Consider the following 72,089-nt stretch of genomic DNA (forward strand, 5'->3'; position numbering starts at 1 on the left):
GTGGCAAGACTTGTGTGTGTATTCAAATATGTACATATTGTTCTATGTGGATGTTTCCTTTAGTTTTTAAATTAAAATTTACATTAAGTTTTATTTATTTATTTATTTATTTATTTATTTATTTATTTATTTATTTTGTGTGTGTGTGCGTGCGTGCGTGCATGTGTGTGTGTGTGTTCACATACCTGTACACATCTACGATGCACATATAGGCACTGGAGACAATTTTTCAGGCGATGATTCTTCCAAACCAAAAGACCCTGAGGATCTAAATCAGACTCTCAGGTCTGAGTCACATTTCTACTACTGCGATAAGACACCATGCCCAAGGCAACTTGCAGGAGAGAGAGTTTATTCGTGATGTATAGTTCTAGAGTGTTAGAGTCCATGTCCCTAATGTCAGGGAGCATGGTGTCAGGCAGACATGGCACTGGGGTAGTAGCAGAGCTCACATCTTGAGATATGAACAAGAGAGTGGGGGGTGGGGAGGGAGGGAGGGAGGGAGGGAGAGAGAGAGAGAGAGAGAGAGACAGAGAGAGAAAGAGAGAGAGAGAGAGACTCAGAACAATGAGAGTCATTTGAAACCTCCAGGCCTGCCCCATGACATACTTTGTTCAACAAGGCCACACATCCTAATCCTTCCGAAACAGTTCCACCAATGGGGACCAAGCATTCAAACATATGAGCCTATGGGGCCATTCTCATTTAAACTACCACATTGAGCTTGGTAGTAGTGTTTTTGCTTACTGAGCCATCTTGCCTGCTCATTAGTCATTAGTTTTAAGTAGCATATACATGCAGGCATTTGAACATACATTCATGTATGTGTGACATAATTTATAAAATGACAGGTTATGTGGGAAATTATATATTATGTATAATTATTATATATTATTATAATATATTACATATTATAATATATACAAACAGACATTTATATTTATAAATATATAAATATATAATGTAAAATTATATTATGTATTATATCATATATTGTAATATATGATATATAAATATTATACATATATATATATATGTATGAACAAAGCAACATAGACCCAAGTACAATTTGTGAGGTGACTGCAGTTGTTTTATTGACAAGGGTGGGCCAAACAGAGATAGTTTGATTCCAACAGGGGAAAACTGGCTGGCTTTTTCACCTCATTGTGACTGCTTGCCCCGAAGATTGTTATAGGGAACTTTGACAGAAACTACAAGAATTGTGTCCACACATGAGTAGTGCTGTGAGGAAGATGAAAATTATTTTCCTTATGCACTTCAACCACTGACTAACGGGCAATCGATCAATTAGCATCAGCCCCTAGATCCTAGGGAGGCATAGGTAGAGCCCCATTATCTATGCTGATGGAGCTAAGAGCCCTCACTTTCTTGTTCCAGGTCTTTAACATGTGGAGACAAGGAGACAGTAGGGTGTCTAAAACTAAGGTTAAGAAGAAAGGGCCCCTGAGAGCACATGAAGCAGCAAGGACTGAGAGATTCTGTAGCAAATCAGAGCTCCTGAATGGACCAGATCCTAAGGATACAAACTGGGACTCTTCCCTATTAACTGATACTGTCTATGAATTTAGGGACACTTAGGAAGATGGATTCACAATGGTTAGATACTGACAAACACATGAGCAATGTCAGAGAAAGCAGAATTTTAGTTTTCTGTTGTGACAATAGCTGAGTAGAAGGAGGAAACATTTATTTCTGCTCATGACTCCAGAGGCATGAGTGCAGTTGGTTATCTTGGTGGGAATGTACAGATGAGAGTTTGTTCACCCACTGTGCACAGTTGAGGAGTCTTCTCATCCCATGATGACTACAACACAGAGACAAGCCTTCTGCCATTCTAGTGTCTCCTTTAAGGACTCAACCTCCCAGTGAGTAGGTCTCACCACCCATAGATTAGCAAACACACCTTTAGGGGACATTTAATATTCATGTCACTACAACCAGAATGAGAAAAGGTGCGAAGTGAGGCTTTTGCTCAACATGCTCTTTAAACTTTACACAATGCCATGAGCCTTTAGCTCCTTTACCGGAATAAGCATGGACTAAGGACTGAGTGGCTCCTTCTCAAGATAAAAATATAGCTACTATATGAACACTGGCTTCCCATAAACATTTAAGCAGTGTGTCTATGTGCAATATGTGTTTCTGTGTATGTATGTATGTATGTATGTATGTATGTAAGTATGTGTATATGGATGTATTTATGTGTATGCATGCATGTGTGTATGCATGCGTTTGCATGTGTGTTCGAGTGTATACATGTGTGTGCATGTGTGTGTGAATGTGCATGCATCTATGCATAATGAAACCTCACAGTGATATGACAACACTACTTGTTTTGTACTGTTCAGACCCTTTCTGGGCATCCATATATATACATGTAAGGCCTACATAGATGTAGTTTTAAAATGGAGTCTTGCTATGTATTACTCTGTGACTTAGATTTTTAGCTTACTAGTGTCTTACAAATCTTTCTGTTTGGGTCATGTGTTCTTTCTTCCTCAGTGGTGTTGGTGGTGACATCACAAAATTCACTGCTCTTGGAGCTGCATGTGACAGACAAGGATCAGGGAAAGCCCAGTGCATATGGCTTGGGCCACGTGTGTGGCCCTCGAGTTTGTACCTTTGAATAAACACTTCAAAGTGGTTGCCAAAGAAACCTTTATGGAACCATTACCTTCAGTATAACAAATGTTTGCTAAATATCAGGTATGTCATTGAATTTTATTGTTTACAAATTATTGTTATGTGTTTTTTTTTCTTTCTGTAACTAATTTTCATCTACTCATGTTAAAACCACATTATGCTTGGAAGGGTTATCAGTGTCTCCTCACAGGTGAGGAGTGAATGCTTAATGAAGGTAAGGGTCTTGCCTATACTCCTAGTCATCAAACACTCTCCAAGCTCTCTCTCTACCCCTTTACTACAAAACCTGTTTTATAACTTAGTTTGGAGAAGAAGTAATTTTCTTGCTAATAAGTATGCATCTATATCAGAAGAGATGATTACCCCCAATTTTATATATTTATAATAAATGTGTGCCTGCACCTTATATTACATATAAAATGAGTATAGATCATATCAAATTATATATACCTTTATACCATATTTAAATTACATACATATTCACTCTTTATATCACATATATTACATAATATATTTTAGGTACATATCACATCACATGGAAATATTTATATATCTTTTCATAACAAAACAATAAATAATATTGTATTGATGTTTAGTCATCACATTTTATTGAGAACTTAAAATGAGTTAAGCCTTGTTTTGGGCACTTCAGCTAAATAAGATGGTCTCTGACATTGTAGTCAATGCAGTGTGGGGATTTGTAATTAAAATAATTACGAATTACAAAAAGAGTTACAGGGTCCTGAGTGTGTACACTCAGCATGGCAGCTGGTCTTGCCTGAGAGTTATGTGGAGGCAGTTCTGAGACTGTGATGTTTGTCCAGAAGCTTTACAGTTGTCAGCTGGACAGTTGGTAGGCTCTGTGCCTTTCTGGCTCAGTCTGTGAAATAGCAGTAAGTAGAATTGGATCTAAGAACCCCCATAGAGCTATATAGACCTAACATCACTCTTAGGAGATATCCCTAGGATTGGGCTCTCCTTACTATGCACAAATCATCAGAACGAATTAAACATGCAATCGAAAGGCTTATTGTGCACTACTTGAATGCTTTGGTGAAGCAGAAATAAAGGGAAAATGAAATCATTTCCTCTTTCAAATAAATATTGTACGCTCCAGGCTTCACTAGGTTCATTAGCACTGTAGGATGGCCCAGGGGTGATTTACGTTACTTATAACATGTGCAGATACTGTAAGGCTCCTTTAACTTCAGGCACATAAGCACCACAGCATTTTCCATCCTTAGCTCTCCACTTAGTAAGTCCTGTTTCTCCCTTTCTAAAACCTACAGATGATAATTTTTTGAGACCTCAGAGCAGGCAGTCATCTTAGAAAGTCGTTTATTTGCTCAGTGTTGTGAGTCAGTCAAAACAAACATCACCATGGGAATGATCTGAGAACTGTTGTTGGGCTTTGATTTTCTTGCAGGTTAGACTAGTCAGGGCTTGTGTGCTCTATAAATGTGAAGATTCTTATCAGAATGATAAGAAAGAAATGATCATTGTCTTTCACTGGACATTTACAATATATCATGAATTTCATCATTTCTGATTTGATAATTGAGAATCAATTATTTTTTTTTCGTTTTTTATTGGATATTTTCTTTTTTTTACATTTCAAATGTCAAATTATCAGGTCTCCCCTTTGGAAACCCCCTTTTCCTTCCCCCATCCCCCTGCCTCTATGAGTGTGTTCCCCCCACCCCTCACTCCTGCCTTCTTGCCCTGGCATTCCACCTATACTGGGGCATTGAACACACTCAGGCCAAGAGCCACTCCTCCCACTGATGTCTAACAAAGACATCCTCTGTCACATATGTGGACAGAGCCATAGGTCCCTTCATGTGTGCTCTTTGGTTGGTGTTCCATTCCCCAAGAGCTCTCGGGGGTCTGGACTGTTTACACTGTTGCTCCCTCCATGGGGCTGCACCCCCACCTCACTTCCTTTAGTCCCTTCTCCAACTCCTCCACCTGGGACTCTCAAGCTCAGACCAATGGTTGGCTGCTAGCATCTGTCTCTGTATTGGTCAGGCTCTGGCAGAGCCTCTCAGAAGACAGCAGTATCAGGCTCCTGTCAGCAAGCACTTCCCAACATCCACAATAGCGTCCAGGTTTGGGGACTGTATATGGGATGGATCCCCAGGTGGGGTAGTCTCTGGATGCCCTTTCCTTCAGTCTCTGCTCTACACTTTGTCTCCATATTTCCTACTGTGAGTATTTTCCCCCCTTCTAAGAATCACTGAAGCATCCACACTTTGGTCTTCCTCCTTCTTGAGCTTCATATGGTCTGTTAATTGAATCTTGGTATTCGGGTATGGAGAGCTGTGGCAGAGGGTCAGTTCTTGAAGCAGACAGAAACCCAGAGGATTCTGTCTCAGGCTGTTCATTGGTTCCTGTGTCCTGAGGGTTCCAGGCCGGTCCCTCAGAGCAGAAGTGGTGGTCTTACTTGTGCTTGCAGGTGTGTCAGCAACCCTGGGAGACCACTTCTCTCCCGACAGTATTTGGGTATGGAGCACTGTGGCACAGGATTAGCTCCGAGCACAGACGGAAACTAGAAGACGGGATTCAGTGATATTAAATAGTGTTTTCAATGCCAATTTTGATAAAGAAGAACCATATTGGATGTAGATCTTTCTGATATTGGATTATCAGCATTTCCACACAGGACCACAAAATTTTACTTTATAATATTTTGAACGGGTTTCAAATTCTTTGAATATTTTCAGGTTGAAAAGTGTGGTACATCCCCACATTTCAGCCCCTTAAGACCAGGAGGGCTTGAAACCCTGTGACTTTTGAAGCAAAAGTACACGTTTTCCTTTGTTTACCAGAATATTTGTTCCTGGTCTCCTGAACCACTGTGATGGGAACCTGAGTGTACAGATGTCACCATGCTATGCAGAAACCTAAGACATGACATAGCAGTATGTGCAGGTGCTGAAGGCAACAGCTCTAGCTAAACATGAACTTTGAGACATCCCTGTTCATTTGCCAGATACTATTCATAACTGAAGAAGCTGCTGCTAGTTCCAGTCTTCAACACTTCAGCTCCCCGAGACACGTTTCTTCCGACCTGAAGAACCAGACCATACCTTTGAGGACACAGGAAGTCCATTCCTGTGTTCATTTCTGACTCCAGAATACTAAGCATAATATCATTCTTATTGCTTTGTGCTACTAAATTAGGAGTGACTTCTTATGCAGCAGTGTTTTGTAAAGTTGGGAACTGTCTTATTGTTGCCTGATCTACCTTCTGTCTCACTGTCAGAACTTCATCACTTTCATCTGTGTCTCTCCCCTGTCTTCCCACCCATGCCAGGGATTGAATACAGGAAGTGTTCAATTGTAGGCAAGTATTCTGCCACTGAACTACTAATATTCTCTTAGCCAAAATCTCTAGTAGGGAGGCTCCACACACAAAATCAGGAATTTGGAAAGATTTTGTTGTGAGTTCTATGGATTTAAATTTTATGCAAATCTTCAGCTCCTTTGTTCACTAAACATCCTTCTAGTAAGATAAGTCCTGCTTCTGAGCAGAGATTGCTTCCCCTCGGGTCTCTGTTGTCCAGCGTGAGTATCCTCAGTCCATTTGCTTTTCCTGTTGATGCTCTGTATCATTTGCTTACCCTAGGCATATTGTAGGTTGTAGATGATCCTACAACCTGTTCTGAGCATTGAATTCTGAGCTTAGGAATTCTTCTTTATTTTATTTTATTTATTTATTCTAATTATTTTTTCTTTAATCCTTTTCTACAGTCCAGACTTCATTCCCCTCCAGGTCTGCCTTCCAACCACTCCCTGCCCCATACCTCCTCCCTCCCCCCAACCTCTGTCTCCAAGAGAATGTCTCCACCCAACCAGGCCTCCCCACTCCCTGGGGCCTCAAGTCTCTAGAGGGATAGGTGCATCTTCTCTCACTGAGGCCAGACCAGGCAGTCCTCTGCCATAGATGTGTTGGGAGCATCATATGCTGCCTGGTTGGTGGCTCATTATCTAGGAGATCTAGGGGGTCCATGTCAGTTGAGACTGATGGTCTTCCCATTGGGCTGTCCATCTCCTCAGTATCTTCCAGCTTTTCCCCAATTCAACCACAGGGGTCCCTGGCTTCTGTCCATTGGTTGGGTGCTAATATCTGTATCTATCTGTATCTGTTTTTTTTGTTTGTTTGTTTTGTTTTGTTTTTGTTTGTTTGTTTGTTTTTGTTTTGACTTGGAGACTAGTACTGACTGCTTCTATTTCTTTACAGGTTATGGGACTGTTTAGATGGTTTATTGGATCCTGATTTAACTTTGGTACCTGGTATCTGTCTAGAAAATTTTCATTTCATCCAGATTTTCCAGTTTTGTTGAATATAGGCTTTTGTAGTAGGATCTGATGATTTTTAAAATTTTCTCAGTTTCTGTTGTTATATCTCCCTTTTCATATCTGATTTTGTTAATTTGAATACTGTCTCTGTGCCTTCTGGTTAGTTTGGCTAAGGGTTTGTCTATGTTGTTGATTTTCTCAAAGAATCAGCTCCTGGTTTTGTTGATTCTTTGTATAGTTCTTTTTGTTTCTACTTGGTTGATTTCAGGCCTGAGTTGGATTATTTCCTGCTGTCTACTCCTCTTGGGTGTATTTGCTTCTTTTTGTTCTAGAGTTTTCAGGTGTGCTGTTAATCTGGTAGTCTAGGCTTTCTCCAGTTTATTTTTGGAAGCACTCAGAGCTGAGTTTTCCTCTTAACACTGCTTTCATTGTATCCCGTAAGTTTAGGTATGTTATGCCTTAATAGTCATTAAATTCTAAAAAGTCTTTCTTTCTCTCTTTCTTCCTTTCTTTCTTTCTTTCTTTCTTTCTTTCTTTCTTTCTTTCTTTCTTTCTTTCTTTCTTTCTTTCTTTCTTCCTTCCTTCCTTCCTTCCTTCCTTCCTTCCTTTCTTTCTTTCTTTCTTTCTTTCTTTCTTTCTTTCTTTCTTTCTTTCTTCCTTTCTTCCTTGACCAAGTTATCATTGAGTAGGGCGTTGTTAACTTGCATGTGTTTGTGGGCTTTCTGTTGTTTTTGTTGCTATTAAAGACCAGCCTTAGTACATGGTGATCTGATAGGATACATGGGATTATTTCCATCTTCTTGTATTTGTTGAGGCCTATTTTTTGAATAATTATACGGTCAGTTTAGGAGAAGGCATGATGACGTGCTGAGAAGAAGGTATATTCTTTTGTTTTAGGATGAAATGTTCTATAGATATCTATTAAATCTATTTGATACATAACTTCTTTTTTTGTTTTGTTTTGTTTTGTTTTACTTTGTTTTGTTTTTCAAGACAAGGTTTCTCTGTATAGCCCTGGCTGTCCTGGAACTCACTTTGTAGACCAGGCTGGCCTGGAACTCAGAAATCTGCCTGCCTCTGCCTCCTGAGTGCTGGGACTAAAGGTGTGCACCAGCATACCTGGCTCATAACTTCTGTTAATTTCACTGTGTCTCTGTTTAGTTTGTCTTTCCATGATCTGTCCATTGATGAGAGTGGGGCGTTGAAATCTTTGACTATGATTATGTGACATGCAATGTGTGCTTTGAGTTTTAGTAAAGTTTCTTTTATAAATGTGGATGCCCTTGTATTTGGAGCATAGGTGTTCAGAATTGAGAGTTCTTCTTGGTAGATTTTTTTTCCTTTGATGTGTATGAAGTGTCCTTCCTTATCCTTTTTGATAACTTTTGGTTGAAAGTTGCTTTGTTTGATATTAGAATGGCTACTCTAGCTTTTTTTTTGTGATCATTTGCTTGAAAAATTGTTTTCCAGCTCTTTACTCTGAGGTAGTGTCTGTCTTTGACACTGAGGTGTGTTTTCTGTATGCAGCAAAATGCTGGGTCCTGTTTAGGTATCCAGTCTGTTAATCTTTGTTTTCTTGTTGGGGAACTGAGTCAGTGATGTTAAGAAATATTAAAGAATAGTGATTATTGCTCCCTGGGTTTTTTTTTTTTTTGGTGTTATTTTTACGTTTGTGTGGCTATCTTCTTTTGAGTTTGTTGAAAGAAGATTACTTTCTTCCTTTTTTTTGGGGGGGGGGTGTGGTTTCCCTCCTTGTGTTGAAGTTTTCCATCTATTATCCTTTGTAGGGCTGGATTTGTGGAAAGATACTGTGTAAATTTGTATTTGTCATGGAATATCTTGGTTTCTTCATTTGTGATCATTGAGAGTTTTGCTGAGTATAGTAGCTTGGGCTGGTATTTGTGTTCTCCTAGGGTCTGTACGACATCTGTCTAGGATCTTCTAGGTTTCATAGTTTCTGTTGAGGTGTGAAGTCTGGTGCAATTCTGATAGGTCTGCCTTTATATGTTACTTGACCTTTTTCCCTTACCGCTTTTAGTATTCTTTGTTTTGTGCATTTGATATTTTCACTATTATGTGATGGGAGGAATGTCTTTTCTGGTCCAATAAACTTGGAGTTTTGTAAGCCTCTTGTATGTTCATGGGCATCTCTTTCTTTAGGTTAGGGAAATTTTCTTATATAATTTTGTTGAAGATATTTACTGTCCCTTTAAATTGGTAATCTTCATTCTCTTCTATACCTGTCATCCTTAGGTTTGGTCTTTTCATTGTGTCCTGGATTTCCTGGATGTTTTGGGTTAGGAGCTTTTTGCATTTTGTATTTTCTTTGACTGTTGTGTCAATGTTTTCTATGGTATCTTCTGCACCTGAAGTACTTTCTTCTATCTCTTGTATTTTGTTGGTGATGTTTGCATCTATGACTCCTGATCTCTTTCCTAGGTTTTGTAATTCTAGGGTTGTCTCCCTTTGTGATTTCTTTATTGATTCTATTCCCTTTTTAGATCCTGGGTGGTTTTGTTAAATTCCTTCACCTGTTTGGCTTTGTTTTCCTGTGATAACTTTAAGATACTTTTGTGTTTCCTCTTTATGGGCTTCTAGCTGTTTACCTGTGTTCTCCTGTATTTCTTTAAGGGAGTTATTTCTGTCCTCTTTAAAGTCCTCTATCATCATCAGGAGATGTGCCTTTGAGTCAGAGTCTTGCTTTTTTGGTGTATTGGGGTACCCAGGTCTCGATGTGATGAGAGAACTGGGTAGTAAGTAAAAACTACTGCCTCTGTGTTGGGTGAGATGAAATGATAGCACCTTCCAATACCCAAAGAAGCATGATGATCCCTGCCATAGCCTCACCTAATTCACAGATTGCTGCTTGATTAAAAATAAATGACTCCTGGAGATGATAGTAAACTGCTACCACACTGACCAAGTGGCAACCTCAGTGTTACTGTTGTGGTTTTGTGAAGAACAATCCAATATTGGACACATGATATAAATTTCCTCACCCTTAAAATGCACTGCTTTTCATCTTTTTAAGAGATGGGGTTAAAAATAATTTAGTATTCAGTAGTAACAGATAACCGTATGCCTTTTCCAACTTGTCCCAGATTCTTATTCTCTCACTTTGTGTCATAGTGTTGTCAAAAGAGATCTGGTATGTTTGATGAGGAGCACATGGATTAATTTAGGAGAGTTACTTCTCCTTGACTTAGTCAGTGGTCATACAGTTTCTCTAACAGAACCATCTGAGGAAGGAAGAACAGCCTTGAGAAGAGCTATAGTTTCATTTGCTAGAACTGGCCCAGCATCATCTAGGCATTAGCTTGTGCTAATCATGGCAAGGATGATCCACATTTCTTTGAAATTTTCACCTTAAGATTCTCTGATATTGAAGTCAAAGAATGAAAATGAATGAATTCAGGGGATGAAAATGGGATATTGACTTTGGGAGAGCTCTTTCAGGTAGATATTTTGAGTCAGGAGCCAAGAAATAACTAAGTTCTAATTGTCTACAGCCATGGCCTTGACTAGGATTTAAAAAAATAGCATATATATGTGCTGTCTACATTTAATTGCTTTGTTGTCAGTGCTTGTTAAGAAACAGGATCATGTATACTTGGCTGGCTATGTGGATCATATAGCTTGAACATACAGATTTACCTACCATTATCTCTGCCTCTAGAATGCTGGAATTAAAGGTGTGTGCCATGTCCAGCCTTGAAACACATTTCATCCTCTTTAGGTTATATCTCAATGATAACTGGATACAACTTAGTATCATTTTGACTTTATCCCTTATTCTAGACACCACCAGAAACAACCACTTAGGCATAGGTTTTACGAGCTTCATAGGTTCATAGGAGATATACCTTCCTCATTGCTGCAGTATGGGTGTCCTAGTTAGCTTTCTATTCCTGTGATAAAAACTATACTGAAGGCAACTTTGGGGCCGGGGGGGGGGAGTTTATATGTCTTATTAAACATCCCAGATAATAGTTCAATGTGAAGGGAAGTCAGGGTGAGAATTCAAGGCAGGAACTAAAGCAGAAGCCATGGAGTAGTGCTGCTTACTGGCTTGCTTTCTCAGCTTGCTTTTTTAGACAACCCAGGACCACCTTCCCAGGAGCGGCACTATGCACAGTAGGTTGGGCTCTCCAACATCAGTTGTCAATAAAGAAAATTCTTGACAAACTTGTCTACAGGCCAATCTTGTGGAAACCAATTCTTGGTTGAAGTTTCCTCTTTCCAGATGCTTCGAGCTTCTGTAAAATTGGCAAAAAATTCTAGCTAGAATAATGGAATCCTCTTATAATTTTTTTCTTTATGCACACACAACTCAAAATTTCACAGCAGGTTTCTTTACATGAAACAGTGCTTGATTAATAAGCAATGGGAGCTGACAGATTTATATGCTCTTTCTTCTTTTCTGGTGGACAGTATTAGTGTCTTAAATGGCCCAAAGGGATATAGTGTCCAGTCTAATAGAGAGAAGGCAAACTTGGAACCTAGGATATGGCTCCGTAGGTAAAGTGCCTGTTACACAAGTATGAAGACTTTTTGGATATCTATCATCTACATAAAAGTGTTGTGGGCCAGGCAGAGGTGGGGGAAACCCTGGGGACTCCCTGTCAAGCCAGTGATTCTATATCAAAAAGTATGGTGGGAAAGAATAACAAAAGACACCTAGCATTGACATCTAGCTTCCATACTTGTGCATACCCAAATGAGTGTGTTTACATGGATGCATGAATGCACATGCAAGCACACACACACACACACACACACACACACACACACACACACACACGAGGTCAATTCAATATTGTATTTATCCTTATGTTAGCCCGCTTTCCTCTTTATCCTTCCTTCCTTCCTTTCTTTCTTTCTTTCTTTCTTTCTTTCTTTCTTTCTTTCTTTCTTTCTTTCTTTCTTTCTTTCTTCCTTCCTTCCTTCCTTCCTTCCTTCTTTTCTCTGTCTCTCTCTGTCTCTCTCTGTCTCTTTCTTTCTTTCTTTCTTTCTTTCTTTCTTTCTTTCTTTCTTTCTTTCTTTCTTTCTTTCTTCCTTTCTTTCATACACATGTGCATTTGGAGGTCAGAGGGCAACCTGTACAAATCTGTTCTCTTTTTCTATTATATGGGATGAAATTCAGATCACTAACAAGTGCCTTGCTTAGCCATATCTTTCAGTATTTTCCTTCTCCATTTCTTCTCTCTTGCCCCAACTTCTGATTTCCATGATCACATCACCAAACAAAATATAATTGTATTTAAGTGTTTGCCTTTGTCTTTGCTTTGGAGGGTTGTCTACAGTATGGAAATGTCTTCAGTATCCTACAAAGATTTGGTTCATAGCCCATGGCTCTATTGGAAGGTGAAGGAAACTCTAAGAAGTATAGCTTAGTCCAAAGTTGTCCAGCAATTGTGTGAAAGCCTTGTGTGTTAGTAAATTTTTGTCAACTTGACACAAATATAGACATATTTGGAAAGAAATATCAATCAAGGAGTTGCCTCCATCAGATTGTCCTGTGGTACATCTGTGGGGGCATTTTCTTCATTAATGATTGCTATGGAAGAGCCTAGCCCACTGTGGGTGGTACCACTCCTGGGCAGGTGATAGAACATAGGGCAAATAAGCTCTGTGTTAACACTGAGTAAGCAGTAAGCAGTGTTCCTCCGTAATTCTGACTCAGTTCCTGCCTCCAGGTTCCTGCCTTGGCTTCCCTGAGTGATAGCCTATAACATAAACCCTTTCCAAGGAAGTAAACCCTTTCCTCCTCAAGTTGCTTCGATCACAGTTTTTATCATCGCAACAGAAAGCAAACTAGCACTCCTGGGCAGAGGTAACTTGGACCTCAGCCCTCTCTTTGGCTTTTCCTGGCAACAAGGTGAACACGTTTGATCATCATGCACAGTTACCACAGACTCCACAGGAATCATACCACGAAACCAAGAAGTGAAGCCTCCAAAATGAAGAGCCTAAATAATAAGCTCATATGCCATCTTCTTTTTGTGTACTGGAAAGCTTACTATCGAGGAAGTCTCAGTGATATCTGTAACATGGTGATTTCAGAGGTGAGCTCAGCCAGATGCTACACAGAACTGCACTGCTGATCTCCTTTCCTTCCCACATTCCCCTCCGCTTCCCTCTCCTCTCTTAACCTTTCATTTCCCTCTTCTCTCTCTCTCTTATTGCTCTTTTAATCTCATTTTATAAATGACATAAAATAGAACAAGGTAAGTCAAGTTCCATTTCAATCAAGAAGTAGATCGAAGAATACCAGCCCTAAACATTATTTAATTGTTGATCACTACTCTAAATAACTTACATATACTTATTAATTTACTTCATACAGTAATTGTATGGAGGAGCTGGTATTATTATTCCTATTTACATAGATGCTAAGGCAGAGCTAATTTTAGTTACTTCCTGCATATGATCCGGGTAGTACATATTGAAGCTAGGGGACCACCAGACTTCAATGCCTGCTGTCAGAGATTAGAATCTCCGGGGTGAGAATTAATGCTAGGACACAGAGAGTGACTGCTGGTGTTTGATTGTTAACATTTAAGGCATGGCATTTTCTCCAGAATTTACAGCGAATAGTCAGGCCTTCCAACAGAAAGAGAGAGTCTGACTCACAATAAAGCACACATACCTTGGCCCTGAAGAAGAAGTGGAATGTCTGGCTCATTATAGGTACCAGCCAGGCCCTTCATCTAGGACAGAAGCTCTCAATCCCTGTAGGGACCAGCCACCTCCCAAGCTAGGATGGAAGGTATCATTTGAAATAGAGAACAGAACAAAGTCCTCCAGATAGAGCAGAAGGCCTCATTCCTTTTGAAGAACAGACCCAGACCTTCCAGCAGAATCGAAGATCTCATTCTCTATAGAGAATACACCCAGTCCCTCCCCCTAGAGTAGAAGGCCTCATTCTCCATAGACGTACAGGTCAGCAGCTAGCTTGCTTCATGTGATTGCTGGAAAAGAGAAACATCATGATATTTATTTATGATATTTGAAAATGGATTTTTCTACCTAGTAATTTACGACAGTTTCCTGGACTTTTAATCACAGAAATGGCCTTACAAATGATTTCAGCCTGTCATCACAAAATAAATAGATGGTGTTTACCACATCACGCTCTGAGTGGAAGTGGCTGGTAACATCTGGGAAACAAAACAAATAGGATTAGGTAATTTCAAAAGTGTTTCATTTTTCACCCTCCTTCACTTTGCTCAGCTTTTCATGTTATGGTCAAGCAGAATATGTGTCTTAATTAGAAGAAACAGGTCATGACTCCACAGGCAAACAGGACCGTTATTCTTTTGAGCCATCTCCTAATCCTCCAACTCGAGGTCAAGCTGCATGAATAAGAGATTCCCTTGGAAGGGAGAGCTTTTTTTCCTTTTGGTTTGAGTTGTTGCTGATTCCTTTTTCTCCACTATCATTAATGCCCAATTCTAAAGTGCATGCTATAAAATGTAGTCAAATGGCATGGAGTTATTTGAATAGCCAAGTTTATTAATATCCTTGGATGATGACCCCATGTGAAAATGAAACAAACCCCACAGCGATAAGAGTCACAAACAGCAAGTCCACAGGGAAGTCACCTCATCCGCCAAGCTTGCCCTGCAGCTAACAGCAGCAGTAGAGGTGAACCAAAGCACAGTGTGCTCCAGGGTGGCTTTACAGAAACATTGAGTTGCAGCCTAAAGAGACGTGCCTAAAAGATTTCTATGACGACACATAGTTTCCTAAATCAGGCTAACAGTCATATCTATACGTTCCTCTGTTTGTCACTGGATGGTAACTAAGAGGTTGGTATCTGTTGAGACACTGTTGCTCATGAGGGGAGGCAGTGATTATCCCCTGCTTACCACAGTGGGGGTACACCACTTGTTTAGAAATGGTGGAGCCGAGGGAGGACAGAAAAACAGCTCATTGTATAAATAATGAATGAATGAATGAGTGAGTGAGTGAATTTTTAAGAGAAAGAAATGGTGGGGCTAGGATGAAGTGCTTCCTTTGAAAATAAGAGGACCCACGTCTGATCCCTTTTACAAAGCTTGGTATGGTGTCTTGTACTTGCAATCCCAGTGCTGGATAGATAGAGAGAGGCTCCCTGGAGCTTGTCTCTAAGGTTCCTGTGACATTCCTCTGTTTTGTAATATTTTAAGGACATTACTATTTAAAATGTGGTTACTTTGTTTATTTTTTCTAGGGCTGGTGTAACAAATTACCCAAACTTAGTGTCTTAAACCAACAAAAATGTGGTTTTCTTTTTATTTGTTTGTTTGTTTGTTTGTTTGTCCATTTTTCAGCATTCTGGACTCTACACTTGTGAAATCCAGGAGTACACAGCACCATGTTCCGCTGACATTTACTTGAAGGAAAGCCCTTTCTCATCTCTGTCTGCTTTCTGATGGTTTCCAGAAACATTTCACCCTTAACTTTGAACTTTAAATTGTCCAAGAGAACATGTTGTCACTTTAAAAATGTCATGAGACTTATTGTCATTTTAAAAATGGAAAGATGGTGCTGGGAACGATGCTCAGCAGTTGAGAGCACTGGCTGTCTTTGCAGAGGACCCAAGTTCAATTACAGCATCATAGGGTAGCTCACACTCATCTGTAACTCCAGTTTCAAATAAACTGATCCCCTCTTCAGGTCTCCATGGACACTAGGCACACACATGGTGCACAGACACCCCCCCACCCCCCACAGACACAGACACACAGACATAGACACACACAGACACCCCCCCACACCCTCCCCCACAGACACAGACACACAGACAGACACACAGACACAGACCCAGACACACACACACACACACACACACACACACACACAGAGGCAAACACCCATACACACAAAATAAAACAAAAGATGAAAGAAAATGAGAAATCTGTGTACTTTACTATTGTTATACAGATTTAATGAACTAATGTGAGAAATGATCATAGCTGGGTTCCTGGGTCACTAGAGAGCTTGACTAGTTGTTACAAACAGAAACACAGAGTCTAAAGTGATGGAAACACTTTAAATATTCTTATTCCAAAAGCAGCAGGACTTTTGGACTTGGTGGACTTTGAAAGGCTGATGTAAAGGCTGTGCTAGTCCTTGCAGGCACCTTGCTAAAACAAAGAAAAGACAGGATCTACACTGCCACTCTTGCCCACGCAGACATCACTCATTGTTCTGAGTGGGTTGGTTTTTGAAATGTGGCTCTAGCATCCTTTCAGGACAGTTGTTAAGATAGTCATTATGAATTAGAGCTGGTACTTAAGGCAAAAGTCTAGTTTTCATGTTTGCCTACATTGTTAATAACTCTCATGATAATGAAATGTCCTAATATCTGATGGCCTTATAGTTACATACAGGTAATAGTGTGCATCATTTCTACACCTTTATATATAAGTGCAGGAGTACACATCAACTTTATATATAGGCCTGGTGTAGGAAGGCCTTATTGACTTTATTTAAAACAATTTCTCTTCCTAAGAGTTTATCATTATTACTGCTGGAACTCTTTAAGGAATGAGAATAGAGACTTAATGTCTAGAAACTCAAGGGATGTTGGTATAACAGGGAATGAATGTACAGGGTCTCACATAGATGTAATTCCAGGGACAGCAACTTCTGGACAGCACCTGCCTCTCTCCTCTTGATTGACACATACATCTGCTTAGCTTTTTCTTTTTACAGATTTATTTACTCTAGGCTTTCAAAAGGAATGTCTTCCAAAGAGGGAACTAATGCGTGGAAAGGAATACTCACACATTCAATGCACACATGTACACACACTTGTGCAACGCACACATGCATACCTGCCTGCACACATGTGTACACACTGTGTTGGTGGGAGAACAAAAGTTACATCAAAAGAGTGATTGAGAGGACTTGGCAGAGAAAACGACTTCTTCCAACCATTTAACACACCCACATTAATCCACTTGGGTGATCACATGCAAACGACAAAGAGAGCTACAACCTTTTCCAGGTCAAGAAATGTAATTGCTTGGAGGAAAAATTTGGCAAAATAAGGAATAAGCCAAGCAAAGAGAGCAAGCTGAAAGGAATAAGGCAAAGGCAGGCAGTAACGTCTGGGCAGGCACTGTGCATTGTTCAGTGTGCCTCCTTTCTGTTTAAAGGGAAATGGTAGAGGGGAAATGTCATTTTTTTTTTTTATTTGCACAAGTAAAAGAAAGCTGGTAGTTTCCTCTTCTCCCGCTTCTGTGATTCTTTGCCATTTTCTGGAAGAAGTAACAGAGGTCAGACAAGGAGAGGGTGAATTCTCAAAACCGGGTAAGTCCAGTTCTCTTTGGAAGTAGCTTGTACTGCTAGGCTTGCCTGGTTTTGCTCCAGAAGCTCAATGGAAAGTTTCTCATATTGAATTATATCCAGAGATATTATAACCTCAGAAGTCCACTATTAACTAGAGAGCTTCTGCAGCAACCGTCCTGGTTGACACTTGAGATGCAAAGAGTCAAAAGGCACTTTGACAACTTGAATCTGGTCAGGCCTTTCTTTCAGGGCAGGGGAGTTGGTAACAAAATGAACACCTGGTTCCCTTCTAGGGTCAGTCCCTCAGCTTGTGGTGGTTTTCTTCATCTGGAGCAACAAAAGAACAACAACAACAAAATCAAAAACAAAAATAAAAATCCAGTGGGTTTCACAAAAAGCGTGAAGCAAGGGGGTACAATGAGGGGACGGACGTTCAAGCTAATTTTACCATCAAATGCTTACCATGGGCAGAAAAGGGAGGCATTGTTGGCTCCTGGTCAAGTTCCCTGCGTTTGAGGGCCTAGGTTCACTCTTTTAATTAAGTGGGGCAGTGAATCTCAATCTCTCACAGAATCAAGTCAAAACCAAAGCACAGACCACATGAAGATACCGAAAGAGGGGGAAGGTTTAGAAAATAAAGTTGATTCTGATTTGCGCTGATACCGTTTTCTTCTTTTGAACTGGTGCAGCACAGAGAGTTGAAGGCTGTGAACAGCGGCTGTGGCTTTTCAAATGGCCCTCATTTGCCCCTCTCCTTCTTTTTATCCACCCCTTCCTTTTTCACCTCCTCTCTCCATTCACCAAGGCCTGTGTTCCTTCCTTTTCTGTCCTCCTTTCAGGATTAAGAAGTGGGAGCTGCTCCCAGAAGCGTAGCTCTGATAATAAACCTCTTGTGTGGTAACTCCATTTGTTCTTAGATACACACAACCTGTTTTGAATGGGGCTATGGAGTGAAACTCAAATAGAATTAACCACCCCTTTCAGAGACTGTTGAATGCCTTCTTGAGTTCTCAAAATCAAGTTTCAGGGACTGGCTTCTTTTGAACAAAATGCAAAGGAATTCACAATAATAAGTGTAACAAGATGGAGAAAATTGTATTCTGCATCATTCTTCCCAAGGAAAGCACTGCATATGTTTGGGAGAATTACTTTGATAAACCACTTTGGCTGGGGATTAAACCCTCAAAGCATGCAAATAACAAAAGGTGGTCACTAAACTGCTTATGAAGGGGGAGGGCGGGGGGAGGCTCCGGGAGGGGGGTTCCTGTTGCTTATGAATTCCTTTGTTTTGCTGAATTTAGTGATTGGTTGGATTTGCCAGTCAGGAGGGAAGGACTGCAAGCCAGAGAAAGGAAGAAGTTCAAGTACTTTGGGAGACTTAAAAGGACAGAATTGGACAAAGGAAATGAAGCTAAGGATGACCCAAAGGCTCCTTAGCTGAGACCAGCGCGTGAGCAGTCACGCTTAACTTTTTACTGGGGAAAATTTGAAGCGTGTTAAATAAATACAACAGTATCTGAAAACTCCACGGGAACTCCATGGCTGCCCAGTTGGATTTTAAAAATTGTATCCATAGCTTCAGTGTACTTTTCAAAAGGCTTTTATTTTGAAGGAAATCCAAGGAAAGTTTGGAAGAGAAAACAAAATCTTTGCTGGGACTTTTTCTTGCTGTTGTCTCTTCTGCACCCTGCATAACTATTTCAGCATGTACCTCACCAGGCTCCTCTTTGAGACAAACAATACCCTATTCCCACATGGTGAAAGTCATTGCCTATGCGGTCCCTGGATCTGGATGGTGAATGTTCTAGTTTGCTTTCGGTTGCTGTATTGAAACACTGGTCCAAAGTGACTTAGGGAGGAAAGGGTTTATTTGCTATAAATTGTTTTTAATCACAATCCATCACTGAGAGAATCCACGGCAGGAATTCAAACCATGGAGTAAGGCTCCCTGTCAGGTCACTCACTGGTTTGCTTTCTAGCTTCCTCACACAGGCTGATGTTCAGACATCTTATTTAAGGCAGCCGAGGACTATCAATTTATGGTTAAAACAATCCCTCATAGACATGCCCACAGGCCAGTCTAATCCAGGAAATTTTTCAGTAGAGTCTTTCTTCTCAGATGATTCTGACCATTGATAGTTAAAGTTGACAATTAAAGCTTACTAGGATAATCTACTTCTTGTCAATTTGTGCATAAACATGTTTAAACCACTGAGACAAAGAATGCTCTGTTCTGCACCAGCTTAAGCATATGGAAAACTGTCTTTGCATATATGCAAACCATTTTTAACCTGTACTTTTTAATTCCTTGTCTCCTAGATATAATATAAAACACAGTATAATTTTGAAAATCCCAGTTTTTTAAAAAATGCCAATGTTTTAAAAGTTCCAATGTCTTTTAAAAGTCCCAAGTCTCTCAACTATGGGTTCGTATAAAACAAAAAAATAAGTTAAATACTCCCTTGTTACAAAATAGAAAAACTGGGACATGTAAATAATCAGATCAAAGTAAACCCCATATGTAGCCATGTAAATTTAAATTCTATAGCTCAGAGCCTAGCATCTGGCATTCTCTTGTGGTCTTCTGGATTCCTGAGGTCCTGAACCATCCTATTTCTTCTGCTCTGCCACCCATAGCATGCACGGCATGTTCCTTAGACTCAGGGCAGCTCTACTTCATACCTGTCGCTGTCTTTGCTGGTTGGCCTACAGTCCAGGCATCTCCAGGATGTTCAGGTCTTCACAACTTAGGGGAGAAAAAGATTTATTCATTTTATACATCCAGGCCACAGTCCTTCACTAAGAGAAATCAGGACAGAGACTCAGTAAGATCTTAAAGTAGAAACCCTGGGGGAATGTTGCTTTCTGTCTTGTTGGCTATCTTTCTTATATAACCCAGGACCATCTGGCTATGTAACACTACTAATGGTGGGCTTGACCCTTGTATATCAGTCCCCAAAGACATGCTAAAAGGTCAAATCTCATCTAGGCCATTCTTTAGCAGAGGGTTAGTATAGGCCATGTTAAGGTAAAAATTAAAGCTGCTGGGTAAGCAGGCAGACCTCTGAGTCTGAGGTCAGCCTGGTGTACATGGTGAGTTCTGGGATAGCCAGGACTACACACAGACACCCTGTCTCAAAAAAAAAAAAAAAAAAAAAAAAAAAAAAACAACAACAACAAAATTAAAGCTAACTAGGAAAATGAGAATAATAATAGAGATTTTTCAAAGAAAAGAAGTATGACTTAAAAAGTGTATTTGAACTTTTTCTGATCTCCACATTTTTAAAAACATCTTCAAGATGTCTCCTTTATTAAATGAAGTGGTAGTTGACATGAGAAACATTCCCAATGGGGAGTCAGTTCTTCATGACTCAGTTATATGCTAGTGGGCAAATATCTTTATGAGTATTTATGAGTATTTACTTCAGATATTTTTTAAATTCCCAGTATTGAGATGATCAAATTTGTGAAATGCAGATAAAATATTTTCAAAATATAGTGCTTTATAAATGTGAACTATAGTGTTGATATGATTGAAAAAACAAAACCAAAAACCAAAAAAAATCCCTCATCGATACCTGCATCAAAAGACTCCATCCTTTTTAGGTTTAAGGTCTTAATAAGGGATGCCTAAGTAGGGCTTCAAAACTTAATGAAAACATTTACTACAACACCTTGTACATTTTTGGGCTGTATTTTTGGCTACCTTGATTTAATTGTTATACATAAGGCATTTATTAACTTTGGAATTAGCCTCTGGAGAGGCTAAGAAATTTCCACTCCAGCAAGTCTTAATTAAAAAATAAATAAAACTTTGGTTTACCTTTTCTTTTCTATAATTGGTCAGAGTAAATGTATAGGTTAGATTGTCTTATGTCATAACATATTCTATGAGGTAACAATTTCTGCTACTCTCTAACAAGGGTTTCCCCATTATCAAGCTTCTTAAAGTCCAACACTGCTAGGAACACTCAAGGCACTTGGAACTTGAAGCTCTCGTGATATTTCCCCCCAGGTTCTATATCTATTTGGATTTTGTCTTTACCTGGTTCCAAAGGGAATCCAATTTTAGCATTTACCACTGTCATTAAAGAAAAAAAAGCAAGTAAATAAATAAATAAATAAACAAACAAACAAATAAATAAATAGATAAATAACAGTGTATGCCAGAACAGAATGTTAATGACTGGAGAAACACAGAGTTTAACCCAAGTACTGTGTTCTACTGGGGTAACAGCTTCATGAAGTTTTTTTTTTTTTTTTTTTTTTTTTTTTACTATTATCAGAAAATTAAAAAGCAAAACATAAATCAAATACTTTTAAATGCATTGGTAGAAAAGGGGAATTATGAGAGAGACATTTAAGTGGAGAAGACAGGAGGACAGAGAAGATGGGAATTGGAGAGAAGCAGCTAAAACTAAAGAAATTTGAAAATGAAATATAGAGATCTATTATTTCATAATTACTACTGTCTTGAATAGTTTTATGTCAACTTGACACAAGCTGAAGTTACATGACTCTATAGAAAGAGAACTCAGGGTAGAAGTCTCCATGGGTTACCTCCTCTTGGAGCTCAAGGAACCCTCCATAAATGTGAAAGAAGGAATTGTGGGAGCTAGAGTCAGTCCAGAACATGTGAGGGCATGACCAGTTGAGTCAGCTAAGCAGTGCTCACAGAGACTAAAGCAAATGCAGAGCCTGCATGGGCCTGCACTAGGTTCTCTGCATATAGATTATGGTTGTTGGCTTGGTGTTTGGGGGCTGTGCCTAACCTCCGGATACGGCCTCTACAGGTTCTCTCTCCCTGTTGTTGGGTATTTCAGCTAACGTTCCCATTGGTTCCTGGGAGCCTCTTTTTTCTTTTTCTGGCATCTGGGACTTTCTGGTGGTCACCCCAGTTCTGTTTCCATGATCAGACTGTGACTGGGGTGCTGAAGTCTCCCATTCTTATTTTATGGGCTGTGGTGTGTGCTTTGAGCTTTATTAAAGATTCTTTTATGAATGTGGGTGCCCTTGCATTTGGAGCACAGACATTCAGAATTGAGAGTTCATCTTGGTAGATTTTAACTTTATCCATTATAAAGTATCCTTCCTTATCTTTTTTGATAACTTTTGGCTGAAAGTTGATTCTATTTGATATTAGAATGGATACTCCACCTTGTTTCTTGGGACCATTTGCTTGGAAAATTGTTTTCCAACCTTTTACTCTGACATAGTGTCAGTCTTTGTCACTGAGGTGTGTATACAGCAAATTGCTGAGTCCTGTTTATGTATCCAGTCTGTTAGTCTATGTCTTTTTTGGGGAATTGGGTCCATTAATGTTAAGAGAGATTAAGGACAAGTGACTGTTACTTCCTGTTATTTTTGTTGTTAGAGGCAGAATTATGTTTGTGTGGCTATCTTCTTTTGAGTTTGTTGAAAGATTACTTTCTTGCTTTTTCTAGGGTGTAGTTTCCCTCCTTATATTGGTCTTTTCCATCTATTATCCTTTGTAGGACTGATTTGTGGAAAGATATTGTATAAATTTGGTTTTGTCATGAAATATCTTCATTTCTCCATCTATGGTAATTAAGAGTTTTGCTGGGTATAGTAGCTTGGGCTCACATTTTTGTTCTTTTGGGGTTTGTATGACATCTACCCAGGATGTTCTAGCTTTCATAGTCTGGTGTAAGTCTGTTAAGTCTGGCGTAATTCTGATAGGTCCGCCTTTAAATGTTACTTGATCTTTTTCCCTTACTGCTTTTAATATTTTTTCCTTGTTTTGACTATTATGTGACAGGAGAATAGTCTTTTCTGGTCCAATGTATTTGGTGATTTGTAAGCCTCTTTTATGTTCATGGGCATCTCTTTCTTTAGGTTAAGGAAATTTTCTTCTATAATTTTGTTGAAGATATTTACTGGCCCTTTGGGTTGGTAATCTTCATTCTCTTCTATACCTGTTAACCTTAGGTTTTGTCTTTTCATTGTGTCCTGGATTTCCTGGATGTTTTAGGTTAGGAGCTTTTTGCATTTTATATTTTCTTTGACTGTTGTGTCAAAATTTTCTATGGTATCTTCTACACCTGAGATAATTTCTTCTATCTCTTGTATTCTGGTGCTGATGCTTGAATCTATGACTTCTGGTTTCTTTCCCAGGTTTTCTAACTCTAGGGTTGTCTCCCTTTGTGATTTCTTTATCATTTCTATTTCCATGTTTAGGTCTTGTATAGTTTTGTTCACTTCATTTACCTGCTTGTTTATGTTTAAGGGATTTTTTTCCCCTCTTTAAGTGCTTCTAGCTGTTTGCCTGTGTTCTCCTGTATTTCTTTAAGGGAGTTTTTATTTCCTTCTTAAAGTCCTCTATCACTTTCACGAGAAATGATTTTAGAACCGAGTATTGCTTTTTTAGCAAGATGTGATGGTGTATCCAGGACTTGCTATGGAGGGAGAATTGGGTTTTGATGATGCCAAATAGCCTTGTTTTCTGTCACTTATGTTCTTATGCTTGTCTCCCAATATCTGATTATCTTTAGTCCTACCTATCCTTGCTATATCTGACTGGAACCTGTCCTTCCTCTGATCTTTGTTGTGGCAGAACTCTTCAGAGTTCAGCTCTCTCTGTGATTCTGTGGTACTGGGACCCTGTCATCCTGAGATCCTGGGTGTGTCAGAATTTCTGGTTGTCAAGCTGCCTCTGGTACCCTGACATCCTGGTGTGACCAAGCTCCTGGGATTCTGTAATCCTGTGATCCTATAGTCATGGTTGTGTTAGAGCATCTGGGAGTGGAGCTTCCTCTGGGTGTTGTGGGTCTGGCTGCAAAGTTTGTGTCCTAGGTCTTCTCAGGGCACAATCCCAGACCAGAAGGTTGGTTGGTTCCATTTTAGGTATTATAAATAGTGTAGCAGTGAACATGGATGAGTTCTATGGTATATTGACTTAGAACTCTTTCAGTATATTTACAGAGATCTTATCACTGGATCACATAGTCGTACTAGTTTTAGTTTTGGGGGAATCTCCAGACCTATGTTCATACAGCCTGTGTAAGCTTACATCTCACCAACAGTGAATAGGTCCTAACTTACTTTGAAATTTGTTCCTCATGAACTTTTGTTATTCATTGTTATCTAGATGATAGCCATTCTGAATAAGACTAGATGCAATCCCAGTGCAGCTTAGATTTATATTTCTCTGATGGTTTAAGATGTTGAACACTTTTTTTGAAGTCTCACTTTGTATTCCTTGCTGATAGGGAACCCAATATGTAAACCCAGCTGGCCTCAACCTCAGATATCTGCTTCTCTCTGTCTCTCAAGTGCTAAGATTAAAGTTGTCTTTAAGAACTACCTAATAGTGGGCTCAAGTGTTGGAACAACAGTTAAAAGCACTTCTTGGTCTCATAGAGGTCTAGAGTTTTATCGCACACACACACACACACACACACACACACACACTAGCTCACAACTGTCTGTAACTTCAGTTCTAGAGGATCTGATGCTTTCTTCTGACCTTCATAGGCACCAAGCACATGTGTTACACATACATATATGCAGGCAAAAACTCATACACATAAAATAAAATAAATGGATGTAAAACATTTAATTTTTTTATTATAGTATAGAGTTTAATCAGAGCATGGGGAGGGGAGCTAAGAGGTTAATAAAGGCAGAGAAAGGCAGAGAGAGAGAGAGAGAGTAGAGAAGTAGAGAAGTAGAGGAGTAGAGGCCGGTCATGAGCACATAAAGAGAGAGGGGCAAGGGAATGGGGGAAGTGGGGGAAAGGGGAGAGCAAGGGAATAAGAGAGGAACAAGAGAAAGCAAGAGCATTTACAAAAGTAAGAACACTTAAAAAGGAACTATATTCAATTTATCAGCCTGTTCCTTAAGTATATATTTGGGTATTTAAGTTTTGGCTTGCTTTATACATCTGATGTCTATTTCCTATCATATGTACCACTGGCAAAAGTTTTCTCCTGTTCTATAGGCTGTGCCTTCACTCTTCTCGTTATGTACTTCATTGAGAAGAAACATATTTCTTAGAATATTATATGTCAATTGGGATTATCTGCTATCCCATCAGAGTCTTTTTCAGAAAATCTTTATATGTTTTGTCCTATTTTTTTTCTATATCATTTCAGAGTTTTGAATCTTACCCTGAAGTTTTTGATTCATTTTGAATTTTTTGGTGTGTGTGTGTCGGGGGTGGGCGGAGGGCTACAGTTCTAGCTCAGAATGTCTTAAGGCTTGGTTGAGAGGCTGAGGCTTCAGTTAAGCTTCTGTATGTGTCAGTTAATGAAATCTTTCATTTCTCAGTGGGTGGCCTCTCTTTAGGAATGCTTATGGTACAACATTTGGATTTTTGTTATCACAAGTGGCCTATGTGAACAGTCTTAGATTAGTTTCACATAATATCACTTTTCTTTATGCAAGGCAGGAAGACCGGCTCATACTTAATGGGAGAGATCATCCAGAGACCATTGATTGCATTTGAGCTAGGTGTCTAGATGAGTGAGTCAATTCTATTTAAATATTATTATCATTTTAACATAAGACAATATTTGGGATATGTACCCAATATTTATGTAATAATCAGGGTACCCATGAGTAGAATGATGCAGAATGCAGGATACAGGACTCAGACTCTGCAGTTCCTTCTCCTTGCTTTCTCTTTTAGAAAGACCACTTTGAATCTAGTTATAACATGGGTCCCTTGAGCAGTTAATGAACTCCACCAAGAGAATATGCTCTCAGCTGTGATGTTTTATGGGTTAATCTTATTAGTGTTTACCATTCTGTCTTATGCTCAAATATTTGACAAGAGAATTAGCCACTAATCACAAAAACACTTTCTGTCATTTAAGAGTTATAGGAACATCTCTGTTTTAACTGAAATTGTAGTTGTTTACTTTATTTGGTTGGAGTAAAAGACCCAGGGAAGGCAGTCAGTGTGTCTTCTGTTGGAAGAATTGTTAGAGCAGTCTTGGGGTTTGCTTTAATGCTCTCTCTCTCTCTCTCTCTCTCTCTCTCTCTCTCTCTCTCTCTCTCCCCAGTGGAGCTGTTATTTTTCTGAGCCTATCAGAGTTCAAAATAGGATCACATCCAGGAAGGAACAAAAAGTGAAATCAAACTGTGCTGCCATGAGCTACAGATCAGGCACATCAAGGTTTTGGTCTCTAGTTCAAGTTGTGGCTACATGGCTGGTATAAGCTAGGTAAATCAATTTCTCAGCACACAGAGATCTTGTCTTCAAAGACATGTTTTGACTAAATTTGCAATACCCAAAATCTATTATGTCTTTATTATGCAATACCCAAAATCAATGATGTCTTTGTGAACCTAGTGGATGTCTTAGTGGACAAAGGCTACCTGGTCAAAAGAATTTAAAATTACTTCTGAGTACATGCATCCTGGAGTTCATGGGCTGCAAGGGGTTGAATATAGGTGAACAATAGAATGTAAAATCTATTTAACTTCCAGAATAATCACCATAGGTGTCTCTGCTCATTAATGGCTCATAGTACACAGGGAAACTAACAGAATGTGTTCTTGATTCTGACAGGTCTATCTTTCTGGTTTTAGATTCAATTTTATTATAAGAATCAGTTTGCTCCTTAAAAATATTCCTGTATGTTTTTTTGTAAAATTTACATGGAATCCTGAATTACAAGACTTAAACCTCATCCTTCCCCACTGTTGATGCACCTCTTAGAATGTTCTGAATAATATTTACTGAGTTTGTTCAGCTCTCCCGTGTCACCCACATCTTGGTGTGGTAGTCCCACCAACTATTTTTTATTACAGAAAATGTGAGCATTTGTAATAATCTTTTATTTTTCCTTTTATTAAAAATAGATTCTTTTCTCATATAATATACCCAAATTACAGTTTCTTCTCTCTCTACTCCTTCGAATTCCCATCTGGATCCACTGTCTTTCTGTCTCTTATTAGAAAACAAATAGGCATCTAAGGAATAAAAGTAAAATAAAACAAACAAAACCTAACACATAGGAGTTGGACAAGACAAACAGAAGGAAAAGAATCCAAGACAAAGTACAAGACTTATAGACACATTCAGGAATCCCCAAAAAAGCCATTATATACATTTCAAAAGACCTGGTGCAGACTCTTGCAGACTCAGTTCATGCTGCCTGCCCTAGTCTCTGTGACTTTCTATGAGTTTTGATCATGTTAATTTAGAGGGCCCCAAGGGGAAGGATTTGATAGAGACATTTCATTTAGGGATGCGCGTTGCAAGCTCTCTCACTCTCTGCATATTTTCTGGTTGTGAGTCTCTGTTACAGTAAATCTCCAACCCCAATAAGCCCACACAGAAGCACACAATTCAGTTATGATACTTATAAGCTTCACATCTAGATTGGGTAGATTTACTGCTACACTACTCTATTACCCGGCTTTGAGATTTCTTGCTACTTGCAACTTCTCTGGGTTATGTGGTTCTGTTCCATCTTCCTTCCACCTCTTCTTCCTCTCTCTAAAACTTCCACTCCCACCTTTCCCTTCCCCTGCCCAAACACAAGCTCTAATCTTAACTTGACTAGTTAAAATAGGGAGAAGGGTCGCGTGAAATCACCTGAGTATGTGATCTACTCCTTGTTAGGTCACCCCTTCTTGAGGAAGCTGAGTTAACATTAGAATACAAACAGCACCAGAGTAACCCATAACAAGTCTCTGTATTTATTCCCACACTGCTTGGGAAGCCAAGAACCTAAGTGTTTTGTAAAGAGAATATCTTATGTCTGTACAGATGTGGTACATGTCAATAATAAATCTGATGGCCTATGGCTTAGGCAGGAAATAGGAGGTGGGACATCTGGGAAGAGAAAGAATTCTGGGATAGAGCCAGATGGGAGATTCACCTGGGAAAATATGAAACAGACATATGGTACCTTAGCACAGGTAATTAACCACACAGCAGAATGTAGGTTAAAACTAAATGAGTTATAGTAAGTTATGATCTAGTCAGAGAATCCTACCTATATGGCCAAGGTATTCGTAAATATAAAAAAATGTAGATTTGTATTACAGTTTGATTATATTATCAAACTAACTTCAAAAGAAACAGTTATCTTTTACCTGCTCAAATAAAAGCACCCAGAACATTCTATACAAATGTCTTTATAGGATTATATATTACTTGTAAGGTTTGTATGTTGCAGAATAGAAGTCCAATGAAACAGTCCTGGCAAGATCCAACCTCAAGGATGCTAGGATGGTTGATACAGACTTACACTGCTTCAATGCTATTCCTCAGGAGACTTGCTTCCAAAACAGCTTCAGGAAAGGCTGCTGATCCTTTACGACCTAGGTTCATTCAGCTTTTCAGACTGTTCCAGTCAGGACTTCAGTTAAGCCCAGAACTTTCTTAGTCTACAGAGACTGGACAGTACATGATTACAGCTAGCTTTCTTGAGACTAACCATTTTTTCCCCTAATTTTCTTAGTCCCCCCACTTCTCCCTGCAAAAGGAATTTTTCACTCTTGTTCAGCAGGAAGCAATTATAAGACCATTATTCCAGTTCCTTAAGTTGTGGTGGATGGTTTTGGTCATTTTATGAGTTCTAGGTACGTTGTCATTTTAAGGGATGGTTACAAATAGTTATGATTCTAGACAGGGAGGAAATAAAATAGGGAACTTAGACTTAGGGATTTCTATCTTTCCTTGCTTCTCTCTATCTTTCTTTTTTAGGTAAGGAAAAGGGGGGGTTGAAATGAAAAGGGAAGAATATAGACATATCATATAGAAATAATATAATAAGAGGGTAGATTATTGAATCTACTCTTCAACTTAAAATTATTGCAATTCTCAAATAATGTTATTTTTGTTTACATCATTATGGATTATAATTATTGATACAAGTTTATGGTTTTCATTGGTATGAGTCATTGTATATTGGTACAAAATTAAAGGTTGATTTTGTTACAATATAAGCTATGAACGTTTCAAATCTTTTATTTTAAATATTTATTTATTTATTTTATGTATATGAGTACACTGTAATTGTTTTCAGACACACCGGAAGAGGGAGTCAGATCACATTGCTTATGGTTGTGAGCCACAACGTGGTTGCTGGGAATTGACCTCAGGACCTTTGGACGAGCAGTCAGTGCTCTTAACCACTGATCCATCTTTCTACCCTCAACTCTTATATAGGTATTATGCATATGCAACTCATTTAAGAATACTACATTTAGTCTCAATCCTTTTAATTGCTGTGACTATAACCTGTTTAGGATAATTAATGCAAATTAATAGTCAAACTCATGCCATGTCAGATACTAGTGTAGATCAACAAAGAAGTATACATCCTGGGTTAAACAGATAATAAATAGCTAAAAACAGGCACTGTTTGCTTGTTCTGAAATTTTATAAATAGATGGTCTTTAAAAAGAATATGGACCCTCCCCCCCCAAAAAAAAGCCAGGCATGGTGGTACACGCCTTTAATCCCAGCACTTGGGAGGCCAAGGCAGGTGCATTTCTGAGTTCGAGGCCAGCCTGGTCTACAAAGTGAGTTCCAGGACAGCCAGGGCTATACAGAGAAATCCTGTCTTGAAAAAAAATCAATCAATCAATCAAACAAACAAAAGCAACAAAAAAGAATATGAATATATTCTTTAAATGTCACACAATATGATATTTAAAATTGTTTCATTATTAAAAGATATTTTGACTATGAGATGGGTCTGCTCCTGACAGTACTCTCATTCTACTTCAAAGAATATGATGAGCATCAGTATCTCCATGCAGAGTTGCTTCAATTGTGACAAGGTAGCCAATGGGCAAAGAAAATGTCCATATTTTAACTACAGACAAATGCTATCCAGAAAGGACAAACAGATTCAAGGAAATCAAGCTCTGCCAATACAGGGAAAGCAAGTCCTCCCTAATTCCTGCATCATAAACAGTCTGTCAGATAGTGTGGTCCACAAGGCAGAAATGGATGCTCCAATGGTACAGAGACAATATTGGGGACTATATAGGCAGTCAGCTGTCTCTGTCATTTCCATAATTTCTGGAAGTTTCGTTCCTGCAGTTCCTGCACACTCAGGTAACATATTTTCCTTCTCAGGTCTCTGATGTTGTTGAAGTCTAGATAGTCACAGTCTTATTTTAAGCTTAAGTTGTTTGGTATATAAGAAGATGTTCTAGGTCTAAGAAGATGTATTTAGGATGGTAATATATGTGAGGATAGAAAATGTTTTAGCGCATGAAACTCAAGAAAAACAAAGACCAAAGTGTGGACACTTTGCCCCTTCTTAGACTTGGGAACAAAACACCCATGGAAGGAGTTACAGAGACAAAGTTTGGAGCTGTGATGAAAGAATGGACCACCTAGAGACTGACATATCCGAGGATCCATCCCATAATCAGCTTCCAAACGCTGACACCATTGCATACACTAGCAAGATTTTGCTGAAAGGACCCAGATATAGCTGTCTCTTGTGAGACTATGCCGGGGCCTAGCAAACACAGAAGTGGATGCTCACAGTCAGCTATTGGATGGATCACAGGGCCCCCAATGGAGGAGCTAGAGAAAGTACCCAAGGAGCTAAAGGGATCTGCAACCCTATAGGTGGAACAACAATATGAACTAACCAGTACCCCTGAGCTCTTGACTCTAGCGCATAGGTATCAAAAGATGGCCTAGTCGGCCATCACTGGAAAGAGAGGCCCATTGGACTTGCAAACTTTATATGCCCCAGTACAGGGGAATGCCAGGGCCAAAAAGTGGGAGTGGGTGGGTAGGGGATTGGGGGGGAGGGTATGGGGGACTTTTGGTATAGCATTGGAAATGTAAATGAGGAAAATACCTAATAAAAATATTTTAAAAAAGGAAAATGTTTTAGATACAGAACTCTAAACTCACCAAGATCACATAAATGATAAAATTCTCTCAATTCCCAAATATAAATGGACTAAATATGATAAATGTAAAATTTACCTAATAGTTTCTTAATTGTTATAATTGTATTCAAATGTTTGAAAGAAATGAAAACCTCTATTAAACTTAAAAAGAGAATTGTAGAGAGAATATCTTATGTCTGTATTAATGTGGTACCTGTCAATAATAAATCTGATGCCCTATGGCTTAGGCAGGAAACAGAAGGTAGAATATCTGGGAGAAGAGAAAATTTTGGGATAGAACCAGGTAGAAGATTCACAGGGGAAAATATGATAAGACAGATGCTTGGTGCCTAAACAGAGGTAGCTAGCCATGTGGCACAATGTAGGTTAAAGTAAATGGGTTATAGTAAGTTATCATCTAGTCAGAGAAGAGCCTAACTACATGAACAAGGTATTTGTAAATATATTTTGACTTTGAGTCTTAATTCTGGGAGCATGGTGCTGGGTGAAAGAATGGGGCATAACTTCTACAGTGTTGGGTATGGGTTCAATCTTTCGTAGTGAGTCAAATCAGATATTGGCTGATTACTCTCACAAGCTTTGTGCCACCATTGCCCCAGCATATCTTACAGGTTAGACATCATTGCTGATTAAAGGGCTTGTGTCTGGCTTGGTGTTTGCATTTCTTTCTTGTTAGTCTGTAGAATACATTCCTGTATCAAAGACTCTAGAATGTAGGTGTGAAGGATTTGTATGGGCACCAGCTTGACTTCTCTAGTTGGATGAGTTGTGTAGGTGTTTTCTTCAGCAATGGGGGCTCCCTATCTGTTTGTGGAAAGCAAGCAACAGTCTTGGCAATAGCCTGGGTTGTTAGGGGATTCCCATAGGATCCCTTTGGTCAACAACTCAATTAGATAAACTGATCCTGGTACTGGAAACTTTATTTGGTGATAAGAGATACCCAATAAGGACTCTATCTTCTGAAATATTTGGCAATTTCATTTATATTCCCTTCATATATGTATATATTTTAGGCAGCTTCTACTTTATTAGATTTCCATGGTACCCCTCAAATGACATTTAATTTTGGCTGTCTCTCCTTGTCCTAGTCTCCCTACCCATCTCCCCTTGATCCTCCTGTTCTAGTCCATCCATCCACCCATCCATTCATCCATAACTATCTATTCTATTTCCCCTTTCTATATGTCCCCTTAATCTCTTGCTCTATACCTAACCTCCATGTTCCTATAGATTGTAGGTTGGTTTTCCTTGATTTAACAAATTATACCTAAATATAAGCAAATCCATACTCTATTTGTCTTTTGGGGTCTGAAATACCACACATAGGATGATTTTTTTTCAAGTTCCAGTCATTCACCTGTGAATTTCATCATGTCATCTTTAACAGCTAATTTATACTCCAATGTGTAAAAATACCACATTTTCTTTATTCATTCTTCTGCTGAGAGACAGCTAGGTTATTTCCATTTTCTGGCTATTATAAAGAGCAAAAATAAACATGGTTGAGCAAGTGTCTATGTGATAGGATGAAGTGTCCTTTGGATATATGCCCAAGAATGGTATGGCTGGATGTTGATTGAGGTAGATTGATTTCTTTCTTGGTGAGGAACAGCCACACTGATTCCATAGTGGATTTATAAGTTTGAACTCCTACCAATCTGGACAATAGAAATTTTCTGAGCTCAATATAAAGCTCATTTGAAAATTGTAGTTTGTTTTTTGAGCATTTGAATTTTAAATGCTAACCGTATCTTAGGAATTAACTGCTTAATACAAGATACCTTTAGCTCTCTAATTCTGTAATAACACAAAGAGAATCTATGAATTGGGGGAAGTTAGCACACTCACATTAAAATTTAAAGTGTCTTATTCCTTTCTCTTATCTCATATTTATTTCAGAATTTATTGTTCCAATACAGAGCAATGCAATGGGTTTGCAGTTGGAATATGGCTTATTGAAGACTGAATGTAAGAACAGGAGACTTCTAGTCTCCATCTGTGCCCTGGATATCCCACAGCATTCCTTACCCAAATCCCACAAGGAGAGAGCTGGTATTCTAGGAGTGCTGTCCCTCCTAAGCTCACAGGTGAGACCACCACTTTTGCTCCAATAACTGTCTAAAGAAAGACCCAACAGGAGCTCAAAGGACACAGAAACCACGAAACAGTCAGGGGCAGGGCCTTTCCAGTTTTCATCAGTCCCCCAGATTTAACCCTGTGACACAACATTTGACACCAAAATCCCACCTGAAACTGGTCTCCCATGAGTGCTGACACACATAAGATCACAGGCTCACAGCCCCACAGGAGGGACAAGCTCTAGTCAGAGACAGCAAGACCAAATAACCCCAGGGACAACCAGATGGTGAGAGGCAAGCACAAGAACCTAAGCAACAGAAAAGAAGCCTACTTGGCATCATCAGAACCCAGTTCTCCCACCACAGTAAGTCCTGGATACCCCACCATATTGAAAAAGCAAGATTAAGATTTAAATCACATCGCATGATGATGAGAGGACTTTAAGAAGGCCATAAAAAAATCCTTTAAAGAAATACAGGTAAATGAGCTAAATACCTAATAAAAAATGGAAAAAAAAAAAAAGAAATACAGGAGAACACAGGTAAACAGGTAGAATCCCTTAAAGAGGAAACACAAAAATCCCTTAAAGAATCGCAGAAAAACACATCCAAACAGGTGAAGGAATTGAACAAAGCCATCCAGGATCTAAAAGTGGAAATAGAATCAATAAAGAAATCATAAAGGGAGACATGCCTGGAGATAAAAAAAAAAAAAACTTAGGAAAGAGGTCAGAAGTCACAGATACAAGCATCACCAACAGAATACAAGAAATAGAAGAGAGAATCTCAAGTACAGAAGATACCATTAAAAAAATTGATACAACAATGCAAAATGAAAAGTTTCCTAACCCAAAACATCCAGGAAATTCAAGACACAATGAGACCAAAGCTAATAGGATAATAGGTATAAAGAGAGTGAAGATCCCAACTTAAAGAACCAGCAAATATCTTCAACAAAATTATAGAAAAAAGTTATCTAACCTAAAGAAAGAGATGCCCATGAACATACAAGAAGCCTACAGAACTCCAAATAGACTGGAGCAGAAAAGAATTTCCTCCCATCATGTAATAATCAAAACACCAAATGCATTAAACAAAGAAAGAATATTAATGCAGTAAGGGAAAAAGTCAAGTAACATATAAAGGCAGACCTATCAAAATTACACCAGACTTCTCACCAGAGACTATAAAAGCCAGAAGATTCTGAGCAGAAGTCATACAGATCCTAAGAGAAAACAATTGCCAGTCAAGGTTACTATACCCAACAAAACTCTCAATTGCCATAGATGGAGAAAACAAGATATTCAAAGCATACATTGCACCCCACACAATAATAGTGGAAGACTTCAACACCCTAATTTCATCAATGGAAAGATCATAGAAATAGAAACTAAACAGAGACACAGTTATGAACCAAATGGATTTAGCAGATATATACAGAATATTTAATCCTAAAACAAAAGAATATACCTTCTTCACAGCACTTCATGGTACCTTCTCCAAAACTGACCATAGAATTGGTCACAAAACAGGCTTCAACAGATACAAGAAGATTGAAATAATCCCATGGATCCTATCAGATAACCATGGGCTAAGGCTGGTCTTCAATAACAACAAAAGACAATAGAAGGGCATATACACATGGAAGCTGAACAGCACTGTACTCAATGGTAACTTGGTCTGGGAAGAAATAAAGAAAGGCATTGAAGACTTTTTAGAATTTATTGAAAATGAGGACACAAATGTCCCAAACTTATGAGACAAAATGAATGGCTTGTGCTGTAAGATCAAGAATTGACAAATGGGACCTCATGAAATTGCAAAGCTTCTGTAAGGCAAAAGACACTGTCAATAAGACAAAAAGGCCATCAACAGATTGGGAAAGGATTTTTACCAATCCTAAATCTGATAGGGGACTAATAACCAATATATACAAAGAGCTCAAGAAGCTGGACTCTAGAAATTCAAATAACCCCATTAAAAAATGGGGTACAGAGCTAAACAAAGAATTCTCAAGTGAGGAATACAGAAGTGAGAAGCACCTGAAAAAAATGTTCAACATCCTTAATCATCAGGGAAATGCAAATCAAAACAATCTTGAGATTCCACCTCACACCAGTCAGAATGGCTAAGATAAAAAATTCAGGTGACAACAGATGCTGGTGAGGATGTGGAGAAAGAGTAACACTCCTCCATTGTTGGTGAGATTGCAAGCTTGTACAACCACTCTGGAAATCAGTCTGGCAGTTCCTCAGAAAATTGGACATAATACTACTGGAAGATCCAGCAATACTTCTCCTTGGCATATACCCACTAGATGTTCCAACTGGTAATAAGGACACATGTTCTACTATGTTCATAGCAGCCTTATTTATAATAGCCAGAATCTGGAAAGAACTCAAATGTCCTTCAACAGAGGAATGGATACAGAAAGTTTACACAATGGAGTACTACTCAGCTATTAAAAACAATGAATTTATGAAATTCTTGGGCAAATGGATGTATCTGGAGGATATCAACCTTAGTGAGGTAACCAAATCACAAAAGATTTCACTTGCTATGCACTCACTGATAAGTGGATATTGGCCCAGAAACTTAGAATACCCAAGATACAATTTGCAAAACACAAGAAAATCAAGAAGAATGAAGACCAAGTGTGGATACTTCAATCCTCCTTAGAATAGGGAACAAAACACCCATGGAAGGAGTACAAAGACAACATTTGGAGCTAAGACAAAAGGATGGACCATCCAGAGACTACCCACCTGGGGATCCATCCCATAATCAGCCACCAAACCCAGACACTATTGCATATGCTAGCAAGATTTTGCTGAAAGAACCCTGATATAGGTTTCTCGCGTGAGGCTATGGCCAGTGCCTGGCAAATACAGAAGTGGATACTCACAGTCATCTATAGGATGGAACACAGGGCCCCCAATGGAGGAGCTAGAGAAAGTACTCAAGGAGCTGAAGGGATCTGCATCCCTATAGGTGGAACAACAATATGAACTAACCAGTACCCCCACAGCTTGTGTTTCTAGCTCCATATGTTGCAGAAGATGGCTTAGTCTTCCATCATTGGGAAGAGAGGCCCCTTGGTCTTGCAAACTTTATATGCCCCAGAACAGGGGAACGCCAGGTTCAAGAAGTGGGAGTGCGTGGGTCAGGAAGCAGGGCAGGGGGCAGGGAGGGTATAGGGAACTTTCAGGATAGCATTTGAAATGTAAACAAAGAAAATATCTTAAAAAAAAAAACCCAGCAGTGCTAAGAGGAAAAGTCATAGCTCCAGTGCCTCCAAAATGAAACTGGATAAAGCATAAACTAGTAGTTTAACAGCACATCTGAAAGCTCTAGAAGAAGCTTTCAACACCCAAGAGAAGTATATGGCAGGAAATCATATAACTCAGGGCTGAAATCAAACAAGTAGAAAAAAAAAAAAAGAACTATATAATGAATCAACAAAACCAGGAGCTGGTTCTTTGAGAAAATCAACAAGATAGATAAACCCTTAGCCAGACTAACAAGAGGACACAGAGACAGAATTCAAATTAACAAAATCAGAAAAAAAGGGAGACATAACAACAGAATCTGAGGAAATCCAAAAAATCATCAGATCCTAATACAAATGCCTATACTCAACAAAACTGGAAAATCTCGATGAAATGGACAGTTCCAGACAGATACCAGGAACCAAAATTAAATCAGGATCAGATAAACCATCTAAACAGTCCTATAACCCCTAAGGAAATAGCAGCAGCCATTAAAAGTCTCCCAGCCAAATAAAGCCCAGGACCAGATGGCTTTATTGCAGAATTCTATCAGACTTTCAATGAAGAGCAAATACCAATACTCTTCAAACTATTCCACAAAATAGAAACAGAAGGGACATTACCCAATTTGTTCTATAAAGCTACAATTACTCTTATACCTAAACCACACACAGACCCAACAAAGAAAGAGAACTTCAGACCAATTTCCCTTATGAATATAGATGAAAAAATGCTCAATTTTTCGCAAACTAAATCCCAGAACAGATCAAATGATCATCCACCATAATCAAGTAGGTTTCATCCCAGGGATGCAGGGATGGTTCAGTATACAGAAATCCATCAATACAATCCACTTTATAAACAAACTCAAAGGGAAAAAAACCCACATGATCATCTCATTAGGTGCTGAGAAAGCATTTGACAAAATTCAACACCCCCGTCATGATAAAAGTCTTGGACAGATCAGGAATTCAAGGCCCAAGCTAAACATAATAAAAGCAATATACAGCAAAACAGTAGCCAACATCAAATTAAATGGGGAAAAACCTTTAGCAATCTCACTAAAATCAGGGACTAGACAAGGTTGCCCACTCTCCCCCTACCTATTCAATATAGTACTTGAAGTCCTAGCCAGAACAATTAGAAAACAAAGACATACAAATTGAAAAGAAGGAAGTCAAACTATCACTATTTGCAGATGATATGATATTATACTTAAATGATCCCCAAAATTCCACCAGAGAACTCCTAAACTTGATAAACCACTTCAACAAAGTGGCTGGATACAAAATTAACTCAAACAAATCAGTGGCTGTCCTCTACTCAGAGGATAAATAGGCTGAGAGAGAAATTAGGCAAACAACACCCTTCACAATAGACATAAATAATATAAAATACCTTGGTGTGTCTCCAACCAAGCAATTGAAAGATCTTTAAGACAAGAATTTCAAGTCTCTGAAGAAAGAAATCAAAGAAGATCTCAGAAGATGGAAAGACCTTCCATGGGTTGGCCAGATTAACATAGTAAAAATGGCCATGTTGTCGAAAGCAATCTACAGATTCAATGCAATCCTCATGAAAATTTCAAGTCAATTTTTCATAGAGTTAGAGAGAGCAATTTGCAAATTCATCTGTAATAACAAAAAAACCCAGGATAGCAAAAACTATTCTCAGCAATAAAAGAACTTCTAGGGGAATTACCATTGCTGACCTCAAGCTGTATTACAGAGCAGTAGTCATAAAAACTGCACGGTTTTGGCACAGTGAGAGGAAGGCAGATCAATGTAGCAGAATTGAAGACCCAGAAATGAACCCACACAGCTATGGTCACTTTATCTTTGACAAAGGAGCTAAAACCATCCAGTGGAAAAAAAGACAGCATTTTCAATAAATGGTGTTGGTTCAACTGGCAATCAGCATGTAGAAGAATGCAAATTGATCCATTCTTATCTTCTTGTACAAAGCTCAAGTCCAAGCAGATCAAGGACCTCCACATAAAAGTCTCCCAACCAAAAAAACCAAGGACCAGATGGGTTTAGTGCAGAGTTCTATCAGATCTTCAAAGAAGACCTAATATCAATACAATACTCTTCAAACTATTCCACAAAATAGAAACAGAAGGAACACTACCCAATTCACTCTAGGAAGCCACAGTTATGCTAAGTATTCTCCCTTGGAGATGGAATGGTTTCTGTCTAATCAGAAACTTTTAAGAATTTGCTTTTATAGAGGATTTCATAAGAGATTTTCTACTTCAATCATGTTTAATGTTATAAATAGATTTAAAAAACTGGTTTAGTGAATATTATCTTTAGCTTCAGAAAATATGTATATTTAAGAAATATTTAAATATTTTATTTTATTGGATATTTTCTTTATTTACATTTCAATTGTTTTCCTCTTTCCAGGTCTCCCCTTTGGAAACTTGCATCCCATCGCCTCCTCCCACTGCTTCTATGAGGGTGCTTCCCCACCCACAAACTCCAGTCTTCTCACCCTGGAATTCCTATACACTGGGTCATCTAACAGCCTCAAGCCCAAGGCCTGCTCCTCCCACTGACATCTAACAAGGCCATCCTCTGCCACATATGCGGCTGGAGCATGGGTTACTCCATGTGTACTCTGGTTGGTGGTCTAGTACCCAGGAGCTTCAGAGGGTCTGGCTTGTTGACACTGTTGCTCCCCTCATGGGGCTTGTATAATGCCTCAGCTTCTTCAGTCCCTTCTCCAACTCCTCCATTAGGGACTCCCACATTCCCCCCACCCCCCCATCCACCTCTCAGGAGTCTAACTTTTTGAGTTCTTTATTTATATTGGATATTAGCTTTCTATCAGATGTTAAGATTGGTAAAGACCTTTTCCCAATCTGTTTGTTGCCATTTATGGATCTTGTTTACATATACAGTCTGTTACTCTATGTCTTTTTATTGGGGAGTTGAGTCAATTGATGTTAAGAGATATTAAGGAATAGTGATCTTGCCTCTTGTTTTTTTTCTTTTATGTTATTTTTATGTTTGTGTGGCTATCTTCTATTGGGTTTGTTGAAAGAAGACTACTTTCTTGCTTTTTCTAGGGTGTAGTTTCTCTCCTTGTGTTGGAGTTTTCCATCTATTATACTTTGAAGGCTGGATTTGTGGAAAGATATTGTGTAAATTTGTCTTTTTTATGGAATACCTTGGTTTCTCCACCTATAGTAATTGAGAGTTTTGCTAGGTATAGTAGCCTGGGATGGCATTTGTGATCTCACTGGGTCTGTACAACATCTGCCCAGGATCTTTTAGCTTTCATAGTCTGGTGAGAAGTTTGGTGTAATTCTGATCTGCCTTTATATGTTACTTGACCTTTTTCCCTTACTGCTTTTAATATTCTTTCTTTGATTATTATATGATGGGAGGAATTTCTTTTCTGGTCCAGTCTATTTGGAGTTCTGTATGCCTCTTGTATGCTTATAGGCATCTCTTTCTTTAGGTTAGGGAAGTTTTCTTCTATAATTAAGATATTTACTGGCTCTTTAAGTTGGGATCTTCACTCTTTTCTATACCTATTATCCTTAGGTTTAGTCTTCTCATTGTGTCCTGGATTTCCTGGATGTTTTGGGTTAGGAGCTTTTTGCATTTTGCATTTTCTTTGACTGTTGTGTCAATGTTTTCTCTGGTGTCTTCTGCACCTGAGATTCTCTCTTCTATCTCTTGTATTCTGTTGGTGATGCTTGCATCTATGACTCCTGATCTCTTTCCTAGGTTTCTATCTCCAGGGTTGTCTCCCTTTGTGATTTCTTTATTGATTCTATTTCCACTTTTAGATCCTGGATGGCTTTGTTCAATTCCTTCACCTGTTTGGTTTTGTTTTCCTGTAATTCTTTAAGGGATTTTTGTTTTCCCTCCTTAACGGACTTCTAGCTGTTTATCTGTGTTCTGTATTTCATTAAGGGAATTTTTATGTCCTTCTTAATGTCCTCTATCATCATCATGAGATGTGATTTTAAATTAGAGTCTTTGTGTGTGTGTGTGTGTGTGTGTGTGTGTGTGTGTGTGTGTGTTGGCATATCCGGGGCTTGCTGTGGTGGGAGAACTGAGTTCTGATAATACCAATTAGCTTTGGTTTCTGTTGCTTATGTTTTTGCCCTTGTCTGTTGCCTGCAATCTGGGTCTCTCTGGTGTTACTGTCTCTGACTGTGGCTTGTCCCTCCTGAAAGTCTGTGTGTCAGTACTCCCGGGACACCAGTTCTTTCTTGGATGAATTTGGGTATGGATTGCTGTGGAGCAGGGTCAGCTCTGGGGCACACACAGAAACTTGAAAGATCCTGTCTTGGGCTGTTCCTTGGTTCCTGTGTCCTGATGACTCTGGGCTGGTCTCTCTTGGGCCAGGAATTTGACCAGAAGTGGTGGTCTTACCTGTGCTCACAGGTGTGCTAGCACTCCTGGGAGACCAGTTCTCTCTCAGCTGTATTTTGGTGTGGATCACTGTGGCTCAGGATCAGCTCTGGGTTGGGAATATTTCTTTTTATGTCAACATAATTCTTTGTGGTTACTGCCTGACTGAATGCACTTGAGAGCTAGTGTATTTTAGATACTGATAAACTGATAATACTTTTGAATATTGTTGAAACTCTATAAGACACCCAATAATACATTAACTTCTTTTACCTGGACTGTCTACTTGAACTCTGTAGAAATTGCTGATTTTTCAGCATTGATGCTTGTGTTGTCACTTTATCTTCGTGAGACTGCCTTATGGTATCAAATAAAAGCTGTGAACCAGATGGTCTTGGAGACTCCTTGCAGCTTTAACATCACCCTTTTACACTGAGCAAATATCAGAACTGACTTTAACTTAATCTTCCAGAGCAGTTATAATGTTGGTTTTAATGTATTAACATAAATGATTAAGATAACTCTTTTTTTTTTTTTTTGGTTTTTCAAGACAGGGTTTCTCTGTGTAGCCCTGGCTGTCCTGGAACTCACTCTGTAGCAAGGCTGGCTTCGAACTCAGAAATCCACCTGCCTCTGTAAGATAACTCTTGAAACAACTATTTCTATGTTCTCTGGTCTGGTCTTTCTATCTGAAGTCCACTGGGCATGCTCCTGCTGCTATAGTTTTGTCATAAAAATATTTGTTATGAAGCACTTGGTGTTATGCTACACTTGAGTTCAGGTGAAAACTTATTATCTTTTTTATGCTCAGCAGCTTATATAATCCAAGTTTTAATGTCCTTATTTTCAGAAAGTGGATGTCAGGAACAGTTCCCTATTAGCTTGCTGTGAGGATTCAATTTATTAATCTGGGAAAGTGTACAGAAGATATATATATACACACACATATGTATATATCTTAAAAATGAAGTAGAAATCAGCTGCGGAAATGTGGACAACACAAAACCAAACTGTCCTGACACATTTCTTCAGAAGTTCTGGCTATACCTTTCTCCCAGGTGAGGATGGACTCTTTCCAACACTTCAGGCTTGGGAAATTGGGATTTCCCTATTCCTCTTAGAGAGAATGGAGGTAAAAAGGCATGTCTGTTTGATGAGTCATCTACAGGTGAGTTATGCTAAAAGGGGGACAGAAGGCTTAGATGGAGCTATACAGCACAACTTTCCCCTTCAGCTCAGTGAATTTTCAATAGACTGGTATGCTAGTCATATTCTTATCACTGTGACAAAATACTGAGAAGATGAATGGAAAGGCAGAAAGGTTGGTGTTAGTTCACAGTGTTAAAGGCTCCAGTCCTTTCTATGTCCTTTCTATGGTTCTGTCCTTGACTTCTATTGTCTCTGAACCAGTGGTAAGGCAAAGTCATCATTATGTGAGCACATGGCAGATGTGAGCTGCTCACCTAAGGGTGTCCAGGAAGGAGAGAGAGAGAGAGAGAGAGAGAGAGAGAGAGAGAGAGAGAGAGAGAGAGAGAGTTGGTGGTGGTGGTGGTTGGGGAAGGACAGCATGCACTCTCTGACTTACTTCCTCTGACTAATAGCACTTGAGCTCTTCACACACACACACACACACACACACACACACACACACATGCACACACCACATGAATTATCACTGCTCAGTAGCACCATGATTTGAAAATTAACTTTTCAGTATATGAACTTCAAGGGGACATTTTCTATTATTAAACCATAATAATTGATTATTTATTTGCATTGTAAGCTAGTCACAACAATCAGATCATGGGTGGTATTGCTACCAGGGATGGAAATAAAGTTTTCTTCTTTAATATTTGGGATTGAATAGTTCACTAAAGGAACAATACTGAAGTAGAATTTGTATACATGAAGACATCTGGAGAGAAAGCAGATCACAGACAGGTAGCATCTAATTACAAGGTTACATAGTGTTAAGTTATTCTCAGCTGTTAAAATGAGTCAATTCAAGCCAGATTAGAGTATATAAAGGCAGGTTTATTGGGAAGCAGCTCTTGGGCTGGATCATTGGTCCTAAGAAAGGAGGCTAGGGAAGTTGACATGGAGAGGTAGACTGAGTGGAGGGGGAGAGAAAGAGAGAAGGAGAGAAAGCAGCGGGTGTGCATGTAATGCACAGGGAGAACAAGTGCAGGGAGGGAGACAGAGACAGATGGAAGGAGAGGGGAAGAGGAGAAAGGGATGTAGAGAGAGGGGGAGAGGGAGAGATAGGGAGGGAGATAGAAAGAGGTAGTGAAGGAGAGGGAGAGAGGGAAATGGATGGGGGAGAGGAAGAGGATAAAGAGGGAGTGGGGGGAAGGGAGGAAGGGAGGAAGGGAGGGAGGGAGAGGGAGAGAGGGAGAGAGAGAGAGAGAGAGAGAGAGAGAGAGAGAGAGAGAGAGCAAGGAAGCAAGCAGTACCTGCAAGCAGAAAATATCTGTATTATATATGGAAAACTTATTATATAGGTAGGGGAAGTCCAGCCCCTGGGCGGGACAGTTCAGAAATAGGGAAAGACTTGGGGATGCTGGGAGAACCTGGAGGGCAGGTCTGCTTTGGTTTGTAAAATAAGCACCTCAGCTGGTTGTCCTGGGTCTGAATCCCAGCATATGGCATGAAGGAACAATAGAATATTTTAATAAAGGAGACAAGACTAAAAAGAAAGGAATTGAGTTTTGTGTTTCTGTTAGTCTGGCTTGTGTACGGAGATCCTTCTAGAGTCATTGCTAGGCCTCTGAAGACCCAAAGCTTTCTTCAGTTGTTTCATTCTTCTTGGAATAGAGGCAGGCAGAATATTTTCTATCTTTGTAAATCTGCATCTTGAGTTGAGGGAGGTCCTGCATCTGCTGCTCCTTAATTGCCTTCAGCTCAACAATCTTCCATATTTTGCTAAGGCACATTCTGTTCTCCCACAGCACAAAGCTGGCAGTTGTTAGCTTTTATTGCTGCCAGTGAAGAAATTTATTAAAAGCAAAATCAAACCCTCATAAAGTAGAGAACATTCTAGCACACTGAACAGGACAAAGTAGTGGTCTCCTTTAGCTTGAATCAGCTTAGCCTAATGGAGAGTTGATTACAGCTTCTTTATTTTCAACATTCTATGAATCTAACGGAAACATTGCTTTAAGTTGCCAGCAGAACCTGTCCCATGTTTGAGAACCACAGCTTTGAGTCACACAAAGACTTAAGAAATATAAGCAAGAAGACACCAGAGCTATGAATATGCTAGGTGTTGGAGCTACATAGTCTTTTAGAGAGAATGGTAATGTTGCCTTCATTATGTTTGCTAAATTTTTCCTTTCCAGTCTCTGGTCTTTGATGAAAGAATTTCAGAATATCAGTATCATACTTGATGTGGTGGCAGAAATATGTTTTCCATCCATAAAAAGGCTAATGACTTTTCTTCTGTTTATAGCTGAGTGATTTGCTTCTAACAGGGCTGGCCTCTGTAGTCCTTACTGAGAGAGTTCTTGCCTGCAGCCTGCTAGTGCCATTTGCATACTAATCATTTCCGTAATTGATCTTGCCAGGTCTTTTCAAACCTTGTAGGAGGCACTGGCCTGCTGCTCTGAAATTAACTAAGGCCTCCCTGGAGAGGAGCTGTGTCACATGAGTATCCTGACACATCAGTTCCTCCACCTAAATGTGCCCTGTGACCCCACACTGGAGGATTCTGATCAGTGTGCAGGTAAAGTTAGGGCAATATAGAGACTGTGGTTCAGAGTACGACGAGCTTATTATTGGCATAGTGAGGGAGAGAAATTTAATGCTGTTTCTTTCCTTGTGTTATTAGCAGAGCAGGTGGTGAAAGCAGTCAGGAGGCAGGTGCTGGTCACGCGTTTAGATTATGTGCTGGAAGGGGCCTCCGCTCACGCGGAGTCATTAACGTATGATGGGAAGACGAAGGGAAACAGAGTTCCCGAGTTTGATCGAAGATCTGAAAACAACCCTGCCTACAAGGCCAACTGCTGTGTTGTTCATTCTTGACTCATACAGTGGAGTAACTTCATGAAGCCATACACATTCCATGGTTCCACTGTCATAGTCGGGCTTCTGTTGCTGTGATGAAGTACCTGATGACGGGGAACCTGTAAAGAAAAGAGATTTATTGTTAGCAGACAGTGCTGGAGGTGTGAGGGCACGGCGCTAGCATCTGTTTGGCTCTGGTGGAGCCTCATGACAGATGGCATCGCAATGGTGGAAGGAGTGACAAGTACTACATGCAGAAGATGGATTCAGGGAAGGTGCCAGGCTCCCTTAGCATTTCCACTGTCCTGGCAGTGACTCCCTTCTATGAATCTAGCTTCATCCCTTATGAGGGCAATGTCCCCAAGACATGATGGCTGTCTGTCAATATCACCACTTTGAGTACCAACATGTGATACTTTGGAGGACATGCTCAAATTATATCCAAACCATAGTGTCCATGCTCAAAATCTGCAAAATAGAAATGAATATTCATGGCATGGGAATTTAATGGCTTACGCAAAGCTGCATACTGGGAGCAGGGTTCAGCAGTTATGTAAGGCCATTTAAATTAAAATAATTAAAATGGGAACTCTGGTTCCTCTGCCTTGCTGGTCACAGTTCAAGTGCTCAATGGGGATGTGTGAGCAGTGGCTACCATATTGGACAGCATGGATATATGGCATTTTTGTCAATAAAGTATGTCTTATTAGACAGTTTGGTTCTGGAGACTCATAATTTCTTCCTTCCCAAATGCATAATTGTCCCCTATAATTGTCATAAATAGCAGAAAAGGCACATTTCCAGATAATGCAGAAACAACCTCTGAGCATTCTGTCTTCTTCACTCCAGAGCAGTGGGAAGAGCATGCTTACCCAAATTCTCTAGCCTTAGGGCTTTTCTCTGAGCATCTCTCCTATGACATGGAACGACTGAAGTATGCTTTAGCAATGTGCTTACTTTGACTTCTGCGTGCAACTTTTTCTTTACAGCTAATATTGATCTAGCAGTGAATTCCTTACAAAACCCATACAGCTCCTCGAGGAAAAATTGGCTGAGGTGCTATAAAGTCACAGATGTCTCAGGGATTTAAATTAATACTGTAAATCTCAGGATTATGGGGAAAGAGCTTGGGGCTTGTCTAATAGCCTCCAACCTGACTGTGGCGTTAGTCTGACTGCCACGAGAGCTTGCAGGTATGAGAACAGAGATTCTGGTATTAGAAAATATTGAATCAGTTTGATACCTATATGTACAAGGGCCTCATTTTAAGTTGATTTTTTTTTAATTGAGAATGGTATGCTCATGACAGAAATGAGTTAGGATTGGCTTAGCCTGTGGAACTCAGGTCTGCATCAGGACAACATTGGTTTTGTGAGCAGACAGGGTGTGGTGGTTATCATAGGTTGAAGGAGTGCTGAAGTACGGAGTGTATCAGACACTCTGGCAGTTCATGGCCTGGTGGGCAGGACTATGTCCTTTCTTCTGGTAGTTAGAGTGTTAATGCTGCTTTCTTGGGGTGGGAAGCCCTGAGTTTATGGAGGTTTTCTGAAGGTAACAGAAGGGACTTCTGCTTCGCAAGTGTACAGAGATGATAGGACTGTGGTCTTTGCTATGATTTTATGCTGATCTGTCATCCTTGGCAAGAACGTTAAGATGTTTGACTGTGTATTTCTCTCCCAGAGCATGGAGAATGAGTGTCAAGAGATGGGTCCTGAGATGGGTCTATGTACCCTTACATCTCAAGCTATGACCCTTGGGCATGATTTCATGTGGGAACTTGGTGGTAAAGGACCCACCATCTTAGCATAAAGATGGTTATTGAGAAAGAACATTTGAAATCTTTTCTGAACTTGCTTGGTCTAAACTTGCAAAGCTTCTCTTAAATAACTGTGAGTTTTACTCTCTTCCAAGGGAGTCCCTGCAACTTCCAGGAAGAAGACTGTGTATTCCAGTAGCATTTCAACAAAACAACAGGAGCAGCAGCAGCAGCAGTAACTGCAACAACAACAACAACAACAACAACAACAACAACAACAACAATGAATTGAAAATCAAGCCAAGAACACCACAAGAAGAGCCACAGAGTCAAGAACCTGAGACCATGAATGGGGGCTCACAGAGCTTGGGCCACCAACCGGGGAGCACACAATAGCTAGAAATAGATGCTCTATACATTTGTAGCAAACATACAGCTTGCCTTTTAGGTGGGGCCCCTAACAAATGGAGCAGAGGTTGTCTTCATCCCTGTTCCCTGCCATTGGATGCCCTTCCCCTGACCTAGGCTGCCTGGTTGGGCCTCAGTGGGAGAGGGTGCCTATTGCTTCTGGGACTAGATGCCCCAGGGTGGGGTGGTACCCAAGGGGAGCTTCGGAGGAGGGACTTTTAAGGGTGGGCCTGGGAAGACCAGAGGGAAGGTAGCTGTGATTGGGATGTAAAGTGAATAAATAAAAAATAAAAATAAAAAACAGATGAAAATCAAAACCAGGAAAACTGTCCACATTTCCTTGAAATGCTGTACCCATCTCCTTTCTGTTAAACTAGTATGGAAACCTTAACCTCTGGGCATTCAGTGAGCAATTCCAATGCAAGTGTGAATATTTGTCTTTTCTCTTGCTAATCAATTACCAGTTAATTTGAAGGTCTGCTTCTGGAGTCAAATCTTAATGGATAGAGTAAAAGTTCATTCTTCTAATAACTGAAAAGTCAAATCTCAAGTGCTAGCTCACAGTTTTATGATGAACATCAGTCTTTAAGCAATATCCTCTGACAGACTAAATGTATGCATAGTTTTGTTTGAGAACCAAAATAATGTTGATAAATTTCAATTGTTAGGGACAACACAGTAAATATTTTAGACTTGGGGGGTTATATGGTGTCTCTTGCCATGCTTAATTGTGCTCTTGTGGTATAGGAGCATCCGTCAGTATCCATCAGTAACACTTACATAAGCAAGTATGGCTATATTTCAATAAAGTTTTATTGGTAGATACTGAAGTTTCATAAACTTTTCATTTTTTTTTAATTACTAAATATTTTCCTCAGAACTCCTTAATTTGTTTGGTATATAAAAACTGATAGCTGGCTAGACTTGGTGTGGGCCATAGCTTGTTGACTATTTATCTAGACCATTATGCCCAGCCTTTTTTACTTTATAGAACACATGGAGAATGATGCTTGAACCACATGCTGGGGTAAATGACCATGGACACTCATGGTGGAGTTGGATTTGATGGATTGTTAGCTGGTAGACCTTTGACTGTATTGAGAGCTGAGACCACTGAAAAACATGTAATTTATTCACTAGTTTACAAGCTACTGATATGGAATCCTAGACAGTCTTCCCATCTTCTATCTCAGTACATGACACGATGCAGACTATTTGAAGACCCTTTGAATATTCTAGAGATAAGCTGACTATTGTCTGAGCACTCATTTCTCAAAAAAATGCAGGAAACCATGACTAAATTATACATAGATAATTATACTAGAGTTTATACTGGTTGAAGAGAAAGCCATATTTTGTCAGAAAGTGCTATCCTGGGTCCTCAAGTCCCATCAGTGGTAGCCAGCAAAGTTGTTCAACCCTCGGTACCTCTGGTTCATTCTGTCCTGGACATCTCTGTATATACTGGGGATTATAAGAAATCATGATGTTTTAATTGCTGGGCTATTTGCAATGATTTTTTTTACAGCCTTACTTAAAGATCAAGAATGGCTTAAAGACTAAAAAGAGATATGGATAATTTAAAATTTGATATTCTAGGTTATAATGCTCTATTTCATAATCTCACAACTAAGTATAAGTTAATAAGTTTATAGATACTATATCTAAGTCAACTGTATAGTATTCTTCTGAATAGGTCTATATGGAACTGTGACTCCTCAGCTTCATATGTTGAAATCTTACTCTTTAGTGCCTAGTGCCTCCAAATGGCTGGAATTGAACATATTTGTAATACGGTCTTTAAAAAGATAATAAAATAAAATAAGAAAAGATTTGATTGCGGTAGTTCTTCATACAATATGACCAATGCCCTTGTTAAAAGGGTCAATGTAGAGATAAGATGGAGTTAGATTGGAGTAATGTTCCTATAAACCAAGGAATGTCCATGATTTCTGGAAAACCAGAAATGGCATAAGGAAAAGCATGGAAGAGACTATTGTTCTTTAGCATTGTTGATATTGTTATCTCTGACTCCTAGCTCCTAGAACTCTGAGGACACAGATCTCCCTTGTTTAAGCAACTTAGGTTATGGCAAATTGTTTGGCATTCTTAAAACTTAAAACAAGTGTATGTATGTATACACACTCATATATATGTATGTATATACATATATACACACATATATATGACACATGATATACATGATATGTTATATACATACATATACATATATATAAATAAAGATACACACATATATGACAACTACAAAACCATTATTTTCTTGGACTGAGAATGTAGCTCAGTTGTTAGGGTGATTTTCTAGCATCGACAAGGCTCTGTGTTCAGGGTCCAACACCACAAGAAACCAGGCATGGCAGTGCATGTTTGTAATCCTAGCACCCGGGACGTAGAATCAGAAGGATCAGGAATTCAAGGTCATCCTAAGCTTCATAGAAAGCTTGAGGCTACCTTGGGCTGCAAGACACCCTAGCTCAAACCAAAATTGTCCCTGTTTTTATAAAAGCTTTAATGTGCTATAATTTACATACTTTACAACTTATGTACTTTATAGAGACACAACTCCAGGATTTTTAAAAACATGTTCACAGAGCTGTGCAATTATTAACGAATCACTTTTAGAATATTGAGAAGCTGCTACCATTGGTAATCACTCTCCATGAAGTCCTTTCCTTACATCCATCTGAGCAACCATCCTCTAACTTTTTGTCCCTTGCCCAGCCTGTTCTGAACATATCACATTTTGTTTATTTTTAATGATAATAAGGTCATCTACATTTCATTATTTGGGGATTTGTGAATATATATCCAGATAAGGCCAAAGAAATGGCTCTACCCAAGTTATCTCAAAAACTAAAGCAAAGCAAAGCAAAGCAAAGCAAACCAAGCCAAACCAAACCACAACAATGAAAAAAAAATAACAGTGAGTTTATTGGGGTTACTTATAGGAATATGGGGAATATTAATTCCACCCAGCAAGAAGAAGAGCACTTCCACAATTTTTGGGCCAAATTTGAAGCCAACTTTATTAAATAAAGGCCAAGAAGATCAACACTGGCTAGGTTCATACCTAGGATTCCCAGAGAATGACATCGAATTACATTAGACAAAGGCCTTAAAAGGCAAATCCCACAGGGCTACACACTTCCACTTTAGTCCATTCAAGGGCAAGCATACACTTTAACTTACTTCCTGTCTTTATGTATCCTGCCTACCTATGATCAAATACATTCTGTGTAATTGGGACAACCAACCTTGTTTACTGAAGTGAAAACACAGGGCTTGTTATCTTACATGAACAGGCTCCACCATTCCAGAAGTTATCCTTGGTCAAGTGGGACTTACAGGTTAGAAGCATTTTTGTTTTATAGGTCTCTTAAGCACAGTAATTTAAACTTAAAACTTAACTTTAGTCAGCAGAGAGGCATGGATGACTAAAAGGCAGCTGCACCATCAAGAAAGCCCACACTAGCATCCCTAGGCTTCTGGAAATGATTCTCAGGTAGCTTAGCAGGGCAGAAAGCTCTGCAGTCACCTCCTTTCCTCAAGAAAGATGTGTTTCAAGGAGAGACACAGCAGCCCTCCACCACTTCTTGTCTTTGTGAACTGGGCTTGTCCTATGTAGCCCATGTGCTCTTAAGCCTGTGATCTGCCTGCCAGAGTCTTTGGTGATCTGAGATTCTATGTGTGAACAAGGTTTTGATTCATGATTTTTACCAGCTGTTTGTGAATCAAATTCTTTGCACATGTTCACGTAGGTTGTTTTCTTGTCCTTTATTATTGAATCATATCAGATGGTGTTGGCAGTCAGGATTCATTTCACTGACGACTGGACTTGAGCGTCTTAATCAGCAAGGTGCAGATAATTTCTGTTTTCTGTGGAGTTGGGAGGGCTGCCTCTGATTTCTGGGTACTTAATAAGTATTTGAACATAGGATACAGGCCAGGAGCTAAGAGAAGAGTATGAGGCAGAAGACAAGGGCATGCCATTCCAGGTATGCATAATTGTATTTAAGCTGGAGTTCAGAACAACCTCCTTGGGATATATTCATATTTGCCTGGGTATCTCTATTATACATTTGAGGCATTCAAAAATTAAATTGGTTTGATTTTTTTCCCCACACAGATCTTTCTTTTCTTATAGAAGTTGATCCCACTAAATACTACATGGATCTCAGAGAAAATTTTATCTATTTCCTTATGCTTATCCTCTGAGGAAAAATATCTTTCCATTGCAAAACTTTTGTAGGGTTCAGTTGTGTAACCTACCTGGATGCTTCTGCTAAAATTCACACATTATACAGAGGAAAAGGGTTTTTTCTTTTTAAGATCCCCGCTTCCTTTAAACCAGGTTTTGGCATGATTTGTTCCTTATTGTCTGTAATTGCTGAACTCTGGACACAAGGTTGCAGGTAAGTTGAGTAACTTGCTCACCTCCTGCTGAGGTGCCTCTGCCTTTGTCACCTGGATCAAAGCAGAAAGCCTCTCTTTCTGTCTATGCAAATCTAAAGCAGATAAATGTGAGCTATCAGAAGCCAATTTGCTGGGAACCTGCCCCTTCCTAATTGGTTTCATATTTCAGCCTTAGAAAAAGTCTACTCTCATTACCTCCTGTGCCTTAGCCCCTCAAAGATGAGAGAGAGAGACAGAGAGAGAGAGAGAGAGAGAGAGAGAGAGAGAGAGCGAAAGCACGCACAAGCCCCTTGGAGACAAGGAAGGAGACACTACTTCAGGTAAATAATTATTTTTTTCTCTCTCCCCAGTGGCTGTACTCCTAGGTCTTCAGTTATGCTTCCTCCAGAAAGTCCTCCTTTAGCTGGCCAGACTTTCTTGCCAAGGGTGATTGTGTCCTTGTCCCAGGCTCACTTTACCAAGATAAAAAGTGACAGGCAAGGAGACCTCTTGCTCCCAGAATCCTGGGAAGGCAATACAAAGCATTACATCAAACACTGCCACCACACCAGCTCTTTGGGGTTGCATTAGGCAGTCAAGCATTTGTTGCCTGCTGAATGTCATCTCATTTAACATTTTGTTAAACAACTTCTAAAGGTCTTAACAATATGACAGATGGGCTATTGACCAAGGTTCTTAGTAGCCAAGTAGCAGTTTTACTGGGCTGGATCATGGACATTGCTTGTTATGTTTTTAAAAGCCAATCCTATGCTTCCAGCTCCTTGTTCACCACTGTCTGTAAGACCCTAGGATAGCACATTCGGGAGCTGTTTCTACCAAAAATACATTAGAAAGAGGAGAGGAACCTGTAAAGAAGAAATGAGAAGACCAGTGGAGAAAGTGTGTGTGTGTGTGTGTGTGTGTGTGTGTGTGTGTGTGAGAGAGAGAGAGAGAGAGAGAGAGAGAGAGAGAGAGAGAGAGAGAGAATGCTTACACATACAGTCAAAGAGTAAAAGGGCATCTGGCCCCTCCTGGATCCTAGGAATGACAAAGATTGTCATTTGACCTATCTTCTTTAGGCTCCTATGTTTTTTTTCTTCCTGAGTATGCCTTGTCATTTGGAGCTCTGTGATTCACTGTTTCACCAAATTTCATGGAGAATCCTTTTAGCTTACTTTAGCCTGTACATACATTCCTTTTGTCTAATCAGCCATGAATAGCCGAACAAATGCCTTATCCCACCTCTCTCCTAGTTAATGTCTTCCTTCAATAAGAACCCTGTTAAGTCTTTAGCAAGTGTCACAAACAACTTACGATTTTAAAATTTACGTATTTTTGTTTGTGTATGTAAGTGGAGTAGGTATGGGTGATATATGCACACAAGCATGCAGGTGTGTGCACCCCTGTACATGTGCAGAGGCCTGAAAAGGATGTCAGCTGTCTTGCTCTATCACTATCTAATTCCTTTTGAGATGGAGTTTTGCTTTAATTCTGGAGTTATTGGGTAGCCAGCCATCCTCAGGGAGCCTTCTGTCCCTGCTCCCTGCCCAAGGTTACAGTCATACTCAGGCCTGCACAATAAAAGCTTGTAAACACGAGAATTCACTTGTAGGCCTAGCCCTTTCCTTTCCCACACAGAATTTAGCATTACAGTACATAGCAACAGAGCAGACATTAAGAGCTTTTCATAAGTGTAGTTGGTATTTAAACTAAGTCCTCACGCCTGTGAAGTGATTAACACTTACACACTGAGCCATCTTTCCAACTTCTGTTTTATTTATTTATTTTTAAACAGGAGAACAATAATTACACCTGAACCTTGTTTGATAGAGAAAGCAGTGAGAACATGATATGATCTGGCAGAAACAATAAGGGCCAGGGCATTTCTGTAACATGTGATGATATTGTGAATATGTGTTTGGCAGCTGAGGCAAAGGCGCTGTTGTGAAAGATGTACTCCTGCAGAAGCCCATTCATGGTTATTGATGATCACCGTGCCCTCCGTTCTTGAACATAACCAGTTTGGCTTCCACTGTCTATAAAGGATAGAAGGAGGCTTCAGCTTCAGCAGATTAGTTCTGGGGCTCCTGCCTCAGACAGAATTTAAATCTGGAGATGAAACCCACCTCTTGTTTCTTCTATTCACAAGACTTGTCAGCCTCTTTATACTTAATCAAGAATATAATAATGGAATTAAGTGTAGATTCATAAATATGGATTGCATCTTTTTGTGAATCTATGATGTTAGGTATTTTAAGTAATAGTAACAAAATAGATGGTTCTAATCACCATCTAATACAGATCTGAGGATGAAGTGGAAGGAAAGATATACATTAATTTGGTCAGCACTGGAGGCTTTAGAATGGTAGAGAACATCTTTCTAGGGTAGAAAAACACTTCCATCTTGGAGATTTTGGAGGAAGGGAAATGAGATTGCCATGAGATGTCAGGAAAGGAAAAAAGTATTGTAAGGAAAAATAATAGACTGAGCACAGCCATCAACCCAGAGGCTCAAGATCAATGTAAGAAAGTATGAGGATTTTAGAAGCAAAGCTCAGACTATAAACAGAAGGGGCAGAGGGGGGATATGGATTGCTGTTGATATGCAGGAGGGGGCATGCACCAGACAAGACTAGAGCCTGTGATTGGGCAGTGGAAAAAGAAGGTGGGCTGAGAGCTTTAGAGATTGGACAGATAGGGACAGAGAGACACAGGAGGACAGAGAAGATGGAAGAAGGAGAGGACAAACCTGACCCACATGGCTTTAAATAGCCACAGGTAGCTGTGAATATCATAGAAGGAATAGAATAATATAGAAAAATTTGTCCAATCTAGGTTGGCAGCTTGTATCAAATATAGTCTAACAGGAGTCAATCTGAAAAAGGAAACTTCAGTTGAGAAGATGTCTCCATCATATTGTCTAGTAGGCAAAAGATCAGTGAGTATTTTCTTGACCGATGATATATTGTAGCAAGTGCCATCCCTGAACAGCTGGAATAAGAAATCAGTCTGCAGAAGATAGTAGTAATTCTATTCCTTCATGATCTCTTCTTCAGTGCCTGCCTCCAAGTACATTTGATTTCCTGTCCTGACTACCATTCATAATGTACTGTAAGATATAAGACAAAATAAACTCTTTCCTCTCAAAAATAAAACAAAACAAAACATAAATATTATAACATGTTTTCATTTTAATCCAAGGTGTGGGACTTGGGGCTAGTTCAGATTGTCCACAGCAGGTGACTATGATTTACGTAGTGCTCTAGTAGAGACATGGTTTTGCCAGCTATAGATAATTTTTGCAATTGTGTGATATTTAGAACTCTGGGAATTTTTTAGAGGGCATATAAGTGCTAGGGTCCTGAGAGGCAGGATGGGATGTTGGTTGCTCCTGGTGGTTGTTGGTTTTGGTTTGCTAAGTAACCATATGCAAAGAAGAAGCAAGAAACCAAGGAAATTAGATATCCTGATGTGGAAGAGCAAACTTGCCTCAAAGAACTTGAAGCTGCCAGTCAGCAGAAAATAGTCTAATGATGTTGCTCCCTTTCAAACCCTGCCTTTATTCAGGAATTTCTTTTTATTCTTCTCTATCCTTTAGGGGTTGGAAAGGTAGAAGAAGAAAGTGGAGAAAGGTGAAAGAAGGAAGAACCCAGAAAGTAGCCAAAGACAGCTATATTCCATTGTGTAAATGTACGATATTTTCTTTATCCAATCTTTATTCAAGGGATAGCAATGTTGTTTCCAGTTTCTGGCTATTATGAATAAAGATGTTATAAACATAGTTTAAAAAACATCACTGTCCTCTCCCTGGAATTCCTGGAATAAAAAACAAACAAATAAACAACCCTGGCAATATTTCAGGTTGGTGAGAGTGTGGCATACTGCATCTTTCTCATACACTGTTGGCAGAAATGCAGATTGAGGCAGCCATCATTACCATGCCACATAGAAATCCCATTCGACTATTTACACAAAGGCAATAAAATCATATATCTACATAACATTCTGTATGTGAAAAAATTCAAATTGTAAGTCAACGGCTATAAATAATCCAAATAGCCATCAAACAGTCAACTAGCACTTAAATAAACATACTTTGTATGATCAATATGACAAAACACTCACACACACACACATACACACACACACACACACACACACACACACACACACCACACAAACATGTTGGAACTCAACAATAAAATAAGAAATAATTAACATTGCATACACTAAAAGGTATGAATCTTTTTTTATTGGATATTTTCTTATTTACATTTCAAATGTTATCCCCTTTGCCAGTCCCCCCACTGCCCCTGGAAACCCCCTAGCCAATCCTCCCTTCCCCTACTTCTACGAGGGTGTTCTTCCACCCATCTACCCACTTCCACATCATCACTCTCAGTTCCCCTACACTTGGGCATCTATCAAGCCTTCATGGGACCAAGGACCTCTCCTCTCATTGATGCATGACAAGGTCATCCTCTGCAACATATGCAACTGGAGCCATGTGTACTCCTTTGTTGATGGCTTAGTCCCTGGGATTTCTGGGGGGACTGGTTGGCTGATATTGTTGTTCTTCAAATGGAGTTGCAATCCCCTTCATATCCTTTGGTCCTTTCTCTAACTTCTCTATTGGGGACCCTGCACTCAGTCCAATGGTTGGGTGCAAGCATCCATCTCTGTATTTGTAAAGCTCTGGCAGGGCCTCTCAGGAGAAAGTCATATCAGACTTCTTTCAGCACATCCTTCTTGGCATCCACAATAATGTCTGGGTTTGGTAACTGTATATGAGATAACTCCCCAGGTGGGACAGTCTCTGGATGGCCTTTTCTTCAGTCTCTGCTCTACAGTTTATCTCCATATTTGCTCAACAGATATGAATTTTAAAAGTTATTCACCAACTGAAAGAAAACAGAAAAAAATCAATTCCATAATTGTATGAATTCAATTAAATGAGGAAAGGGAAAAACAAACAAACAAACAAACAAACAAACAAAAAGTTGATAGACATCAATAACTACCTGAAGCTTGAAGTAGCAAGTGGTCATTAAAGGCAATTAGTGTCATCACATCAATTTTAGGTGATAAAATGTTCTACATTTTGATAATAATCATAACTGTATTTGTCTATGGCCTTTACTTCAGTTCCTATTTCGAGGTCCCTATTGAGTTTCTTTCCTGATTTTCCTGAAAGTATAAATAAACCATTCCCCTTAAGTTTGTTTTGATCAGTATCTTATCAAAGCATTACCAAGCAAAACAAGACACTTACTGAGTCTAGATAGTGCTGCCTACATGTTCATGGGTGTGGCACTATCTACTAGATAGAGCATGGGTGGTTTCTCAGGGTATATACCTAATTTTTGTGTTAATTTCATATCCTGCTATTTTTCTGAATATGTTTATCAGCTTTAGGATAATTTTAGTGGGGTTTTTAGGGTCTATTATTTGTAGAATCATGTCATGTGAAAACAGGAGTGCATTGACTTTTTTTCTGTTTGTACCACACCCCCCCCCCCCCATCCCATTCTTTTTTCTTATTGCTGTAGAAGAGACTTCAAATACTATGTTGGGCAGGAAACAATTGACATCCTGGTTCCTGATTTTAGTGGAAGTTCTTCAATATTTTCTTGAAGCACTTAACATGATTTTGGCTGTGGGTTTGTTCTTGAGATATCTCCTACATCTCCATATTCTCTAGAACTTTTATTGTGAAAGGTATATTGCCTGTAGTTTTATGCTACCACCTTAGCTCTGTACTGGCCATGCTACCGGACCCCACCCAGCTTCCTTTGAGTCCTTGGACAAAGGACACATATACAATTTGTTCCTTTACAGCTTACCTTCTTGGCACAATTACTGGGCACTGATATCTCCTGCCTGGAAAAGAATTCCCTTATCAATTTATTATCTTCATCTCTCCACCTGCCCTAAACTTCATTGACTAATCCCATCTAGCTCCTGTCAAATATCCCTGGCCACCTGTAGTAGTGGCCACAGGCCCCAGCTTCCCCCAAGAGACCGCACATGGTTGCTTTGTTCTTCTACCTCCAAAGCATGGCAGAAACTCCTTTCTCCTTCCTTGAATCTGCCTTTTACCCACTGGGACTCTGAAGTCCCATCTGTACCTTCTGCCCAGCAATTAGCTCCTGGCCTTTTTTACAGACAAATCAAGAACTAATTGGGGAGCAGTACCCTAGTAGCAGCACTGCCCACTTCAAGGGTGCTAGATTTTTGTTAAAGGTCTTTTATATATCTAATAAGATGATTATATGGGTCTTGTCCTTGAGTCTATTTATGTGGTAAATTACATTTATTGCTTTAAATATGTTGAACCATTGCTGCATCTCTGGGATGAAGCCATTTTGGTCACAGTCAATGATATTTTTAATATATCTTAAAATTTTGTTTGCAATATTTTATTCAGAATATTTTGAGTTTATATTCACCACAGAGATTGGTCTATTATACTCATTCTTCTGTCTGTCTCTCTATCTGTCTCTGTTACAGTCTCTCTTCCTCTGCCTCTCTCCTGGTTTTAATTAAAGTAATACTGGCACTGAAATTTAGAATGTTCATTTCCTATATGTGATAATTTGAGGAGTTCATTCAATGTCTTGTCTAGTTCTGTTCTGAATCTATCTGGCCCAGAGGTTGTTTTATTAGTGAAACTTTTAATTGCTATTTTTTAGGATTTATTGTCATGATTTTTATTTATATGTATCCTGTGTATCTGTGTGTATGTGCACATGTGTGTGAAGGTGACTGGAGACCAGAAGAAGGCATCTGATGGCCAGGATATAGAAATACATGTGGTTGTGAGTTAACTGATATGGATGCTAGGAACTGAATCCTGGTCTTTTAGAAAAGCAACAAGCACACAACTTCTAGCCCTTTAATTACCGTTTTTATGTTATTGGTTGTTGTTCTATTTAAATTATTTACTTCATACTGATTTAACTTTGGTACGTACATTTAGCAATTCATCCATATCTTTCAGAGTTTTCATTTTTATGTCATTTAAACCTTTAAAATATGCCTTTATTATTTCCTGAATTTGCTCAGTGTCAGTTGTAATCTCTCCCTTCTTATTTCTAACTTTATAAATTCAAGTATTTTTCTTTTGGTTACATTGACCATAGGCTAATCTTTTCAAAGGGCCAACTCAGTTTCACTGATTTTTTGGTAGTTTTTTAAATTTCTATTTTCTTAAATTTAGCCCCGAGTTTGATTATCTCTATCTACTGCTATTGAGTATTGTTTGTTCTTGTTTTTCCAAAGCTTCCATTTGCATATTTGCTATTTTGAGATATTTCATTCTGTTCTTTAGACTTGCAAAATTTTCTTCTATGAGTTTATTGAGAATATTCTCTATGCCTTTCTTTTGTATCCATTATCCAAGGGTTGTGTCTCCTTATGGTGTAAAGAGCTCTTCCATTCATTGTTCATATTTCTTCTTAATTGTATTATTATTTTTCAATTATCATTATCTTTAAATTATCAATATATTAAGTGATCCAATTCTATGGCCTCATCTTTCATGCATGATTCTGTTTTCTACACTGTCCATTGTATTGGTGAGGCTTTCTACTGAGGTTTTTCTTTGTCTTAATGAGTTTATTTCTTTCCAGTATTATTCCAGTTTGGAAGCTGACCCCATGAACTTCCACTGTGTGTATTTTTTCTAAGTATTCTTGTTTTCCAAGCTTTCATAAGAATAGCTTAATGAGCACTGAATATAACATGCTAGGGCTTTTCTAGCCCACAGTCAATAAGGAGACAGTAATGAATGCCTGTATTCTACTCTTGGGTTTGCTCATATTCTTTCTTTTTGTATCATTCCAGATTTCATCCCAGAGAATGATACTACCCACAATGAGTGGGTCTTCTCAATTTAAATAACCTGATCAAGATAAATCTTCACATGCAATCACAAAGAACTGTCTCCAAGGTGACTCTAGATCTCATTGAGTCACCAGTTAAGATTAACCATTACATTTCTGCTATTTGATTATCATGTAGGAATCTTTCTGCTTAGCATTTGTCTTTAAAGCAATGGAAGTCTTATCTGTGGTTGAGTTTGACTTTCATATGTTGATAAAGAATTCTTTATGTAATTTCCTTCCTTAAATGTTGATTGAGTTAACCCAGAATGGCTCCTGTCTAAAGGAAATACAAGGACAAACTGTGGAACAGAGACTGAGGGAAAGGCCACCTAGACACTACCTACCTGTGGATAAATCCTATATACAGAATCAAACCCAAACACTCTTGTGTATGCCAAGAAGTACTTGCTGACAGGAGCCTGTTATAGCTGTCTTCTGAGAGACTCTGCCAGTGCCTGATAAATACAGAGATGGATGCTTGCAGCCAACCATTGGATTGAGATCGGGGACTCCAATGGAGGAGTTAGAGAAAGGACTGAAGAAACTGAAGGGGTTTGCAACCCCATAGGAAGAGCAAGAATATTAACCAACCAGACCTCCCAGAGCTCCCAGGGACTAAACCACCAACCAAAGAGTACACATGAAGGGACTCATGTCTTCAGTCACATATGTAGCAGAGGATGGCCTTGTCTGGCCTCAATAGTAGAAAAGATCCTTGGTCCTGTGAAGACTTGATTCACCAGTGTAGGGGAATATCAGGGTAATGGGGTGGGAGTGGGTGGTTGGGTGATTGGGGCAGCACCCTTATAGAAGCTAGGGGAGGGAGGATGGGATAGGGGGTTCCAGAGGGGAAAGCAGGAAAGGGGATAACATTTGAAATGTAATACATAAAATGTCCAATAGTAAATAAATACATAAATAAAATGTTTATTGAGCTCTATTTATCCTCAAGGCTCACTGTTAGTGTAGCATGGAATATATAGAGATAGCGCAAATATTTCTATTTTGAAAATTTAGTTTACTTCAGGTCAACACACACACACACACACACACATACACACACACACAATTAAATAATAGATTAGGAAGACTTAAACTTGGTATCTACTGAATTTCCTCATAGAATAAGATAAAGGGGGAGAGATAAAGCCTCTTTGTGCCAGCTAAACAATGTGCTTATATTTGACAATGAATGAATAAGGGTTGGTTTTTCATCCTGGATTTTCTTCTGGAAAATCCAGATGGCTGGGGATTCTGTTCTCCAACACACAAGAGATGCCTGGCTGCCCCATTTATGCTGGGTGTCTTAGATAGGGTTTCTATTACTGCAGTGAAACACCATGACCAAAAAGCAAGTTGGTGAGGAAAGGATTCATTTGGCTTACACTTCCACATCATTGTTCATCATCAAAAGAAATTGGTACAGGAACTCCAATAGGAAAGGATCCTGGAGGCAGGAGCTGATGCAGAGGCCATGGAGGAGTGATGCTTACTGGCTTGCTCCACTTAGCTTGTCAACCTGCTTTCTTATAGAACCCAGGACCATAGGCCCAAAGATAGCACCACCCACAATGGGCTGGGGCCTCCCCATCAATCACTAATTAAGAAATTGTGCAATGGGTCTGCCTACAACATGATTTCATGGAGGCATTTTCTCATTTGAGGTTCCCAACTCTTGGATGAAGTTAACTTGTGTCAAGTTGACATGAAACCATCCAGTGTACTGGTGTTACTGCTTGCTTTGTTATGGGCTTGCAGTTGCTTGAAAGGGACACCTGTTTAAAAAAGAAAGGGACCTAGGTTCTTGTCTGTGCATAACCTACATCTTTTTACGTGTTTAGAAGCAAAAAATCTGGCTTGCTTTGCTATGCTTGGGATGGAAATTGGAGAGGCAAAACTGGAAGCTTGTGTTGACTATACTTTTCAGGTGGCTTCTGAATTTAAGTAAACTGGGTCCAAATAGACAGCCAATTTCTGGCTAATAAATCCAATAATAACAAAAAAATCATTGAGAAAGGAAGATAGAAGGGACAAGAGAGGAGAAGAGAGAAGAGAGAAGAGAGAAGAGAGAAGAGAGAAGAGAGAAGAGAGAAGAAAGGGTCAGGTTGGGATGAATTCTAATATAAAGTACATAGGTCTAATACATAGAGACAGTGGGATATATACATACAATATTGTTTTCTCTTTCTAGTTTAGTGAGTTGTGGCTTAAATATCGTTGTTCTAACATGATTGTCAAATTCCTGATTTGTAAGCTGAGTTAGGACCACAGCACACTAACATGAAGTCATGTAATTTTTGAAAAAGCAATTATTAGCTTATGTTAAGAGCTTGATTATTTTATATAAAAATTTGAGGTTTCTGGATTCTCAAAAAAAAAAAAATCAAACAAAAAACAAAAAAACAAAAAAACAAAAAACAAAAACAAAACCAAAAAACCTCAAATATGGAAACAAGTCTGTGTTGTTACACAGTCCAATGGTCCCAAGTTTACTCTCTCCCTATCAATGGGGACAAGCATTCCCTTGTTGTGACCCACCCCAATTATTCTCTTGTCTATTTGCAACCCCCCAATCCATTCCAATTATCTGTTTAGTTCCTGTTGGTGTTTGAGTTTGTGGCTTGCACTCTAAGAAAGAAATACGAAGTCACTGATAAAGAAATAAAATTGAAAGTTCAGGAAGAACCCAGTGAATCCTGTGAGAAAATTGCCTAAAATTACCCTAAAACATGAGTGGAAAGGTCTACCTACACATATTGCATGAGAGATAAATATCTGTTTTTTTTTTTTTTTTTTTTTTTTTTTTGATATTTTGGCCCAGCATTTGGCAGGACAATGAATGGTCCTTTTCTCCCAATCTGGGGCTATACTGTTTGTACAGAAGGCTTACCACCTTCTGTCTAGCTTTTAGCAAGTAGAGTGGGAACAGATATACAGGAGCCATTGGCTTTTGTCTTCCCTCTGCAGTTCATAGTGCCTAATATTTTCTTCAGTTCTCAACATATCTAGTATGCCTTCTGTATTCCAACACCACTTTATTTCCCTAGTTGTGCAGCTAGAGGGAGTGGCTAGCACAAGGTCCTTATTCTAGGACTCAGCTGCAGAACTTCATATGGGTTTGACTAGTTTTCCTCCTTATTTTTATTCAAAATGTCTTCTTATATCCATCTAACTTTTCTTCTTGCTTAAACTTTGACTTGAAATAATAAAGGGCTGACTATTGCCCTTTAAAGTTTTCTCTTTTTCTTTTTCTATGTGACCAGGCTTTACAAAAGGCTATTTTATTCTAAGAAATTAGGTTTCTGGTTATCGAGAGCCCTAAATAGACATGAATTACAAGAACGTCCTTTGAAAGCCCCATGCAGCACTTGTTTCATTAAATTCCATGGAGCAACCTTAATTTAGTGGAACACTGGATAGGCTGTTCTTTTAACCTATTATCACTTTGGCCAGGCCCATAAACCATATTCATGGATGATTCCATCAAGAAGGACAACAGTGGGATTAATATTATTTCAGGACACAGTAAATGCCACAATGATGAAGCTGTTTAAGATCTGGTGCTCACGGTGTCACACTGAATGCATTGACATTTACTCCGCTATCACTTCATTTCCAATATTCCTTCCAAATCAGCCGATGCTAATGCTTCAGTATGTGTGCAGAATACAATGTGGGTGGGGGTTGGGAGTCTGGGAAGAGATTGTACGAGCCCTTTACTTTCCCTTTGGTATTCAGCACAGGCACCTGTACTTGGATGGTATTTTCTATGCATGGGACCTTAGATGTCAGTTTGTAGGACCACAGGTTCCCTGAAACTTGTTTTGTTTTTCTCTAGAGTTGGATCATAATTCATCATTGAATCCTTCTTAATTGTAACTGAGTGTTTTTGGTTGTTGTTCTGGTTTGAACTGGAACCTCATCAGTTGGTGTTCTTGGCATGTTGGAATTGGGCACATAGGAAAGTACGTAATAACCTAAAAAACCTTATTTGCAATACTTTCTTATCCTTAAATTTGATGTTTTTGATAGCACTAAAGCATAAAGATGAGAAGTATCTGAATGCCTTTTGGGAATTTCTTTTAAAGTGGTAGCAAAGGTTCTGCAATGCTATTACCACTTTTGCCATGATTTCTCCCTCCTTCTCTCCTTTCCCTCTCCTTTTCCACCTCTTTTCATCTCTCTGTGTTAGAAGTGCGGGGAACTAAGGACCTTGTACATGAAAGGCAAATTTCCCTTTCGAGTTTCAAGGAGATCCTTAGAGATGGAAAAAAAGAAAGTTGGCAGCTGTCTGATTCATTGCTCTCAACTTTTAATGTGACCACAAATCTCCTGAAGGGCTAGTTAGTCTTAGGAACTAGATTCCTAGTGTTCCCAGGCCTGTAATCTGACATCAAGAATTCAGGTCTGCATAACACCTCATTGTCAGGAGATATCGGCCACTGGCTAAGAACCACTGAGACCAGGCAGTACGTGTTCCTTGTTAGATGAGCTTTCTTTTTTTTTTTAATTAATTTTTTTATTTTTTTATTTTTTATTTATGTGAGTACAGCTATCTTCAGACACACGCCAGAAGAGTGCCTCGGATCCCTTTACAGATGGTTGTGAGCCACCATGTGGTTGCTGGGAGTTGAACTCAGGACCTTTGGAAGAGCAGTCAGTGCTCTTAACCAATTGAGCCATTGCTCCAGCCCTAGATGAGCTTTCTGTACATGTCTAAATTTCTATTCTATAGGGCATCACATACTTTCTTAAGGTGGACAACAGACTCTGAAGATGAGTTCTTTACTTTGTAGCCACAGTTCCAGCTGTAATCTTAGTTATTTTTTGCCCTGCTCCAACCTAATGCAGCAAGGAAGAAAACATCCTCTCACTGAAGGAATGCATGGCTCTGCTATGTTTTTAACCTATAATAAAGTCTTCAAGTGGGAAAGGACAGCTGAATACAGGTAACTTGCTTCCTAGAGGCTCCTCAATTCCTGATAACCTCAGTTCACTTTTCTGACTTTCAAAAACTTGTTTTCTCTTTGGTTCTATTCCTCCTCAAGTGAATAAGACATCCCTCTTTGGAGCTCAAATATTTTAAAATTCCTACTAGATTATTCATCTATTGATACAGAGCTAGTGTTCTAATTATCCCCAAATCCTTTCTCATGACTTCCACACACTCTAAGAGCTCAGACTATATTTCTTAAACTGAGTAACATGTAGATACTATGACAGGAAATTCATAGCACCAACAAAATACAAAGGCAACAAGGCAGTGAACTGTCACACCAGATAGGAGATCAGGGGACTTAGTACTACATATGGAGTTCAGATAAAAGGAAAATTTCAGTCTAGAGAGGAGCAATTGAAAAGGACTTTATGACAAAATTGGGTGTTAATCAAAAAGCTAGGTAGAGAAGAGTTTGAAAGCAACAGGATTCTGCTGCATTAAAGGCCACAAGGAAGTCAACTAATGTTTGAAAAGTTGATGCTGGATGTATCAATAAATACACCAGTAGCATCGTTGGCAAATGTTTGGGGAAGAAGAGGAATCTGATGCATTGGGCAACTCAAATCGCCATGTTGATTATTAGATAAACTGTAAACAATGCAGAGCAATAAATCAAACAATTGTGTACTCTAAAGTTCCAAGGGTTCTCTGAATATATGTGGGGAAGATCAGGCTCAGGAAGTGTCCTACAAGTCTCTCCAATCGCTAGTGCAGTTTGAAAAGCTTCATTGGGTTTTAAATGGACAAAGCCCACAGGAAGCCAGACCACAGGATACATCTTCCATCTCTTCCTCAGCTTAGAGCACATTGGGAGGTGGCTGGTTGGGAGGCGCTGTGCTGCAGATGTCACTGTCTCAGGAACCCCATTGTAAGCTAAACTAAAGAGGAACAGCCAATGGTTGAATTGAATTCTGAACTGAAGCTGAGTTATGTGACATGTATCATACTCAAGTGCATTTCTGTTACATTGCATTACCTGAATTGAAGAATTAAATGAATAACACTTGTTGGTATGGTATTTATAGTAATAATAGTAGTAGTAGTCGTTGTTGTAGTAGTAATAGTAGTGTGATAAATTTGATTACTTCCAGAGTTATTCTAGAGGCATAAACTACTTTCATTATTCCATCTAAAAATCCTAACAGCATCCAACTTTAGATGGTTTTCATCTTATCCAATCAGAAGCATTGTACTTGTGAGCATGTAGTCCTTATTCTGCCTCACTTTGGTTCCTAGTAATGTCCACACTTCTCAGGGTAAATATCTCTAGGAACTTGTAGACTCTCTGTGTCTCAAATCAACAGGATCATACAGTATTTCCTTTTTATTTTTGACTTATCAAAATGTCTTTAAGTTTCATTTATAGTTTAGTATATGACAAGATTTACCTCTTATATCAGACAAATACTTTATTGTATACACACACTTTGTTGAGCCACTCATTTGTCCATGGACATTTGGGTTGTTTCCCACTTTCTGACTCTTAGCAAAGTGGTTATGAGTGCTGGTGTATAGGCTAATGCTTTGTTTGAATCCCTGCTTTCAATTACTGTGGTATGTACCTAGGAGTGAGTGGGATTGCTGGATCATAGAGTAATCATGTCTGGAATTTTTTTAAGGAACTGCCAAACAGCTCACATATTTATCATTGTTCTCCTCCTCCTCCTCCTCTTCCTCCTCCTCCTCTTCCTCCTCCTCCTCCTCCTCTTATTCCTCCTCCTCATCTAGTACTTTGAACATTAGAGATGCAGTAGTATTGAGAGATATATCCATGAAAGAGTACTCTAAGAATGATACAGAAAATGGGTACAAACTATAAAAATCCATAGCAATGTCACGTTAATTCCAGAGAAGTCAGGAAAAGCTTTCTATTGGAGGGATACACGAAGAAACAGGAAGGCTAGGAAGACACCAAGGTTGAGGATGACTGATTCCAATCCAGCTATAAGAGGCAACACAAGGGGAGGCATGGCACATGCTGAAGACAAGAATGTGAAGCCTACAGATAACTAACACTGATCTCTGGAGATTAGACCCCCTGTGAGGTCCAGTCTTCAATGCCAGGAAGAAGTAGGGTCACAGGAAACTGGGAAGTCGAATGTTGGCAGTCACAAGCAGATGAAATGTATGTACTTTATGCACTCCAGGCAAAGGTCATATGGCAGGCAGATGCCAGAAGACACTAAGACAAACACTTCCATATTTGGACTGCACAGACACATGTACAGACTAGCACAGAGGGCACAGGTAGGCATACAAGTCTACAGATACACACACACACACACACACACACACAGAGAGAGAGAGAGAGAGAGAGAGAGAGAGAGAGAGGGAGAGAGAGAGAGGGAGAGAGAGAGAGATTGAGAATAGAGGAGTAGAGGCTGGTCATGAGAAGGGATAGAGGAGAAGAGTGGAAAGAAATAAGAAGAGCAAGAGAAGAGAGAAAGGAGGGGGCAAGCAGCCCCTTTTATAGTGAGTCAGGCACACCTTGCTGTTGCCAGGTAACTGTGGGGCAGAACCTAAAAGGAATCTCAACAGAAATAGTCTGGTCCACAATGTGTGTGGGAAGCCACATGTGCCTTTGCAGAGTGGCACTGACTACTGCTGGCCACCACGCATAAGTTTGGACAAACAACCAATGTGTACATATGCAGTAAAGTTTTTTGCAAAGACACTGCCTGGCCCGAGCATGATAATGAGGCTTTGAGAGTATAACCAATCAGATGTGAGACATGCAAATGAGGTATGATAATGAGGCTCTGTGAGGTACAGAGAGAGAGAGTAGCCAATCAGATGAGGAACATGCAAATGAGGCGTAGTGCATAACCAATCCGGGTGTGAGACACGCCTCTCCTAGGCCTATATAAGCAGCACCAGTTCTGGGCTCGGGGTCTTTTCGCCTCTGTAATCAAGCTCTCCCAATAAACGTGTGCAGAAGGATCCTGTTGCAGCGTAGTTACTGCTGGCCAGTCCGGCGCGCGCAAGAAATGTGGAAGGCTTAGTTTCAATCTCTGTTTCTGTCTTTATCTCTCTCTTTGTCTCTCTGTCTGAGTATCTCCCTCAGTTCTTGATCCTGAGAGAAGTTTTGTTGCATGTAGCCCATCTTGGCCTTGAACATATGATCCTCCTGTCTTACTCAGATTTCCAAATGTTGGGATTATATGTGCATGTCAGCATGCTCAGAAATATCTTAAAAATATTTCACGTATGTGCGTGTATTCTTATGTGAAAAAGAATACTATTAACTACCCTCTTTTACTACTACCGGAAGATCCAGCAATACCACTCCTGGGCATATACCCAGAAGTTACTCCAACTTGTAATAAGGACACATGATCCACTATGTTCATAGCAACCTTTTTTTATAATAGCCAGAAGCTGGAAATAACCCAGATGTCCCTCAACAGAGGAATGGATTTAGAAAATGTGGTACATTTATATAATGGAGTACTACACAGTTATTAAAAACAATGAATGTATGAAATTCTTAGACTAATGGATGAATTTGGAGGATATCATCCTAAGTGAGGTAACCCAATCACAAAAGAACACACATAATATGCACTCACTGATAAGTGGATATTAGCCTAGAAGCTCAGAATATCCAAGATACAATTTGCAAAATACAGGAAACTCAAGAAGAAGGAAGACCAAAGTGTGGATACTTCGATCTTTCTTAGAATGGGGAACAATATATTTATGGAAAGAGTTAGAGACAAAGTTAGGAGCAGAGACTGAAGGAATGACTATCTAGAGACTGCCCCACCTAAGAATACATCCCATAAACAACCACCAAAACCACACCCTATTGTAGATGCCAATAAGAGCTTGCTGACAGGAGCCTGATTTAGCTGTCTCCTGAGAGGTTCTGCCAGTGCCTGATAAATACAGAAGTCAATGCTCACAGCCATCCATTGGATGGAGCACAGGCTCCACAGTGAAATATCTAGAGAAAGTACCCAAGGAGTTGAAGGGGTTTGCAGCCCCCCAGGAGGAACAACAATATGAACTAACCAGTATTTCCAGAGCTCTCTGGGACTAAACCACTAATCAAAGAAAACACATGGTGGAACTCATGGCTCCTGCTGCATATGTAGCAGAGGATAGCCTCGTCAGTCATCAATGAGAGGAGAGTCCCTTGGTCCTGTGAAGGTTCTATGTCCCAGTATAGAGGAATGCCAGGGCTGGGAAGTGGGAGTGGGTGGGTTGGGGAGCAGGGAGCAGAGGGAGGAGTTAGGAGATTTTCTGAGGGAAAACTAGGAAAAGGGATAACATTTGAAATGTAAATAAAGAAAATATCTAGTAGATAAAATTAAATAAAATTAAATATTTATTAAAATAAAACTATCCTCTTTTATGTGAGAACTTTATGATCATTGACATTATAAGTGCTTGAAAATGTATTAATGAGTATAAAATATATACTAACAATCCATTAATATGTGGCTTGTTACATATAAAGTAGAGTTTGTTTTTAAAAATAGAAGCTACTGTATTTCTGATACTAGATGGTATTTCCTATCAAGAGGAGATGTTGGAAATCAGTGTTTTCTTTTTCAATTTGTTAGGTGAACCCAGTAACTGGAAATATTATGTGAATGTATGATTTGTATATATATGTATACACACACACACACACACACACACACACACATATGCAGAATCCTGTGCACACCCAAGTGTGTGACCAGGTCCCAATAAGACTGCAACATCTAATGAATAGCAAATGGAACTTCTAGCAGGAGACAGTTTGTGAGGGTGGAAATTAGGAGAGGGGCTGGGGTGGAGGGTGCTGGGATGCAGAACAGAGTCAGAGCTGTGTGGTGCGGGAGGCGCAGGAGTCCATGGAATGACATTAGTCCTTCCTACTTAGAGTCCCATCCTGTTGTGGGATGCAGCAGATGTCAAGCTACTACTATCTTCCTGGGCTGCAAAGAAAGAAGGTGAGTCCTTGTTCCTACCAGTCTCCCTTGTTCTTGTTCAGGGAGGCCTGACTCTAGTAGGCCTGGGCCTGCAATGTCTCAGCCCTGTGGAGCAAAGTTTCTGCTTCTCAGGAGGGATGCAGTAAGGGATATGGTCATGTGTCTTACGCATCTCTTCCTTTTCTCCCTACAAAGTGAGGTGTGTGCTTAGACAGGCTTGTGAGTCTAAAGAGCAAGGACATTTTGCACATATTCTTATGTCTTTACTCCAGGGACCACCTATGGTCTTTGCTTGCTTTTTAACAAGATGCCTGACCAGGAATCCATGGGCCTCACCCCTGGCTGGCAGGGCAGCCAAATATAAACAAAGAAGGGAGCACCTGGAGTCAGACATTATGTTTACTAAACAAAACCGACAAGTTCTCAGTGTTCTGTGAGGAAGTGCTGCAGCTTTTAATCCCCTAGAGCTGTTGAGATCTATTTTATTGAGCTTTGTAATGACAGTCCTGCTGGAGCAGCTGGGTAGTTCCTATTAGCTCTAAGAGACCTGGGAGGGCAGTTTTTTCTTTAGAAAAATTATGTTTTTCATTTAGACCAACAACAGCCTGGTAGTCTCAGCATACTTTCCTATAATTTTAAAAAGAGTAGGAAGATCCCAGACTGCTCTTCAAATATCAGGGTGGCTAGAGTTGGCAAATAAAATCGTAACACCTACTTGAATAAAAGTTTCAGATAAATTTGTTTGGAGTTTTTATACGTATTATGGGATGCCTTTGTTCTAAGAAGGTATTAGTGGTTCATTTAAAATTCAAATTTAACTGAGTAGCTTGCATTTTATTTGGAGATATTTAGTACTTTTCCTGATGCGATTGCTTATATTCCACTCATGGTAAGAAACTGATGCAACTAGGAGGTAGTATTGCTTAAGCAGCAGGGATCCCAACAGCTCTCATCCAAGACTAGAAGGCAGAAATGCCTTTTCGTTGTCCTGTAGTAGCTTGTTCTTGTCAGAGGTCAAGAACACCAGATGAGGAGGCAGGTTTGTGGAATCAGCCTGAGAGAACTAACACTTTGAGAAAGTTGGACCTGGGATGTTGGTTCAGACCAACAGGAGATACACACCAAGTCTAGGAGATGCACAGCTTGCCTTGATGGTACAGGATGAACCTATGGCAAATGGATTACTTTAAACATCAGTGCTGAGGATGCTGTATGTACAGGGTCTTGGTGCCTGTCGTCTTTGCCTCATGGTTTATCAGCCCCTTACCTTGGCACTCTGCCACCCTGGGAGAAATAAGAGTCTCAGCTTTATTTCTCTGCATAACTCCTCCTTGATGAAAAGCGCAAGATCACCATGGCTGGCACAGACATGGATACCACCTCCTTCCGCACACACATACACACACACACACACACACACACACACACACACACACACACACACACAAACAAACACAGGTACCACACCCTGAGACCTTTCCATGTTGCTGGCTGTCAACATTTTTTCTTTCATTCTTTCAACTGCTCAGATCCTGCTACAAGAAAGCTAACTTACAGGAGTTCTCAAACTCTGGGGGGAGAGGCACATTTTAACTACAAACTCATACCCTGGGCCCTGAAGTCTGCCAGTGTCTTGTATAACTTGGTCTGTACAAGGTCCCTAGGCTTCCTTCCTTGAGGATAATAGTGGGGCATGTAATGGTTTTTTTTTCTCCCTTGGGTTGTTTTTCCACATGTCCAAGGCTGATGCCTTATGGTAGGACATAAATGGCATTAAGTTGAACACCCCTCCCCCACACACTTCTTGGCTGATGGAACTCTATTTTCCTCTCACCTCTGCCATTTTCTTCATGCTAGAGAGAGCCCTGCTCAAAGTTAGGGGCAGGGAGGAGAGAAATTAGCAGGCCTGACCAAATGCAAGATATCAGCATAGCCCTGAACCAAGTGTGGTGTGCTCAATGCCTAGTGCCTGCCTGAGCCCAGTGCCTCCAGACAGCTGTATTTCTGAGTAGCAGTATTACACAGGCTGCAAGGGCTTCCAATCACTGCTGATATTAACAGCTTGATTTCCAAGATCCTTAAATGCCCTGTCAACACTGAGAGTCACAGATCTGTCTGGTTTCAGCCCATACCATCTTCCGGTTGGGCAAAGTCATAGCATGGGATTCTTTCTCAGTTCCACATTTCTCACATGCTTCCAAAGCAACAGTGACATCTATGGATACTGGGAATGCTTCCCTATTCCTTCATACAATAGCTGTAACGTCAAGAACATAAGAGTTTTGGGTTTCCTATCCATTAGTCACCATAGATCCTTACAGGAAGAAAATTAATAGCGTTGATGAAAGGAGCAATCACACCCTTATTAATGTTAAAAGGAAAGGAAAGGATGGAGAAGCTTGATCCATTAGCATCTAATGGGTTCTAACTCTTGTGAAGCAGAAAGCTTACTCACTGACTAGATATCAGAATTTGGAAAAGCATGTACCCCAATGCCCAGGAAGCTTTTGATTGGTTCGCACCGACCAAAGTTAATTCGAATTAGGCAGTAGATGTATTACTGGTGCCCAGGCCTACTGATTTGCTTCTTAGTTGTGTTCTACATGTTTCTACCATGGACTTATTTAAAGGTAACCTGGCAAAACGTAGGTCATGGGGAATAAAGGCCTCCCTTTCCCACATGCTCATGAGCTGGGGCAACATGCATGCCAGGTCTATGTTGGTAAGTATGACTACAATGGATAGGCTCACCCTGTCCTCATGAATGGGATGAGGGAAAGGAAGTAGGGACTTGTCAGAAGACACGCTGATAGGATGACAGAAGAAATCAGAATATTCTAACATGCCATTTTAGTCTTATTGATATATCCACAATC

The 72,089-nt window shown here is 39.5% G+C and overlaps 1 long non-coding RNA gene across 3 annotated transcripts; it reads left to right on the forward strand.

Annotated features, from left to right (window-relative positions):
• Positions 1 to 16,918: 16,918 nt before the first annotated feature.
• Positions 16,919 to 46,869, forward strand: Gm31268. 3 transcript variants are annotated; one of them, XR_381059.3, is made up of 6 exons: positions 16,919 to 17,268; positions 33,010 to 33,197; positions 38,866 to 39,082; positions 41,681 to 41,888; positions 44,394 to 44,551; positions 46,744 to 46,869. It is a non-coding gene; the product is annotated as a predicted gene, 31268 (long non-coding RNA). The 3 variants fall into 3 exon arrangements; XR_872256.1 differs by having other exon boundaries at positions 17,018 to 17,268; positions 33,030 to 33,197; XR_872257.2 differs by lacking the exon at positions 44,394 to 44,551.
• Positions 46,870 to 72,089: the final 25,220 nt, after the last annotated feature.

The sequence above is a fragment of the Mus musculus genome, chromosome 11 (assembly GCF_000001635.26).
Source record: "Mus musculus strain C57BL/6J chromosome 11, GRCm38.p6 C57BL/6J".
Taxonomy (NCBI): domain Eukaryota; kingdom Metazoa; phylum Chordata; class Mammalia; order Rodentia; family Muridae; genus Mus; species Mus musculus.